The sequence below is a fragment of the Pseudophryne corroboree genome, chromosome 8, assembly GCF_028390025.1.
Source record: "Pseudophryne corroboree isolate aPseCor3 chromosome 8, aPseCor3.hap2, whole genome shotgun sequence".
Lineage (NCBI taxonomy): Eukaryota > Metazoa > Chordata > Amphibia > Anura > Myobatrachidae > Pseudophryne > Pseudophryne corroboree.
In genome coordinates, this window is record NC_086451.1 from 222058448 (window position 1) to 222130536 (window position 72089).

Sequence of the window (72089 nt, forward strand, 5' to 3'; positions counted from 1 at the left end):
TCAAAATGTACAGTACTCTTATTCAGGACTTATAAAACTGAAAATAACTGTTCATACAGTACACATCAATAACATTACTACTGTATAATATTCTACATTAGTTTATGCAATAATCAGACAAAGGCAATTTTATCATTTTTTTTAATAATGCACCAATTTAAAATTTTAAACAGAAAATACAGAACTACATATTTGTGGCTTGACCATTTCTTTCAACTACAACAGGTAATACTTTATACAGGTGATTTATATAATTATTACAATGTTCAGGTGTGAGTACTTCTAGCCAAAATTTCTTTATCCCATCCACCAGTTGCTGTTTTGTTGTTGGCTTTGCAACACTCCTAACGTACCTCTTCAATTGAGCCCACACTAATTCGATTGGGTTCATGTCTGGTGATCTATATAAAAATAAAAAAAAAGCGTATAGAAAAAATTAATTACATTACAGTAAATAGAGAAAATTAAACATACAATATTGTACTGTTTATTAAACAAAAATTTTTTTTACAGTACTAGAGTGCTATCCAAAATTTTACTTGTACACTGTTGAAAGAATACTCACTCTGGTGGTGTGCGTTCCCAATTCATACCTTTCTCTTCCATAAATTTGGCTGAGGCGGAGTGTTTAGGATCATTGTCTTGGAATATCCTATGGTGAGTTGGGTAATATTTATTCACAAATGGCACCATACATTTCTCTACTATTGTTTCTTGGAAATATTTCTTATCCATGATTCCTACAGAAATCAAAAAATGTTGTTCATTAATAAGCAACTCCTTTTATTGTGCAGTTACACGTACTCTACAGTACAACATGTATTTTTACAGAACACAGGCACAGAATAAAGTATAGTACTGTACCTTCGAAAAATAATAGGGGACCAGCTCCTAATCGTGATATGCCTCCCCATACATGGACTTTCAATGGATGCTTTGGGCGTGGTTTTAAAGAGATATGGTTACGTTTCCTGAATGACATTCTGGAGAACCGCTCAAGGGCAACAGACGATTCATCTGTGAAAATGACATCATCAAATGTTTCACCACTCTCAATCCATCGCCGTGCCTGTTCCACTCTCTTTTCTTTATTCACATCTCTTATCATTGGAGATATCCTGTGAAGAGCCAAAAATAATGAAATCAGATACAGTTATGAAATTACAGATTTACAGATTACTGTATATACAGTAGACTGTATGTGCAGTATACTGTATTATATACCTACTGTATACATTAAACTGTACATACAGTACATTAAGTTACATACAGAGTAATATATATATACATACTGTACATACACACAAACACACACACACAGTATACAGTATGTAATCATCACAATAAGCCGGCAATGCTTCATTGCTGTCTCTGAGTGCCTATACAGTAGGTATCTCTTTTGGGATAGAATATATACAGTATATACACACACACATACTGTATATAGTATAAAGTACACACTCTGTATAATGATTTATGGCATTATTATATCACGTATCAAGGGATTATTAACAGTGCATTTACTGTATGGTTTATACTGCTTTCAGTATTTTACCTTGTTGCGCCAAAGGTCCATCCCATTTTCCGTCGCATCCTTCTGATGCTGGTGGCCGATATGTCCAGGTCATACTTGGAATGGAGAATTCGTTTTATTTGCAGAGCAGTACGCTCATCATCCTCACGAGTTAGTTCCTCCACAATTTGTTGCACTCTCCTACAGTACAATACAGTATGAAAAATATGAATTCATGAACAGCACAATCACAGTTACAATTGATGAAGTTTTTATTTTATTTCAAAAAAATTGTTTATGGTATAAAGCAAGTCATTTAAACATTACAGTAGTGTACAGTACGTACCATGTGCATTTTGTAGGAAATACAAATCTGGGTGTTGTTCTCTCGAATGCATGATAGCGCACCGTTTCTAAAGTGACTATAATGCCACTTTCCTTGAGCCATGCATGGATCTCTTTGATGGTTTTATTTTCTTTTTTCATGTTGGCGATTATCTTGCTCATCGTTTTGTTGATAGTTACTGGCATGTTGTCCAACTATAATTCCTGTATGGAGAGAAAACATTTGTGAATACTGTAGTCTAAAATTTACACATCTGAAAATGCATAAGAGTTTTATGATAGAAGTTAATACTGTACATGTTTACTATCCAGTACCTGATGTTCAAATTTAAGTATTGTATACTGTACAGTACTGAAAATACAACTTCAGTGTTATGGACTGCAATTAGTTTCCTGTATGAAACAGATACAGTACAGTAAATAACCCTCCTTGGAAGTGCATGGGCCCTGTGAGACTTACAGTAGTGTACAGCATAAGGGTCGACTGACATGATGTACAAGCATTACATACAGTACATGTCAGTACTGTATGTAAATTCTTCAATTATTGCCTAACAACAATGCTGCTTACTGTATATTAAATACTGTAGGCCTAGAAATGTGCATCTCAATATAGTAGTTAAAAACACAGGGGCCTATGTGGATAAGCGAGTTCTATGCACACTAAAAATGGCCACCGACCGTGAACCCCCAGCACGTGGCAGCGCTCGTATATGTAGTGAGATACAGTATGGCATACATTTCACAGTTCAGGGGGCAATGCTGAAGGAGCGTCACAATCCCCTAGCTCAATTACATTGGGATAAGCGAGGTCTATGCACATTACGGTATACCGAGCTGGATCGCTTAGCAACCTGACAAAATGGCCGCCGACCGTGAACTCCCAGCACGTGGCAGCGCTCGGATATGTAGTGAGATACAATATGGCATACATTTCACAGTTCAGGGGGCAATGCTGAAGGAGCGTCACAATCCCCTACAGTAGCTCAATTACATTGGGATAAGCGAGGTCTATGCACATTACGGTATACCGAGCTGGATCGCTTAGCAACCTGACAACATGGCCGCCGACCGTGAACTCCCAGCACGTGGCAGCGCTCGGATATGTAGTGAGATACAATATGGCATACATTTCACAGTTCAGGGGGCAATGCTGAAGGAGCGTCACAATCCCCTAACTCAATTACATTGGGATAAGCGAGGTCTATGCACATTACGGTATACCGAGCTGGATCGCTTAGCAACCTGACAACATGGCCGCCGACCGTGAACTCCCAGCACGTGGCAGCGCTCGGATATGTAGTGAGATACAATATGGCATACATTTCACAGTTCAGGGGGCAATGCTGAAGGAGCGTCACAATCCCCTAGCTCAATTACATTGGGATAAGCGAGGTCTATGCACATTACGGTATACCGAGCTGGATCGCTTAGCAACCTGACAACATGGCCGCCGACCGTGAACTCCCAGCACGTGGCAGCGCTCGGATATGTAGTGAGATACAATATGGCATACTGTACATTTCACAGTTCAGGGGGCAATGCTGAAGGAGCGTCACAATCCCCTAGCTCAATTACATTGGGATAAGCGAGGTCTATGCACATTACGGTATACCGAGCTGGATCGCTTAGCAACCTGACAAAATGGCCGCCGACCGTGAACTCCCAGCACGTGGCAGCGCTCGGATATGGAGTGAGAGATGGTATACATTTTAAAATACACCGGGATAAGTTGTATAGGCCATGGAGCAATGCACAGGGACATTCATCATTTACGTACAGTATATAAATAATTGTAAACCGTAAATGAAAGAATTACCGGTCAAATACTGTATGACGAAACTGTGTCAATGAGCTGGAACAGTATGGCCTGTGAAGAAGTTTTCGAAGGCAGAAACGGAGAGCAAATTATCAGGAGATTTCTGAAAGGTCGGAGAAGATCCACACAGCAAGTCTGCTTACGAGGAAACAGCTTTGCAAAGTGGGTAGCGGGGCGGTGACTGAGACGCTCTTTTATTCACATTCACACAAAAGGAATTCTTACCGCTGTGATTGGTGCCAATATAGGCGCATTCATCCTTACACCAATCACAGAGCATACTGTACTTTTGAATGTGAATAAAAGAGCGTCTCAGTCACCGCCCGCTACCCACTTTGCAAATCTGTTTCCTCGTAGGCAGACTTGCTGTGTGGATCTTCTCCGGTTGGTTTGGGCCCCCACCAAAAAAAGAAGCAATCAATCTCTCCTTGCTCAAACTGGCTCTACAGAGGCAAGATGTACCGGACTGGACTTACTTAATGGGTGCAGTGAGGTGATGGACATAGAGTCCTGGTCCTCCTCCTCCGCCACCGCCTGTGACAGTGTAGGGCCTGTGAAAGCAAAAATTCCATGAAATATACTTTTGTATTCTGTGTTGAATACAGTAAAGCAAAAATTCAGTCAGGAATTGGAGGAGGAGAGTAGATTTCGCACACAGAGACGAGAATGTCGAGGCCAGAATCAGGGGGTAGTGGAGGAGGGTTAGGATACCGTACCTCACCCTGTTGGGATTGCTGCAATCAGGATGCATCAGGATCACCCTGCTGGTCATGCAAACCCAACCCATTGGTTTAACACAATGTACAGTACAGTACAATACTTTAGTTTACTTACCAAGTTGGGGAGAGGGCTTTTTCTCCCCTTCCTCATCACTGCCAATAATTACTGAGTGGAAAATAAAAAAATATTATAAACAAAATACAGTAGAGTACAGTTACTACAAAATTGCACAGTAGTACAGTGCTACAGGAGGCAGAGATATATTCATAATACAGTAGGAGCAGAATGACTGTCCAGTGGTAGGGGACATACAGTACTGTACTGTGCCTGTATTTAACTCGTGTTGGAGGAGAGGCGATTTCGCACACAGAGGCGAAAAGGGGTCTTCACAGTGAGGGAAATACTGTACAGTACATGTTTGGAATTCCCTGCCTGAAAAGTAATAAAAGTGGACTTGGTCAATACTTTTAAGAATGGGCTTGAGAAAATCCTACTGTACTTACTATACTCCTCCGGCTCAGAGTCCACGTACAGGTAAGTGACATCTGTGTTGAATATAAAAAAAACAAAAAGAAAAGTCAATGGGATTTCTGCAATCAGGATACCGCTGTCGGTCACTTGACTGCTGGAATCCTGACCACTGGTCACGCAAACCCAAGCCATTGGTACTGTTAATAAATCAATGAATGCAGAATGTAGAGTACTGTACAGTAGATTACAATTCTTACCAGGCTGGCCTGAAGGCTCCCCCATTTCCTCCTCCTCCTCCTCGGTATCAATAACGAGGCGGTCTGTGTGTACAAGATAACAAGTATTGTAAAATAAAAAAATTACAGTAATACTGTAGGAAACTAGTGTGTCTGTAACAAAAATAATGATTACCACTTCCAGAGCTCTGCTGGTCAGACGGTGTTGGTGGTGGTGGTGGTGGTGGTACTGTGAGAAAAAACAACAGTGCTGTAAGTGAAGCTGTCAATTGGAAACATGTACTGTACAGTATCCAGGACACATGTACAGTAGTGTAACAACGATGACAGTAGCACCAGAATTCTCGTTACACAATACCTGGCAGCGCAGCAGGTGGTGGTGGTGGTGGTGGTGGTGTTGTTGGTACTGTGGGAAAAAAAATAACAGTACTGTAAGTGAAGCTGTCAATTGGAAACATGTACTGTACAGTATCCAGGACACATGTACAGTAGTGTAACAACGATGACAGTCACACCAGAATTCTCGTTACACAATACCTGGCAGCGCAGCAGGTGGTGGTGGTGGTGGTGGTGGTGGTGGTGGTGGTGTTGTTGGTACTGTGGGAAAAAAAATAACAGTACTGTAAGTGAAGCTGTCAATTGGAAACATGTACTGTACAGTATCCAGGACACATGTACAGTAGTGTAACGATGACAGTCACACCAGAATTCTCGTTACACAATACCTGGCAGCGCAGCAGGTGGTGGTGGTGGTGGTGGTGGTGGTGGTGTTGTTGGTACTGTGGGAAAAAAAATAACAGTACTGTAAGTGAAGCTGTCAATTGGAAACATGTACTGTACAGTATCCAGGACACATGTACAGTAGTGTAACGATGACAGTCACACCAGAATTCTCGTTACACAATACCTGGCAGCGCAGCAGGTGGTGGTGGTGGTGGTGTTGTTGGTACTGTGGGAAAAAAAATAACAGTACTGTAAGTGAAGCTGTCAATTGGAAACCTGTACTGTACAGTATCCAGGACACATGTACAGTAGTGTAACAACGATGACAGTAGCACCAGAATTCTCGTTACACAATACCTGGCAGCGCAGCAGGTGGTGGTGGTGGTGGTGGTGGTGTTGTTGGTACTGTGGGAAAAAAAATAACAGTACTGTAAGTGAAGCTGTCAATTGGAAACATGTACTGTACAGTATCCAGGACACATGTACAGTAGTGTAACAACGATGACAGTCACACCAGAATTCTCGTTACACAATACCTGGCAGCGCAGCAGGTGGTGGTGGTGGTGGTGGTGGTGGTGTTGTTGGTACTGTGGGAAAAAAAATAACAGTACTGTAAGTGAAGCTGTCAATTGGAAACCTGTACTGTACAGTATCCAGGACACATGTACAGTAGTGTAACAACGATGACAGTAGCACCAGAATTCTCGTTACACAATACCTGGCAGCGCAGCAGGTGGTGGTGGTGGTGGTGTTGTTGGTACTGTGGGAAAAAAAATAACAGTACTGTAAGTGAAGCTGTCAATTGGAAACATGTACTGTACAGTATCCAGGACACATGTACAGTAGTGTAACAACGATGACAGTAGCACCAGAATTCTCGTTACACAATACCTGGCAGCGCAGCAGGTGGTGGTGGTGGTGGTGGTGGTGGTGGTGGTGGTGGTACTGTGGGAAAAAAAATAACAGTACTGTAAGTGAAGCTGTCAATTTGAAACATGTACTGTACAGTATCCAGGACCAAAAAGGGGTCCGGCCAATAAACAATCTGCATCAGAGAAGCAAGATACAGTATGCTTAAAGTATACAGTACTATATACTAGATCGCCAACAAACGTAAATTAACAAACAACTAACACTGGAATTGACCATCCTCATCCCGTAGCGAAGCACGGGTATTCAGCTATCTACAATGTTATTTATACTTTGTGTTTAATATTTACATTTAGTTTTGTAAACAGACATTCTTAACATTAACGGATTGCAGTGAGTTATCTGTGATGGTCAGGACAGGGGGTTGGGACTATAGAAATCACTATGTACTGTACACTACTGTATTTGACAATACTTACCAGCTTGGCGGCGCCTGTCCCGCCTCCTGTGACGTCGTGCTACCAGCCCTGTAAAAATATATATATACACAGTATAATGGCAGCATACTGTACAGCCAATGAAATTCAACATTGACAGCATCTTTATGACATCACAATAAATGGAATTGTTCATTCTAGTACCCTGCACCTAATCACTCAGGAGGGCATAGTGTACTGTACTGTCTTCAAAACTTAAGGGGCACATTTCTAAATGTGACATACAGTACAGTACACTTACAGTATCGCTACAGTACAGTAGGTCCAGGGTATTAGACAGAACACTACCTTTATAGACATTGTAACACACATAAGCATTGCCCTTATAAACATTATGACACACATCAGCATGCAGCCCTCCCACCCTTAACCATCTCAGTACTGTTCATTACATTACAAATTGATTTCATGACAGATGATGCAGTACTCACCTGAATTCATCTTATTCACGTCATGTCACAGTAGTGCAGTTTATTCACGTCACAGTACTGTCCTTGATTCACGTTGTGTCACACAGTAGAGCACCGTATTCACGTCACAGTACTGTCCTTGATTCACGTTGTGTCACACAGTAGAGCACCTTATTCACGTTACTGTACTGTACGTCACAGTAGTGCAGTAGTATATCCACATTACGTCACAAAGTAGAGATCTGCCACAGTCATGAACCTTATAACACATTATGCAAGAGTAATGCACGTCAGAACACATTAGGCCACTGTAACATCCCTTAGAATAATTTCTGCCAAAGTAACATCCCTTAGAACACTGTACTATCTGAAACACAAATTTCTGCACACTGCACGACACACTGCAATTAAACCACACAATGCACTGCACGACTGCATAGTGTATGCACTGCGTGATATGACAAACTGCACATTTCCCTGCAAAATATGATACAATGTACACTACACAAAAAACTGCAATTACCACATGTGTATACAGTACACTGCACGACAGTGCTGGCCCTAGCCAGATACAGATACAGCCGCAGTCACGCAAAATATAGGCATGCCGCATATCATTTTAATCAGCAGAAGCTGCTGGTGCCCCTAAGCATAGCAAATGCCCTAGGCATTTGCCTACTGTAGTTTGCCTATGCCTAAGGCCGGCTCTGCTGCACGATGTGATTCACTATGCATTACACTCACTGCACAATACCATATACTGAATGTACACTGCATGACACGCTGCAATTACGCAGCACGATACACTGTGATACATTGCATATACTGTACACTGCATGATACTGTACACTGCACAATCGTAGACCACGTGGATTGTAAAGAACTACTGTATATATACACAAGTTTAAAAAAATAACAATTGTTTTTGTAAAACGCATGTCGATCTTTTTCCATGTCAACTTAACGACCATGTCAACCTACAGTAACTGGTGTCAACCAATTTCAAAAGCCGCACCATCTAGGTCCACGCCAAAAAACAAATTGACCTTTTGACCCGGGTTAATGTTTGGTCCTTGTTTAACCATTTGTTTACCACAAATACTGTACAGTGCTATATAGACCGGATACCTGCTGCTACAGCAGCCCCTGCTATAATGTACTGTACCTGTAACTACAGTAACTTAAAGTACAGTAATCTACAGTAATGTACTGTACTTACAATCCCTTATGGCCTGCAGGCGTCGTGGGGTCCTCCTCACGAGGTCGCTCCATCTCCTCTGGAGAGACCTCACCGTTCTCCTCCGGTTGTAGGTCCGGAGGATATCCCTGCTGGCCCTCCTATACGCTATCACTTTCTCCTCGTTGCTGGCGAGAGTTCTGTCCCGCCAGCGAACGAGGAGACGCAGCTCACCCAGAGCATAGGGACGGTCCCGTGCAGCAGCCATAACCGTCCTTATGCTCAATGAGCGTCTCAGACGTCGTGCGCCTCAGACGTCGTGCGTCTCAGACGTCGTGCGGTCCAGGCATTCAACGTACAGTACTGTAGTTACTGTACTTTGTGACAGTTTCCCTTAGTTTTAAATATGCCCTTTCTTTGACCACAGTATTTTCCACTGTCTTGCCCTACGCCCTTCCCTCCTGGGAGCCTTCACAGGTCTTATGCAATACACAAATACCGAAGATGCACAGTCCGTCAGAATACACTCATTTCATTCCCGCTGTTTAGGTGCATTTAGCGTAAAGAATCGCTCCTGCAGATGTACTTTGATTTATGTGAAATCTGTGTGCATCCTTCCATTGACTGTCTTACAGTGTAAATAAAAGAATACAGTGCATTATTACAGAAAAAAAAAAAAAAAAAAAGAAAGAAAGCACATCAGGTCTCGAACCCTGGACCCCCAGCGAGGGAGGTGGGAGCCTTCACCCCTAGCCCACGACGCCTCATGAGAGATTTCCAATTTCATGTGTGAAAGTACTGCAAACAGCGGCCGGCCCCCGCCCCATTGCTGTTGGTTTATGCCTTAGAGGACTCGGACGCTCGCATTTGTAAAGCACGGTGTTTTCCTCCGCCTCCGGCTAGCCTGCTGCCCTTCCCCCATGGGAGCCTGCACAGATCATGCAGTAGACAGGGAGGGAATGCAAATGCTGGTTATGTGCAATACACAAACGCCCACTGTAGTACTGTTTTGCTCACTTACAGTACTGTACTGTAGGTTGCATTTAGCGTAAAGAATCGCTCCTGCAGATGTACTTTGATTTACTGTACAGTATGTGAAACCTGTGTGCATCCTTCCATTGGATGTACTGTATTGGAGAGAAATTTTTTTTTTTTAAAGTGAATGTCACGGGAACACATTAAAAATAAGGTTGGCACTTCCTTCCCATTGGTGTTGGTTTACAGTATGCCGTAGTGTACTCGGACGCTCATGTAATTGCATTTCAAAGGCACAGTATTTTCCATCGTCTCCCCCCTACCCCCATCACCCTTCCCCCCTGGGGGCCTGCACAGGGAGGAAATTCAGGTCCTGTGCAATACACAAACGCTGAAGATCTACAGTACTGTTTTGCTCAGTTGGTAGCTTCAGAATACACTCATTTCATTCCCGCTGTTTAGGTGCATTTAGCGTAAAGAATCGCTCCTGCAGATGTACTTTGATTTATGTGAAATCTGTGTGCATCCTTCCATTGACTGTCTTACAGTGTAAATAAAAGAATACAGTGCATTATTACAGAAAAAAAAAAAAAAAAAGAAAGAAAGCACATCAGGTCTCGAACCCTGGACCCCCAGCGAGGGAGGTGGGAGCCTTCACCCCTAGCCCACGACGCCTCATGAGAGATTTCCAATTTCATGTGTGAAAGTACTGCAAACAGCGGCCGGCCCCCGCCCCATTGCTGTTGGTTTATGCCTTAGAGGACTCGGACGCTCGCATTTGTAAAGCACGGTGTTTTCCTCCGCCTCCGGCTAGCCTGCTGCCCTTCCCCCATGGGAGCCTGCACAGATCATGCAGTAGACAGGGAGGGAATGCAAATGCTGGTTATGTGCAATACACAAACGCCCACTGTAGTACTGTTTTGCTCACTTACAGTACTGTACTGTAGGTTGCATTTAGCGTAAAGAATCGCTCCTGCAGATGTACTTTGATTTACTGTACAGTATGTGAAACCTGTGTGCATCCTTCCATTGGATGTACTGTATTGGAGAGAAATTTTTTTTTTTTAAAGTGAATGTCACGGGAACACATTAAAAATAAGGTTGGCACTTCCTTCCCATTGGTGTTGGTTTACAGTATGCCGTAGTGTACTCGGACGCTCATGTAATTGCATTTCAAAGGCACAGTATTTTCCATCGTCTCCCCCCTACCCCCATCACCCTTCCCCCCTGGGGGCCTGCACAGGGAGGAAATTCAGGTCCTGTGCAATACACAAACGCTGAAGATCTACAGTACTGTTTTGCTCAGTTGGTAGCGTCAGAATACACTCATTTCATTCCCGCTGTTTAGGTGCATTTAGCGTAAAGAATCGCTCCTGCAGATGTACTTTGATTTATGTGAAATCTGTGTGCATCCTTCCATTGACTGTCTTACAGTGTAAATAAAAGAATACAGTGCATTATTACAGAAAAAAAAAAAAAAAAAAGAAAGAAAGCACATCAGGTCTCGAACCCTGGACCCCCAGCGAGGGAGGTGGGAGCCTTCACCCCTAGCCCACGACGCCTCATGAGAGATTTCCAATTTCATGTGTGAAAGTACTGCAAACAGCGGCCGGCCCCCGCCCCATTGCTGTTGGTTTATGCCTTAGAGGACTCGGACGCTCGCATTTGTAAAGCACGGTGTTTTCCTCCGCCTCCGGCTAGCCTGCTGCCCTTCCCCCATGGGAGCCTGCACAGATCATGCAGTAGACAGGGAGGGAATGCAAATGCTGGTTATGTGCAATACACAAACGCCCACTGTAGTACTGTTTTGCTCACTTACAGTACTGTACTGTAGGTTGCATTTAGCGTAAAGAATCGCTCCTGCAGATGTACTTTGATTTACTGTACAGTATGTGAAACCTGTGTGCATCCTTCCATTGGATGTACTGTATTGGAGAGAATTTTTTTTTTTTTTAAAGTGAATGTCACGGGAACACATTAAAAATAAGGTTGGCACTTCCTTCCCATTGGTGTTGGTTTACAGTATGCCGTAGTGTACTCGGACGCTCATGTAATTGCATTTCAAAGGCACAGTATTTTCCATCGTCTCCCCCCTACCCCCATCACCCTTCCCCCCTGGGGGCCTGCACAGGGAGGAAATTCAGGTCCTGTGCAATACACAAACGCTGAAGATCTACAGTACTGTTTTGCTCAGTTGGTAGCGTCAGAATACACTCATTTCATTCCCGCTGTTTAGGTGCATTTAGCGTAAAGAATCGCTCCTGCAGATGTACTTTGATTTATGTGAAATCTGTGTGCATCCTTCCATTGACTGTCTTACAGTGTAAATAAAAGAATACAGTGCATTATTACAGAAAAAAAAAAAAAAAAAGAAAGAAAGCACATCAGGTCTCGAACCCTGGACCCCCAGCGAGGGAGGTGGGAGCCTTCACCCCTAGCCCACGACGCCTCATGAGAGATTTCCAATTTCATGTGTGAAAGTACTGCAAACAGCGGCCGCCCCCCGCCCCATTGCTGTTTGTTTATGCCTTAGAGGACTCGGACGCTCGCATTTGTAAAGCACGGTGTTTTCCTCCGCCTCCGGCTAGCCCTCCATTCCCATTATGCATTAGCCAACTCAGACGCTCATATATTTTAAAAGCACGGTGTTTATACATTGTACTGTACATTCTTCCTTTTACACAATTACTGTAGTTGCGTCTCCATACACATACTGTACAGTACTCCATACTTTTTCCACCGCCTCCCGTTACGCCTACAGTATTGCCAGAGCTGTAGATCAATCCGCCGCTATACTGTACGATCGAAAGTACTGGATTAGTGGAGCATTAGCGACACAGTGGTGGAGATGTGTAATGCATGATGAGTATCTAGATCGCCTCAACGCGCCTGCCTGTGATGAAACTCAGCTATCGCATTAGCGTGACTAAACGCCCGTCTCGGCGGAGAAACAGTCAAGATAAAGGTGGCTACATCTACATCTGTAGTAAATCTGGCTTTTGCAGCTGCCTGCAACTATAGCCACTTTGCATGCAACTTAGAATCAGTCCTAGTATGCGGTAATACAGCTTTAATGCTTGCTTTGCGACAGTGTGACTTACATGTTACCAGACCTTTTTTCTACCTCACTGGCATGAAGTAACTTGAAAAGATAGTAGTAAGCCTCAATCCCAGAGGCAGGCTAGCAGGTGAGCGAGCAGGCAAGCCTTGATGCAACCAACAGCTGGAGGTGCTAAGACCACGTAGGTTCCATCCCTGTCCAAGTTCCCTTCTGCATTCTGCAAGTGCCACAATTTAACCCCTTGCCTTAAGAAATGAGGTTACATTCTGTCATATTCCAGTGCAGCTCGCACTCTGATCCTGCTGAGTACTGGATGTTTCAGGTCTGGCTGATTTTGTGAACATTTAGCTGTGGGAAATGTGTAATTATATCCACAGGCATTTCCTTGTTGTTTTAACAGGATTAATATTACATACAAGTTCCATCGTACCATAAATCTGCTGTGACTATTATCTGCGTCTGCTGTTACATGCTGCTTGCATTGTGCATTCCATTAAACATTTTGCACTGAACCTGAGAACATGATGTGACTATTATAAGAGCATAAATGTTATGTACTGTTTGTGCAAGGGAAGACTTAGTGCTTGCAAGCCACAGTTGTCAGCATTTACAATGCATTACATAATGTAATTCTCCAATAGTGAGACTTTAATCCTTCTACTTCCCGGATACTGTGTGTCAATGGTAAATTGCTTTGCAATGCTTTGAAAGTAAGTGCTGAATTTAGAGGGTGAATTAGCCCTGTAAATCAAATTGTATTTATTACCGTTAAATGATATTTAGACAACAGTAGTTTGTCATATTACTAGTCTTTCTACTGTACTGTACTATGCTCAGCTTTAGTCTTGATTGAAGGAGCTCTTTAACCTGTTCACAACGGAAGTATTTTCACAGGCTATTGGCCTGCACCAAATGGCAGTCTGTATTTTTGGCAGTGAGTATATCCAGAGTTAACCGGCAAAGACTCCTGCACCAATTTGTCATCTAATCTGCCCCTACTACAATGGACATGGGAACACATTTTCATGTCCAGGCAAATGTGTTATTTAACAGAAACCAAACCACCAACAGAGGTTTAATGGAAGGTTAAAATCGATCACACGATAACAGTTGCAAAATAACACAGAGGACATCTAATACGATACAATATGATACTATACGATACAATATGATACTAGTCTCCTTATAGCTAACCCTTGAGTATATGCTTCTCCTCTCCTATGGCTGCCGGCACAGCATTGGACCTGCTTCTATGTCAAACCAACTTTGGCTATAGACAGCAGATATCTGGCCCTAGCAGTCTTTTGCTGTGTCTCTGTTTCTTTATTATTCCACCAATGAGTCATATCCCCAAGCCATTCCTGACATCCAGCTTCCACAATATCACCACTGAATCACTCTTCTAGCAGTCGGGAATGGGATTCGGTGATACCCGTCGGGAATGGTCTATTATATTAGTTTGAGGAGAAAGATAGCTCTGGCAGCTATCCGATTAGCAGTCCTTATCTGCTGGGAGCATGACAATGACTGGCATCTGCCCATTTTACTCCTGGATGCCTTTTCGCCAATGGCTCCACAAAGTCTGGAGATAACAAACTACATCACGGTTCCAAACAAAAGGAGTATAATCACTGTTGATTATCTTAGCTCTGGATACTTCCCTGTAAATACCCTTCCAGATTTTTAGTGAAATCAACAGCACCCAACCTAATAGCACTTTTTGTGGATGTAAGATCGACTGCGGCAAGTATAGTCCTGCTCCCTAGCCATACAGCTAGCACTGGAGCTGGTGAGTTGTAGACGTGACTGAGATAGCTGGAGGAAGGGTAAGGGAGGTAAGAGGGTAAGGGAGGTAGGAGTAGGATGCAAAGGTGCAAGACAGAAGGAGGTGGAGGGAGGATGCAGCTGCAAGAAAGAAGAGGATCCCTGTGGGTTAAGATGAACAATAAATTGTGGAACAAAGGTTGGGAGAGTCTTTGTTTAAATATAGGGGTTTCTTTTAACAGTATTTATTTATATGGGGCTATAGGTTCCACAAACCCAGGATGCTTTTTTAGTTACAGTGCCTGTATACATGTGCCATCATACCCTGGCAGCCATTGGTGTGCTTATACCTACAGTTCTACAAGCTTCAGTATGCCCAAGCTGTCATCCATCTGTGGCTGTAACCATTGAGGACCGTCACATGAACTTCCACATCCTATTTAGAGATGATATATTGCAACGGTTTCTAACATATAGAAGATTGGATTGGGTAACAGGAGTAAATACTATCAAGCAATGGGTACATTCTAAAATGCTAAGCCAAGTGGTATGTGGTATATGGCGGCATACTGTACTGCTGCTAGTACTATGGACTTGATAGCAAAACTTTTGTATTCCAGTCATTTGTGTTTTTCCTTGTTTTAAACTTTGTAAGGGAACACGGTGCACTAATTGGGGTTCCTGGTCATGTTACGCAAAAAACGACACCAAAAACACTTAAAAATATATTGTCGACCTTTTCATGTGTCGTCATGTCTGGTGACGACCTTTTTCACATGTTGACCAATGATGGTCAACCTATTGACTGTCGACCTTTACCCATTGATGTCTGACCCTATAAGAATAGGAGCTGCAGCCACTGAGTGGCAGAGGTAGGGATTATTTATGTTGCATGTTTGGTGTTTGTAGCTGTATATAATATTCTGCTTTGAATGATAATTTGCATCTGCAGTGTGCCTGTGGATTAAGGCAAATATGCATTTGTTTCTTATTGACCATTTATATAGTTGGAGGTAGTTATTAGCATACGTGAAACAAAACATAATTTGCACACCAATGTAATAGATTTTTAACAGGTTTACTATTTCTAGATAGATAGGCTTCACTTAGTAAATTCTAGTCAGCACACTGTTGTTCCCCTCCTAACTTCTCACATTCTGCACTCCCAATCTAGTATGCTAATACTGCTAGAACATGTAATGTAAACCATAAACTATTTTAGTCTTTCTACTCTAGGTCTGCATCATTTATTCTTGTCCTCCCAGCATAGTGACTTCCAGCTCCATACTGACCTATTAATGAGGTTCTCCCAGTGATCTGTTAAGTGGTATCATGTCCTCCTTCCAAGTGCTGATAATAATTCTCTCCAGTGCAGCTTGCAGTTCTCTCCATATCTACAAATGGTGTAATGGTGTAAACTGAGGACCTTTGAAGTACAGTGTGCAGCCTCATTTCTACCACTTAGAGTAATTACCTGAGCTGTCCAGCAGTAGATACAGAATGTGAAGTAGGAACTTTAGGATGATAAAAATACATGTTATCCTGCATCATGGATTCAACAACTTCACATGCCTGCCACATTTCCCTGGTGCGTCTTGATCCTTTGACATCTGCACATTAAAACATTTTCATTTTGTCACGTTTGCAATTCAGAGAACCCAAGAATCAAGTCTCTTCATTAGAAACTGACTTGCATCAGATCAAAGAGTCCAATCTATCTCAACTGAGATTTGTCATATCTGTCATTGATCCCTGGAAAGCACAAGGTGGTAAGTGTCATTTTAAAGGGTAGGAAACACATTAGTTGTGCAGTCAGGCTACAATGTTACGTGTGAGAGAATAATATAATAGATTATTGTTATTTATGACTTTTCCGTCAGTTAAAAAACCTAAATGTATGGTTTTAGTAATTTTTTAAAAGAATTTTGCCTTGGACTTATCTAAATAAATTAACTTTTGTTTTCTATTACTCCAATGTATCACACAAAATAAACAATTGCCTTTAAAACTGTTTAGTGTATTCATTCCCTAGGCAGACAATATCCATCTCTGCACATTACCATTTAATACTGTAGACAATCTTCACGTGTTCCTGCACACCTCTATGTAGAGCCCATTAACAATAGGCTACAGGTCGGTGAAGCAGGACAGCATTGTAACAAATGCCTAATTCTAGGAAACCACAGCAGGCACTTTGATATACAGTAAGCTTCATTATATTTTTATATTTTTCGCATATAATACGATTTGCATTTTGTGGTTTAGCAACAGATGAGAGAGAATATTGTATATCTTGGAAATGATCTATTTAAGGCACACTGTAGACAGAAGCATAATGAATAATATTACAGAAAAGTGCTACATTAATGAAATAGTTTCCCATGAGGACTGGAGAGTAAGAAGGAAGAATTATCAAATATGCTTACTGTAGAATAAACATGTGCTGAGACTAAAGAAAGTGTTTATGTAGAGTGTAGGTCTGTGTAGTTCTCAATAAACATTCTAGGCATTGTGTTCTTGAAGTTTATTATACAGGGCCTAATTCATGTTTGTACTAGAGATGAGCTGGTGAACCGGACCCACCCACACCTCATGATCCGTGCCGGGGATCAGAGTCTGGCTCAGGTTTTCCTGCCTGATTTGGAACCCAAAATGAGGCAAAATGTCATCCTCCAGCTGTCTGATTCTCGTGTGTTATGGATTCTATAAAGGTCCCCAGTGACCATGCTGTGTCCGTCCAGAGGTGCTGTGTTGTCAATCCAGGCATGTTTCAGATTTGACCATCAAGGGCAGGGCTGTAACTAGCATTGTGCTAGTGGTGCCTTGCCCACAGTGATATGTACTGTGGGTGCAGTTCCGTTGCAGCACTCGCATGGCCGCGCTGTCGGTCAGTCACTTGTTAGAAGCAGCGCTGCCGCCAGTGCAGCTTCCTTTACCACTCTGCCACTCCTGAGTCTTGGCTCCTGACGTCCACTTTTGTGTCCGGAGTCTCTATAAAGAGAGACGTGGAAAAGGTCTGGCCACCGTAAGCTCCAGGGCCAAATGTAACTATCACTCGCACATACACCACACACAGGGTGCAATTTGTAAAATGGGACTGTACCTGGCGCAATGTGTGAAAGGGGGCTCTCCCTGGTACAGTGTGTAAAAATAAGAATTTACTTACCGATAATTCTATTTCTCGTAGTCCGCAGTGGATGCTGGGAACTCCGTAAGGACCATGGGGAATAGCGGCTCCGCAGGAGACTGGGCACAAAAAGTAAAAGCTTTAGACTAGCTGGTGTGCACTGGCTCCTCCCCCTATGACCCCTATGACCCTCCTCCAAGCCTCAGTTAGGATACTGTGCCCGGACGAGCGTACATAATAAGGAAGGATATTGAATCCCGGGTAAGACTCATACCAGCCACACCAATCACACCGTACAACTCGTGATCTGAACCCAGTTAACAGTATGATAACCGTAGGAGCCTCTGAAAAGATGGCTCACAACAATAAACAACCCGATTTTTTTGTAACAATAACTATATACAAGTATTGCAGACAATCCGCACTTGGGATGGGCGCCCAGCATCCACTACGGACTACGAGAAATAGAATTATCGGTAAGTAAATTCTTATTTTCTCTGACGTCCTAGTGGATGCTGGGAACTCCGTAAGGACCATGGGGATTATACCAAAGCTCCCAAACGGGCGGGAGAGTGCGGATGACTCTGCAGCACCGAATGAGAGAACTCCAGGTCCTCCTCAGCCAGGGTATCAAATTTGTAGAATTTAGCAAACGTGTTTGCCCCTGACCAAGTAGCTGCTCGGCAAAGTTATAAAGCAGAGACCCCTCGGGCAGCCGCCCAAGATGAGCCCACCTTCCTTGTGGAATGGACTTTTACAGATTTTGGCTGTGGCAGGCCTGCCACAGAATGTGCAAGTTGAATTGTACTACAAATCCAACGAGCAATCGTCTGCTTAGAAGCAGGAGCACCCAGCTTGTTGGGTGCATACAGTATAAACAGCGAGTCAGATTTTCTGACTCCAGCCGTCCTGGAAACATATATTTTCAGGGCCCTGACTACGTCCAGCAACTTGGAGTCCTCCAAGTCCCTAGTAGCCACAGGTACCACAATAGGTTGATTCATGTGAAACGCTGAAACCACCTTAGGGAGAAATTGAGGACGAGTCCTCAATTCCGCCCTATCCGAATGAAATATCAGGTAAGGGCTTTTATAGGATAAAGCCGCCAATTCTGATACGCGCCTGGCTGAAGCCAGGGCCAACAGCATTACCACTTTCCATGTGAGATATTTCAAATCCACTGTGGCAAGTGGTTCAAACCAATGTGATTTTAGGAACCCTAAAACTACATTGAGATCCCAAGGTGCCACTGGAGGCACAAAAGGAGGCTGTATATGCAGTACCCCTTTGACAAACGTCTGAACTTCAGGCACTGAAGCCAGTTCTTTCTGGAAGAAGATCGACAGGGCCGAAATTTGAACCTTAATGGATCCTAATTTTAGGCCCATAGACAATCCTGCTTGCAGGAAATGTAGGAAACGACCCAGTTGAAATTCCTCCGTAGGGGCCTTCTTGGCCTCACACCACGCAACATATTTTCGCCAAATGCGATGATAATGTTTTGCAGTTACATCCTTCCTGGCCTTGATCAGGGTAGGGATGACTTCATCTGGAATGCCTTTTTCCTTCAGGATCCGGCGTACAACCGCCATGCCGTCAAACGCAGCCGCGGTAAGTCTTGGAACAGACAAGGTCCCTGCTGGAGCAGGTCCTTCCTTAGAGGTAGAGGCCACGGGTCCTCCGTGAGCATCTCTTGCTGCTCCGGGTACCAAGTTCTTCTTGGCCAATCCGGAGCCACGAGTATCGTTCTTACTCCTCTCCTTCTTATGATTCTCAGTACTTTTGGTATGAGAGGAAGAGGAGGGAACACATATACCGACTGGAACACCCACGGAGTTACCAGAGCGTCCACCGCTATTGCCTGAGGGTCCCTTGACCTGGTGCAATATCTGTCCAGTTTCTTGCATGGAATCTTCCGAATGGAATCGCTTCGTAAGAAGCCACCATTTTTCCCAGGACTCTCGTGCACTGATGCACTGACACTTGTCCTGGTTTTAGGAGGTTCCTGACTAGCTCGGATAACTCCCATGCCTTCTCCTCCGGGAGAAACACCTTTTTCTGGACTGTGTCCAGAATCATCCCTAGGAACAGTAGACGTGTTGTCGGAATCAGCTGTGATTTTGGGATATTTAGAATCCACTCGTGCTGACATAGCACTACCTTAGATAGTGCTACTCCGACCTCTAACTGTTCCCTGGACCTTGCCCTTATCAGGAGATCGTCCAAGTAAGGGATAATTAATACGCCTTTTCTTCGAAGAAGAAGAAGAAGAAGAATCATCATTTCGGCCATTACCTTGGTAAAGACCCGTGGTGCCGTGGACAATCCAAACGGCAGCGTCTGAAACTGATAATGACAGTTTTGTATCACAAACCTGAGGTACCCTTGGTGAGAAGGGTAGATTGGGACATGGAGATAAGCATCCTTGATGTCTAGAGATACCATATAGTCCCCTTCTTCCAGGTTCGCTATAACTGCTCTGAGTGACTCCATCTTGAATTTAAAATTGGTCTCACCGAGCCGTCCGGCTTCGGTACCACAAACAGCGTGGAATAATACCCCTTTCCCTGTTGTAGGAGGGGTACCTTGATTATCACCTGCTGGGAATACAGCTTGTGAATAGCTTCCAATACTGCCTCCCTGTCGGAGGGAGACGTTGGTAGAGCAGACTTCAGGAACCGGCGAGGGGGAGACGTCTTGAATTCCAATTTGTACCCCTGTGATACTACCTGCAGGATCCAGGGGTCCACTTGCGAGTGAGCCCACTGCGCGCTGAAATTCTTGAGACGGCCCCCCACCGTGCCCGAGTCTGCTTGCAGAGCCCCAGCGTCATGCTGAGGACTTGGCAGAAGCGGGGGAGGGCTTCTGCTCCTGGGAAGAGGCTGCATGGTGCAGTCTTTTTCCCCTTCCTCTGCCCCGGGGCAGGAACGAGCGGCCTTTTTCCCTCTTGCCCTTATAGGGACGAAAGGACTGGGTTTGAAAAGACGGTGTCTTTTTCTGATGAGAGGTGACCTGGGGTAAAAAGGTGGATTTTCCAGTCGTTGCTGTGGCCACCAGGTCCGATAGACCGACCCCAAATAACTCCTCCCCTTTATACTGCAATACTTCCATATGTCGTTTGGAATCCGCATCACCTGACCACTGTCGCGTCCATAACGTTCTTCTGGCAGAAATGGACATCGCACTTACTCTAGATGCCAGGGTGCAAATATCCCTCTGTGCATCTCGCATATATAGTAATGCATCCTTTAAATGCTCTATAGTTAATAATATACTGTCCCTATCCAGGGTATCAATATTTTCAGTCAGGGAATCCGACCAAGCCACTCCAGCGCTGCACATCCAGGCTGAGGCGATCGCTGGTCGCAGTATAACACCGGTATGTGTGTATATACCTTTTAAGATATTTTCCAGCCTTCTAACTGCTGGTTCCTTGAGAGCGGCCGTATCAGGAGACGGTAACGCCACTTGTTTTGATAAGCGTGTGAGCGCCTTATCTACCCTAGGGGGTGTTTCCCAACGTGCCCTAACCTCTGGCGGGAAAGGGTATAGTGCCAATAATTTATTAGAAATCAGCAGTTTTTTATCGGGGGAAACCCACGCTTTATCACACACCTCATTTAATTCATCTGACTCAGGAAAAACCACTGGTAGTTTTTTCACACCCCAAATAATACCCTTTTTTGTGGTACTTGTAGTGTCAGAAATGTTCAATGCCTCCTTCATTGCCGTGATCATGTAACGTGTGGCCCTACTGGACATTACGTTTGTCTCGTCACCGTCGACACTGGATTCAGTATCCGTGTCAGGGTCTGTGTCGACCATCTGATGTAACGGGCGTTTTAGCGCCCCTGACGGTGTCTGAGACGCCTGAACAGGCACTAATTGATTTGTCGGCTGTCTCATGTCGTCAACAGTTTTTTGCAAAGTGCTGACATTGTCACGTAATTCTTTAATTACTACCATCCAGTCAGGTGTCGACTCCCTAGGGGGTGACATCACTAACACAGGCAATTGCTCTGCTTCCACATCATTTTCCTCCTCATACATGTCGACACAATCGTACCGACACCCAGCACACACACAGGGAATGCTCTGATAGAGGACAGGACCCCACTAGCCCTTTGGGGAGACAGAGGGAGAGTTTGCCAGCACACACCAGAGCGCTATATATATACAGGGATAACCTTATATAAGTGTTACTCCCTGTTATAACTGCTGTATTTATATATTAGCTGCCAATAGTGCCCCCCTCTCTGTTTTACCCTGTTTCTGTAGTGCAGGACTGCAGTGGAGAGTCAGGGAGCCGTCCTTCCAGCGGAGCGGTGAAAGAAAATGGCGCTTGTGTGCTGAGGAGAAAGGCTCCGCCCCCTTCACGGCGGCCTTTTCTCCCGCTTTTTTCAGGAAACTGGCAGGGGATAAATGCATCCATATAGCCCAGGAGCTATATGTGATGCATTTTTTTTAGCCATATAAGGTTTTTATATCGTTTTTATTGCGTCTCAGGGTGCTCCCCCCCAGCGCCCTGCACCCTCAGTGACCGGAGTGTGAAGTGTGCTGAGAGCAATGGCGCACAGCTGCAGTGCTGTGCGCTACCTTATTTGAAGACAGGAACGTCTTCTGCCGTCGCTTTCTCCGGACCTCTTCGCTCTTTTGGCTCTGTAAGGGGGCCGGCGGCGCGGCTCCGGGACCCATCCAGGCTGAACCTGTGATCGTCCCTCTGGAACTAATGTCCAGTAGCCAAGAAGCCCAATCCACTCTGCAGTCAGGTGAGTTCGCTTCTTCTTTAAACTTTTACTTCTAAGCAGCTCAGGAGAGCCACCTAGCTTGCACCCTTCTCGTTCGGGCACAAAAATCTAACTGAGGCTTGGAGGAGGGTCATAGGGGGAGGAGCCAGTGCACACCAGCTAGTCTAAAGCTTTTACTTTTTGTGCCCAGTCTCCTGCGGAGCCGCTATTCCCCATGGTCCTTACGGAGTTCCCAGCATCCACTAGGACGTCAGAGAAAGGGGGCTCTACCTGGCACACTGTGTAAAAGGGTACTCTTCCTGGTGCAATGTGTAAAAGTGGGCTTTACGTGGTGGCACAATGTGTAAAAGGGAACTCTAACTGGTTTAATGTGTAAAAGGGGCTCTACCTGGAATAATGTGTGACTGGCTCTATCTGGTACAATGTGTAAAAGGGGGCTCAACCTGGCGTAATGTGTATAAGTGGTGCTATTGTGTGGCATAACTTGAATAATGAAGACTACTGTGCAGCGTAATATGAATTGATATTATTTTGTGACCACGCCCCTTCCCCACGAAGTCACGCCCCTATATTTTTGCATCGCGCACTGTTGCTGTTTTATATATGGGAGAGGGGGGCACCAATTCTCTTTCTGGCAGGCACCAAGATGTCTAGTTATGACTCTGATCAAGAGGCTGGGGCTGCTTTGTCTTCCAGGGGTGCTTTCTCCATGCTGTGTACATTCAGGGGTGCTATGTTGTCAATACAGGGGTGCTGCAGTATTGTCTATCATGTAGCTGGGGCTGCTTTGTCCTCTAGGGGTGCTCTGTCAGTGCTGTGTACATTCAGGGGTGCTGTGTTGTCAATCCAGGGGTTCTGCGGTATTGTCCATCAAGTGGCTGGGACTGCTTTGTCCTCTAGTGGTGCTCTGTCTGTGCTGTGTACGAAAAGGAACTGTTGTATCCATCCAGGGGTGCTCTGTCAACCTAGGGATGCTCTATTCTGTAAGAATAATATATATATACATGTGCTATACCCCAGTGTACTATACTATTATTTTTCAGTGAAACTGCCGGTCAGACCGCAGTGTATAATCCTGTATGTATTGTGAAACTGTAGGTGGTACCCCAACTGTAGGTACGTCCCCAGGTGTGCTTTACGGTACATAAAGGGGTGCTGTGTCTGTCCCCAGGTGTTCTTTATTGCACATACAGGGGTGCTGTGCCCGCCCCCACGGGTGCTTTGTTGTACACAAGTGAGTGATGTGTTGTCCATCAAGGGCTGCTCAGTCTGACAAGTGGCTGCTGTACCCATCCAAGGGTGCTCTGTCAATCTAGAGGTGCTCTGTCAGTCCATCATGGGTCTGCTTTGTCCTTCAGGGGTGCTCTGTACAGCTAGGGATGATCTGTCCATCCATCCAGGGAATCTGCCCTAGTATAAATAAAATAAAAGTTAACAATATCATAAAAAAAAAAAAATATATATATATATATATATATATTTGTATGCTACACCCCAGTGTACTATTCTATTATTTTTCCGCAATGTTATGATCATACACGTATTGTGACACTGTAGGTGGTACCTCAATTTCTGTGACACTGCAGGTCGCACCGCACCTTAATATTTATACAATTATTGTGACGCTGTGGGCCAGAACACAGTGTAATATTCATACAAGCATTGCGATGCTGCAGGCCGTACCCCAATTTCACACAAGTATTGTGATGCTGCAGGTCGCACTGCAGCTTAATATTAATACATGTATTGTGATGCTATAGGCCAGACCTTAATGTAAAATTCATGGTTGATGATTATTTTAGTGATTATTTAGTGATAGTGGCAATTTGGAGGCTCTTGTACAAACTGGCTCTGCTTTACTTAAGTTGCCCATCCTCCAGTGTGTACTCAGAGAGAGTTTTCAGCACAGCTGGGAACCTTGTCAATGATTGGTGTAGGAGGTTACTTCCGCAGAATGTGGAAAAGATGATGCTCACCAAAATGAATTACAAATTCCACAAGCAAGATCTTTACTAGCAATTATGTCCCAAAAAATGTAATGGTGAATTCTAGTGGGGATGAATTAAAAGTGTGTGAAGAAGAGGATGTACACACTGATGTGGGTGAGGATGATGATAATGATAACGATGACAACATCTTGCCTATGTAGAGCCATTTGTGCACGTAGAGATCACTGCTAGCAATGTCCAGTGCCCATTGGCAGCTTGTTTTGTGGAGGCCCAAACAAACCAATCATTGCAGCCACAAGTGGCAGTCGCTGAAGTGATTGGTTTGTGAAACTGTGCATTTCCTGTTTAATTTATACAACATAATGGTAGGTGTGAGGGCCCAAGGACAATTCCATCTTGCACCTCTTTTCTTTACATTATGAGCTGTTTGCAGCATTGCTGATTGTCTTCTTGTGTAGATGTCAAACATTTTCATACTTTATTAAACTGCCACCCTGTCTGCCACTGCAGTGCCATTCTGTTTCTTAGATGTGCCATGTTGGAAGTTTAAGTGCCACATGTTTGTGCCACCTGCTGCTGTTGCTTAGCTTAGTCATTCAGCTACCTCAGTGTAAACTTTTGGCCTAAAGTGGATGAAAACAATATTGTGAGCTGTGAGGTGGTCAAAATTGACCGTAAATGACTGGAAATGAATGTTTTTGAGGCTAATAATACTGTAGGAGCAAAGGGTCTAATTCAGATCTGATCGTAGCAGCAACTTTGTTAGCAGTTGGGCAAAACCATTTGGAGTGTAGGTGGGGCAGATGTAACATGTGCAGAGAGAGTTAGATTTGGGTAGGGTGTATTCAAACTGAAATCTAAATTGCAGTGCAAAAATAGGATTTTAATTACCTACCGGTAAATCCTTTTCTCCCAGTCCGTAGGGGATACTGGGGTCCACATTAGTACCATGGGGTATAGGCGGGTCCACTATGAGCCTTGGGCACTTTAAGAAATCAATAGTGTGCACTGGCTCCTCCCTCTATGCCCCTCCTACCAGAATCAGTCTAGAAACTGTGCCCGAGGAGACAGACATATCCTGAGGAAGGATGTAACAACAGTGGTGAGATTCGAACCAGCACACACAAACAAGAGGAAAGCCATGCTAACCAAAATTGAACAGGAACAGCAACAGCTGAGCCAACAACAATACTTAACGAAGTAACAGTGCAGGAAACACGGAGCACTGGGCGGGTGCCCAGTATCCTCTATGGACTACGAGAAAAGGATTTACCGCTAGGTATTTAAAATCCTATTTTCTCTTATGTCCTAGAGGATACTGGGGTCCACATTATTACCATGGGGATGTACCAAAGCTCCCAAACCGGGTGGGAGAGGGCTGAGGTTCCTGCAGAACGGATTGATCAAACTGAAGGTCCTCAGAGGCCAAAGTATCGAACTTGTAGAACTTAGCAAACGTGTTCGAACCCGACCAAGTAGCTGCTCGGCAGAGCTGTAAAGCCGAGACACCTTGGGCAGCTGCCCAGGAAGAACCCACCGACCTAGTTGAGTGGGCCTGTACTTTAGGAACCGGCAATCTTGCTGATGAATAGGCCTGCTGAAGAATAAGCCTGATCCAGCGACCAATAGACCGCTTTGAAGTAGGACACCCAATTTTCTTGGGATCATAGGGAACAAACAGCGACTCATATTTTCTCTGACGAGCTGTCCGCTTCACATAGATCTTCAAAGCCCTCACCACATCCAAAGACTTTGAGGTAGCAGAGGTGTCCTTAAGCACCGGAACCACAATAGGTTGGTTGATATGAAACGCAGACACCACCTTAGGAAGAAACTGTTGAAGAGTTCTGAGTTCAACTCTATCTTCATGAAAAATCAAATAGGGGCTTTTGTGAGACAATGCTCCCAGTTCCGACACATGCCTTGCAGAAGCTAAGGCCAACAGTTTAACGGTCTTCAACGTAAGAAACTTTACGTCGACCTCCTGTAAAGGCTCAAACCATTCCGATTGTAGAAACTGCAACACCACGTTGAGATCCCAAGGTGCCGTGGGAGGCACAAAGGCGGTTGGATGTGCAGAACACCCTTCAAGAACGTCTGAACCTCAGGGAGGGAAGCCAATTGTTTCTGGAAGAAAATGGATAAGGCTGAAATCTGGACTTTCAAGGAGCCCAAACGTAGGCCCACCTTCACACCTGACTGCAGAAAAAAGAGGAAACGGCCCAGTTGAAATTCCACTGTAGGAAATTTCCCGTTTTCACACCAAAAGACGTATTTTTTCCAAATACGGTAGTGGTGTTTAGACGTTACCCCTTTCCTGGCTTGGATCAGGGTTGGAATAACCCCGTCCGGGATCCCCTTCTGGGCTAGAATTTGACACTCAACCTCCATGACGTCATACGTAGCTGTGGTAAGTCTTGATAGATGAAAGGCCCCTGTTGTAGAAGATCCTCGCGAAGATGCAGGGGACACGGTTCCTCGAGGAACATTTCCAGTAGATCCGTGTACCAGGCCCTTCTTGGCCAGTCTGGAGCAATGAGAATTGCTTGAACTTTTTCCCTTTTTATTCTTTTGAGAATTCTTGAGATCAATGGAAGAGGTGGAAACATGTAAACCATCTAGTAGACTCATGGAGTTACCAGAGCATCCACCGCCACTGCTTGTGGGTCCCTCGACCTGGAACAATACCGCTTGAGCTTCTTGTTGAGACGAGGGGCCATCATGTTGATTTATGGAGTCCCCCACCAACGTGTCAAGGACTCGAACACCTGCGGGTGAAGTCCCCACTCTCCTGGGTGAAGGTTGTCTGCTGAGTAAGTCTACTTCCCAGTTGTCTTCTCCCGGAATGAAGATTGCCGACAGTAACAGATTGCCCAGAGGAGAATCCTTGTTACCTCTGACATTGTTGCTCTGCTCTTCGTTCCGCCCTGTCGGTTTATGTACGTTACTGCCGTCACATTGTCCGACTGAACTTGAATGGCGTGATCTTGAGAAGGTGCAATGCCTGTAGAAGGGTGTTGTATATGGCCCTTAGCTCCAGAACGTTGATTGGAAGGATGGTTTCCTGAATTGACAATTTTCTTTGGAACTGTTCCCCCTGGATGACTGCTCCCCAACCTCTGAGGCTTGCGTCTGTGGTGAGCAGAATCCAATTTTGAATCCCGAACCTTTGACCCTCGGTCAGGTGAGAAGTCTGAAGCCACCACAGAAGAGAAATCCTAGCTTTTGGTGACAGACGTATCCTCTGGTGCATGTGAAGATGCGATCCGGACCATTTGTCCAACAGATCCAGCTGGAAGGGCCTTGCATGAAGCCTTCCGTACTGCAGAGCCTCGTAAGAGGCTACCATCTTCCCCAGAAGGCGAATGCATAGATGCACCGATATCCAGGTTGGTTTTAGAACATCCTGCACCATCGATTGGATTACCAATGCCTTTTCCAATGGAAGGAATACCTCCTGTACCTCCGTATCAAGTATCATCCCCAGGATTTGAAGTCCCCGTGTTGGTTCCAGGTGGGATTTTGGTAGGTTCAGAATCCTCCCGTGATCCTGGAGTAGTCAGGTTGAAAGGGCAATGCTGTCCAACAACCTTTTCCTGGATGGTGCTTTTATCAGCAGGTCGTCCAGGTACGGTATTATGTTCACTCCCTGCTTGCAGAGGAGAAACATCATCTCTGCCATTACCATAGTGAACACTCTCGGTGCCGCGGAGAGGCCAATTGGCAGGGCCTGGAACTGGTAGTGACAGTCCTGCAGTGGAAACCACAGATAAACCTGATGAGGCGGCCAGATCGGAATATGAAGGTACGCATCCTTGATGTCCAGAGACACCAGAAATTCCCCCTCCTCCAGACCTGAGATCACCGCTCTCAGAGACTCCATCTTGAACTTGAACACCCTTAAGTACGGGTTCAGTGACTTGAGGTTTAAAATGGCCCTTACCGAACCATCCGGTTTTGGTACCACAAACAGGTTGGAGTATAAACCCTTGTTTTGTAGTTGAAGTGGAACTGGGACAATGACCTGAGTTTGTACCAATTTCTGAATTACTGTCTGCAAAGTCATACCTGCTTCCAGCGAAGAATCTGTGAGGTGGGAGTTCCTGAAACTCCAGTCTGTATCCCTGGGCGATAAGATCTTTGACCCAGGGATCGTGGCATGATGTTGCCCAAACGTGACTGAAATAATGTAACTGGGCTCCCACCTGCCTGTCTTCCAGTCAGTGTGGTCCACCGTCATGCTGAAGGCTTTGAGGAAGCAGGTCCGGAGGTCTGTTCCTGAGAAACTGCAGCTGCTGGTTTTCTGGGTTTACCTTTATTGCCTTTAAAGGCTGTAGAAGAACCTTTTGGTTTGCCTTTAAACTTCGCTGTCCGAAAGGACTGCAGAGTTGGAGCCAAATAGGTTTTCCTAGCTGGGGGCGCTGCGGAAGGAAGGTATGTAGACTTACCCGCCGTAGCCTTGGATATTTACGTATCCAGTTCATCTCCAAAAAGGGCCTGACTTGTGAATGGTAGGCTTTCCATGCCTTTCCTGGAATCCGCATCCGCAGTCCACTCGCGTAGCCACAAACCTCTGCGTGCTGACACTGCCATGGCAGTGGTGCATGCGTTGAGCAAACCAATTTCCTTTATGGCCTCCACAATACAATTAGCAGAGTCCTGAATATGCTGTAGGAATAAAATGATCTCCCCCCTAGGCAAGGAATCTAATTAATCAATTAGGTTACATGACCATTTAGCAATGGCCCTAGTGATCCATGCACAAGCAATAGTGGGTCTCTGGGCCACACCAGCAGCAGTATATAAAGATTTGAGACTGATCTCATACTTGCGGTCAGCCGTGTCCTTTAAGGATGCTGCCCCAGGTACAGGTAAGACTATCTTCCGTGACAACCTAGATACCAATGCGTCCACAATCGGCTGGTTTTCCTATTTCTTTCTATCCTCCAGAGGATCTGAAATTTTTTGTCAGGATTAGCCCAAGTTTCTTCAAACAGGGCATTCAATTCCTTTGATGCAGGAAAAGTAGCTGAGGATTTCTTTTGTACATTAAAATAAGATTCCTCCTCCACCTCCGCCACCTTGTCAGGAATGTGCAGGACATTTCTGATAGCTTCTATCAGGGCCTGTATTCCGTGTGACAGGACAGCATCCCCCCAACTCGCATCCACTTCACCCTCCTCTGGGTCTGATGTATCGTCATCAGTATCAGCCTGCATGAGCTGGGCCAGAGTATGCTTTAGTGGGCAAATGGCAGGGGTCTGAGACATTGGTATGGGAACTGAATCTCTATTCATCAGGTCATCCATAGACTGTCTTAAATATTGCATTTCTTTTTCAGTATGGGCTAATTTAGTAGAAATATTAGAAATTCATCCTCTTTATGGAATCTAACCATGGGGGTTCTGACCCACTAGCCTGAGAATGTGTACTGTTCTGGGTACACGGCAGCGAGTCCCTGAAGGGTACGCTCTTGCCATGGTGGGGCTTGCAAATGACTCCCTCAGGAGCTCAGTGTCCTGTCAGCAGAGAAATGGGACCATTAACTCTTTAGGACGTTAGGCCATTCTCCCCCGTAAGTCCCACGAAGCAGTCATGCTGGTGCCACCCAGCAATGGCTGTAAAACAACAAACCGAAAATAAATGTAGAAAACTCTTCAGGAGATTCCCTAAGCATGACCGGCTCTTCCGGGCACATTTTCTAAACTGAGTTTAGTAGGAGGGGCATAGAGGGAGGAACCAGTGCACACTATTGATTTCTTAAAGTGCCCAAGGCTCCTAGTGGACCCGTCTATACCCCATGGTACTAATGTGGACCCCATTATTCTCTAGGAAGTAAGAGAAAATAAAGCAGACAGTATTTACCCTGCACAGAAATAAATCACCCCACCCAAATCTAACTCTGCAAATGTTTTATCTGCCCCCCCCTTGCAGTGCAGACGGTTTTGCCCAACTGCTAACAAAGTTCCTACTGCGATCAGGTCTGAATTAGGCCCAAAAATAGGCCAAAAATCTCTGATTTTAGATGATTTATGATTTTTTTAAAATACAGATCTGAACCAGAGCCCACAGGAGCCGTCTTGGCTAAACCAAATTCAGATCCAAAACACGAAGAAGATACAGATCCAAAACCAAAACCTATGACGGCGGCTGGTGCACACCTTTAGTTTATACGCATATGCTTTAGCAAGTGCGAATTTCTAGGCTATGGAATTGCTAATGTTAGTATGCAAAGCTGCCAATGTGAAAGGAAACGAGACACCCACCGGAGCAATTGCAAACTCATTAGCAACTGTGTACACATTTGCAGCCTATATGTAAGAACAAGGACCATCGACTATAAGGGTAAACCTATGGATACATAGACCAGCTGCAGCAGTAGTGTCGCTGGCGCCAAGTCTTGAGATGTATAAATGGAAAATGCCGTAACCCCCCGTTTACAGCATTTTCCAAATGTAGTAACAGCTGGCATCCGGGACACCGGCACGGTGGGGAACACCAGCTTTTTACCCTATAGTGCTCCCTCCCAGCATGCCCTGCGGCAGCCCATCACTCTGCGCATGGACAGAACGACTCCTGGGTCATTAAACCGGAAGTCCAGGGTCCACCAGAGATTGCGAAGGACAGCTGTTATCAGAAGAGCTGTATTTTTGCAATATTAATCGGATTATTATTATTATTATTATTATTATTATCCTTTATTTATATAGCTCCACAAGGGTTCCGCAGTGCCCAATTACAGAGTACATAAATAGTCAAAACAGGGAAAACAGCAACTTACAGTTGATGACAGTATAGGACAAGTATAGGGTAAATAAACATAACTACATCAGCAGATGACACTGGAATAAGTATCAGGTGGCAGAACACTGCTGGATTTGGTGCAGTTGAACAATATTAAGTAATAAAAAGGATAAGCACGTGAGGGAAGAGGGCCCTACTCGTCAGAGCTTACATTCTAAAGGGGATGGGTAGACAGACAGGGGTGACACAGATGGAGTACATAGAAAGCGTGGAATAGTGGGATAGGATATGTTAGTGCATATGCGATTGGTATAGGTGCAATGTCAATTAGTACATCCTCTCAGCCCCTGAAGGCTAGTCAATAGTGTTAGTGTAACACCCATGTAAATGGAGTGAGTGCAGTGTTTTACGCAGTGGTTAAAGTGGGCCGGAACGGGGCGGAACTGCGTTCCGTCACCTTTAATTGCAGGCGGAACCAGTTCCGCCTCCGCCCGCCCACGGCATCAGGTCCCTTCTGCATTGTAAAGGTGACAGCGGCCGCCAGCCAATCCCGGCTGGCGGACCGGCTCAGCACCAATTAAAAGAAGGGGTGGCTTTTTTAAAATCTGGCGTGAGCCAATCACGGCTCGCGGACCGCCAGCCAAAGAGAAGCTGCCAAGTGGCAGCTTCTCATTAGCTGCCAGTCCGGGAGCCGTGAATGGCGCACAATCGGTGGGATCCCTGGTAGGCTAGTCCGTTGTCCCTTAAGTGGCTTACACTCATCCTCCGCCGGGATGGCTGCCGCGAATGGAGCTCGGCTCCGATCGCGGCAGCGTTAGGAGGAAGCTTTTATGTGCACAAGCTCTAGTGTGTCGTTACACCCCTTCCCTCTCCCCTGACAAGCAGGGGGTGCGCAGTGCCGCTGTTGCTGTTGTGCTCTGGGGCTCGGCTGAGGCGTCCACGGAATGACAACCAGTGCGGTCAGGCTCACTTTCTGGCTGCACTGGCAGAAAGAAAGGAGGGGAGGGCCACAAGCAGGGCCGGCTCCAGGCCTACTAGCACCCTGAGCGAGAAAATGTAAAAGCGCCCCCCCCTACCCCCCCCATGCGCGCGCCGAAGGCGCGCGCGCTCCCGGAAAAGTGGGTGTGGCCTCTGGAAAAGTGGGCGTGGCCTCGTAACTTCATATCATCAAACTATAAACATATTTTCACACAATTAGCAGCCTTACACATAGCCACAGTAGTGTTCCTTACACACAATGTCTCCAGTATAGTGCCAGATACACATAATGTGCAGTGCCAGATAGACATGACATGCCCCCAGCAGTACCAGCTACACATGACATGCCCCCCAGCAGTGCCAGCTACACATGATAGTGTTCACTTTTTAGGGCATGGTGCTGATCACAGGGAGGGCACATTTTTAAGTTAGGAGGGCAAAATGATGTACATACTGCTTGTTGTTCCCATACCCATACGTCAAAGCATGGACAGTGCGCGCCGAAGGCGCGCAGCAAAAATTAAGGGGAGTTACTTCGTGGGGAAGGTACGTGGCCACATAATAGTGGCAATTTGCATTACACCACACAGTAGTGCAGCTAATACACACTGCACCAGGTAGAACCTCCTATACACTTTGCGCCAGGCACAGCACTGAGACACATTGCACCAGGGAGAGCACTGAGACACATTGCCTAGCCACAGACGCCTAGCGGGAACACTACATGACATGCTCCCCAGCAGTGCCAGCTACACGTGACATGCCCCCCAGCAGTGCCAGCTACACGCGACATGCCCCCCCCAGCAGTGCCAGCTACACGCGACATGCCCCCCCCCAGCAGTGCCAGCTACATAAATGGCCACACAGTGCCAGATATGCCCCCACAGTGCCAGATACATTAATGCCCCCACAGTGCAGATATACCCCCACAGCGCCAGATACATAAATGCCCCCACAGTGCAGATATGCCCCCACAGTGCCAGATACATCAATGCCCCCACAGTGCAGATATACCCCCACAGTGCCAGATACATAAATGCCCCCACAGTGCCAGATACATAAAATGCCCCCACAGTGCCAGATACATTAATGCCCCCACAGTGCAGATATGCCCCCACAGTGCCAGATACATTAATGCCCCCACAGTGCAGATATGCCCCCTCAGTGCCAGATACATAAATGCCCCCACAGTGCAGATATGCCCCCACAGTGCCAGATACATTAATGCCCCCACAGTGCAGATATACCCCCACAGCGCCAGATACATAAATGCCCCACAGTGCAGATATGCCCCCACAGTGCAGATATGCCCCCACAGTGCCAGATATATAAATGCCCCCACAGTGACAGATATGCCCCCACACTGTGGGTGGCTGTGACTAAGCAGAACTGGTCTGGACTGGTCTCTGTGTGACTCACTTGTTAAGCAGCTGCAGCAGGAGGAAGGGAAGGCGGCGGCCAGGCAGTCTGCAGCAGCGTCCCGCCTCCAGGCTATCAGTGGCTGCCTGTGCCGATGACTCATCTCTGAGGGGGAGTACTGTGGTCTGTGGGCGGTCCGCAGACGGCAGAGGCAGAGACTAAGCTGTAAGGTCTGATGATCGATTCGGCTATGTGCGCTGTGCGGCGGCGCCCGGCGTCTGACGTCAGACGCCGGAGCCGCTGCCGCCGTATAGCGTCAGCGCGGACAGCCTGTGTTACTGTGTAGTTTACATTCAGTCCGCGACCCGCCCACAGGCAGCACTCCCACCTCATGATGACGAGTCATCGGTACGGGGCAGCAGGGCGGCACGCACACACCACACACAGTCAGCCGCGGCCGTCCACTGCTACTCGAGGCTACTACTATACTACCACTATTAGGAGGCGGGCGGGCCGGGAATGGATAAAGGGACGGATCGCTGTGTGCTGCAGTCACAGGTGCTCCAGCCAGGTTCCAATATGGCGGCGCAAGCATGCGGCGCCCATTAAGGGTGGCGCCCTGCGCGGCCGCTCTATTGGAACATGCCTGGAGCCGGCCCTGGCCACAAGGTGGGAAAGGAGGCTGGTGCCTGCCTCAGTCCACCCACCTTATCCGTGCACGGATAGTATGTGCGGGGCCTCGCTGTGTTCACCAGAGGAAGGTGCAAGCAGTGACAGACAGCGCACCAGGCAGACTCTGATTGACATTTCCTCACAGGTCAGCTGGAGGAGAGCAAGGCAAGTGTGCTGTTGTTGGTAGCTGCACAGGGTCAGGCTGGACGCAGTGTGTATAATATGCGACTCGAGGCCAGCAGTCACTGAGTTAGTAATATCAGCAGCATGAACAGATCCATGGCTCACCTTATGGAGGAGACCACACTGCCTATTATTGCTGTATCTGATAGTTCCCACCTCAGCCTGTGATAGCAGGGACTTTGGTGCGCAGAAAAAGTTACATATGTCTCTTCACTTGCAGTCCGTGTACACAGCCTAGTACAGTCAGTTACAGTACGGGCCCCCTGCTTCCCATGTTGCTTGTACAGATAATTATCTTTTTCTACCCAGATGCTAGGGGCATACAGTGGGCATGAGGGGAAGCAGCAGGGTGATGGGGAATGTCCTGTGGACTCTGGGGGCACACAGGGGACATGTGGGGAAGTAGGGCAATGGGGAGCACATAGGATGCCTGTGGTAAAGCATGTGTGTTCGTGTGTGTATGTATGTGTGTATTTGTATAGATGTGTATGTGGCTATGTGTGTGTATATATGTGGCTATGTGTGTATATTAAGTTGTATAATGTGTGTGTGTATATGCTGTGTGTATATCTGGTTGGGTGTGTATTTGTATATATGTGAGTGCGTGTATATGTGGCTGTGAGTGTATACCTGGACTGGGCCGAGGGGGGGGCAATATAAACTTTTTCGCCTTTGGGCGTCTGGTAATAACTTATGCACCTGCTGGAGACGAACATGTTGCAGTTATAAAATTTTGTGTGGCCACGCCCCTTCCTTGTGAGGCCACACCCAATTTTACGGCACGCTTGCTATCTGGGAGCTATCGTTGGGGAGGTGAGTTCCCCCACCTCTCCAGGACCACTTTAAGCCCTGGTTTTTACGGATTTACCTTATCAGGTCTACTCGATTTGTTTAACATTGCTGAGGTTCTTCTGTGCCTCTTGCTACTGGTAGAATCTTGAAACTAATGGTGCTCCAGCCAGTCAGCTCTCAAATGTCATTTTTCAATCTGAGGCATCGTCATCAGTGTCAGCCTGCAATATCTGGGCCAGTGTACACTTTTGTGGATACGTGGGTGGGGTGAGAGACGCAGTTGTGAGGGCTGAGTCTTTATTCATAAGAACCTCCACAGATTTTCTCAAAAACTGCATCTCCTTCTCAGTATGGGATAACTTTGTAGAAATATTGGAAATCATCCCCCTTATGGAGTCCACCAACGGGGGTTCGGACCCAGAAGCCTGAGAATGTGTACTGTTTTGTGTACATTGTATAGACTCTCCAGGAGAAGAGAAACACTCTGCTGTACATAGTTATATTTATATGCACCTAAGGAATGCATGATCCCAGATAAGGAGTGTGGTTCTCCTTTTGAAAAAAAAAAAGAAGTGTCAGTGATCGCGCTGAGCCCAAAAAAAAGTGGGTCCCACGGACCCCTCACTTTTAAAAATTGGGTTCCTATCTGTCCTTTTCTGGGTCCCATCGGAATGAAGGTTCATATTAATCTTATTAATTATTCAAATATAAAAACAGACTTGATTTCGACACTACAAAAGTACTGCGAGGGGGAGGAGGGGGTGACAATGCTGCTGGGCTGTGTAGCATACAGGACACTCTGCCCCAGAGCTGTAACTAGACATTTCAGTGCCCTTTGCTAGAAAGTAAATTGGTGCTCCCCCTGCCGTACTTCAAACCAAGGACAGTGCGCGCCGAAGGCGTGCACCAAAAATGTAGGGGTGTGGGGGTGTGGGGAAAGAGCATGGCCACATAACAGTACCAATTCACATTAAACCACACAGGTAGAGCACGTTATATACACATTGCACCAGTTAGAGCACGTTACATACATTGCACCAGTTAGAACACCCTATACACATTGCGCCAGGTAGAACACGTTATCCACAATGCACCAGGTAGAGCACGTTATACACACTGCGTCAGGTAGAGCACGTTATACACACTGCGCCAGGCAGAGCACGTTACACACACTGGGCCAGGTAGAGCACGTTACACACACTGCGCCAGGTACAGCACGTTTCACACACTGCACCAGGTAGAGCACGTTACACAAACTGCGCCAGGTAGAGCACGTTACACACATTGCACCAGGTAGAACACGTTATACATACTGCGCCAGGTAGAGCACGTTATACACACTGCGGCCGGTAGAGCACGTTATACACACTGCGCCAGTTACAACACGTTATACACACTGCACCAGGTAGAGCACGCTATACTGACTGCGCCAGGTAGAACACGTTATACAGATAGAGCCAGGTAGAACACGTTATACAGATTGCGCCAGTAACAATACGTTATACACACTGCACCAGGTAGAGCACGCTATACAGATTGCACCAGGTAGAGCACGTTATACACACTGCGCCAGGTAGAGCACGTTACACACACTGCGCCAGGTAGAGCACGTTATACAGATTGCGCCAGGTAGAGCACGTTATATAGATTGCGCCAGGTAAAACACGTTATACACACTGCACCAGGTAGAGCACGTTACACACATTGCACCAGTTAGTATTCTATACACATTGCGCCAGGTAGAGCATGTTATACACATTTTATATGGTACTAGGGAGTAGCGACAGAGGTAGCAGGGAGTAGGGACAGAGAGAGGCACCAGGGAATAGGGACAGAGAGAGGCACCAGGGAATAGGGACAGAGAGAGCAAGGAGTAGGGACAGAGGCACCAGGGAAAATGGTACAAAGAGAGGCACCAGGGGGTAGGGACAGAGAGAGGCACCAGGGGGTAGGTACAAAGGTAGCAAGGAGTAGGGACAGAGGCACCAGGGGGTAGGGACAGAGCCGGCACCAGGGGGTAGGGACGGAGGCAGCAGGGGGTATGGACGGAGGCGGAAGGGGGTAGGGACGGAGTCGGCAGGGGGTAGGGACGGAGGCACCAGGGGTAGGGACGGAGGCACCATGGGGTAGGGAAAGAGGCAACAGGGGGTAGGGACAGAGGCACCAGGGAGTAGGAACAGAGGCGCCAGGGGGTAGGGACAGAGGCGCCAGGGGGTAGGGACAGAGGTACCAGGGGGTGGAGACAGAGGCACCAGGGAGTAGGGACAGAGGCACCAGGGGGCAAGGACAGAGGCACCAGGGGGTAAGGACAGAGGCACCAGGGGGTAGGGACAGAGGCACCAGGGGGTAGGGACAGAGGCACCAGGGAGTAGGAACAGAGGCACCAGTAGGTAAGGACTGAGGCACCAGGGGGTAAGGACAGAGACACCAGGGGGTAGGGACAGAGGCACTAAGGGGGTAGGGACAGAGACTCAGGAGAGAGTGCAGCCAGAAACCCCACCAAATAACTCCCTCCAGGGACCAGGCCCCCACCGCTTACCATGGAAACTGTGAGCAGCAGCGCTGTCAGGCCGGGAGGTATAGTCCGATCCGCATGAGGCCACAACGCCGCCAGCATGGAGTCACAGGATGCGGCCAGGGGGAGCGGAAAACACGGAGGGGGCGGCCGCATGCTTGAGGAGGGAGAAGAGTGGAATCAGCGGGGAGAGCGGCGGCATCCAGCCGGGGGACCAGGGATCGAACTGCCCCCACCTCAGGTACAGCAGCGGAGTTAATCGTGGGGGGGAGAGCATGCGGAGCAGAGGAGGAGGGGAGGGCGGGAGATGACAATGTTCATGGTCTCCGCCTCTTCCAAGTTCCTCCCTCCGTCCCGTCCCTCCCACCGGACTGATTGACAGCGCAGGACAGGATAGCGCTGCGGCTCACAGCGCGTCCTGAGGGAGTCGGGACCCGGCGTTTTTTTATGTTTTGTGCCCAACATGAATTCCTGGGTAACGACAAGGGGGGCACGGGCCCGAGTGCCCCCCCCCCCTGGATCTTCAGAGAGCCACAGAGAGCCACAGAGTATGAGGAAACCAGCCACACAGCGCCCCTTCTTAGCTAATAATAAAACTAGCCTGGTGCAGACTAACTACCCTTAATAGGGTATTAAGTACTAGCAAACTTGCTCCCCCCCTCTATAACCACCTTGTACCGCAGAGATAGTCTGGAGTTGATGTGGAGGGGCAGCGCTTCCCTGTCAGCGTCCTCTGTATAGATCTGCAGGGAGAAAATGGCGCTGGTGAGCTGCTGGGTCCGCTCATAGCAAAGCCCCGCCCCCCGTAATGGCGCTCGGCTTGCCCAATTTTTTTTATACTGGACTGAGGTATATTAGTGTCTGACAGCGGCTTAGAGCCCCTGTCAAACAATTAGCAAGTGTAGGGTGTCAGCGGTGGCTCAGCGTGCCCCTCAGCAGCGTCTAACACACACGTGATTTCTGAGCCTCCTGGAGCGCAGCCTGCACCCAGCGCTGCTCTCCCACCCTTGTGCCGCCATACCCGCCGGCGACCCGCTAACCGAGACGCCGGCGCTGTACTCACCACTCTTCACTGGGTTTGTGCGAGTGGAGCACGATGATTGACTGACAGTAGAGAGTGAAGGAAAAACACAATGTGGGGCTGCCCCGCCTCTGTGATTGGCTGAGGGATAGGGTGCACTTGCTGCTGTTCGGCTGCAGTGGCCTGGACCCTGGGAGCCCCATGTTGCTGCTGAAGCAGTAGAAGGTGCCACCCCCAAGCTGTAGCTGCAGCTCTACATGGTGCAGCAGGGTAGTGTTACTCAGCACCAGTGTGACCCGCTGCTGGGGCTGACTAGGTAGACATGGCATACCTCTGTGCGTGCAATACAGTGTGAACTCTCCCCACAGGGGATAGGGAGGGGGTGTCTGGGCTTCCTGCAGATAATGAACATTGCTCTGTGTAGGAAATAATCCCCAGCACCCCTGGCAGTGAGAGTGTGACAATAGCATGTACATGTGCCTGGCGCTGTTCTGTTCTGGCCACACTAATAACAGCCCCCTTAGTCTTCTAAGTTCAGTTGGCAAACCAGTGCACAACAGCATCCAGCTGCCAGCGGAGCTACACTGCGCATGCGCATATGAAGAATTTGCCCACTGACTGTTTCTCCAGCATAGCCTTTTCTTCGCATGCACAGCTATTCCATAGTGGGAACCATCAATGGTTGATAGTAGCATAGTTTCAAACCATTAATGGTTCCAGCTAAACCATCCATCGATGGCAACTATCGATGGAGGAGATACCGATGGTCAGGGCCGGTGCAAGGGTGTTCGGCGCCCCCTCTCATATATAACAAAGGGACAGTGCGCAATGGCAGCGGCACTCATGGTCATACAAGAAACGTGCTATAAATTGCTTCTACGTTTCGGTTTTATTTTAAAAAGTCACAATTCCTGAGTTTGATTTGTTAATAAAACCGAAACATAGAAGCAATTTATAGCACGTTTCTTGTATGACCGTGAGTGCCGCCACCATTGCAACCTACTCTATATTTACATTGGAGGGCACCGGGCAACTATTTTTATACAAAGTTTGGAGTGACGGCCATACAATATAGATAGATGATAGATAGATAGATAGATAGATAGATAGATAGATAGATAGATAGATAGATACATACAGGGCCGGCTCCAGGCACGTTCGAATTGAGCGGCCGCGCGGGGCACCACCCTTAATGGGCGGCGCGTGCTGGCGCCGCCATTTTCGTTCCTGGAGCCGGCCCTGTGCTGCGCTGCCCGGCCTTAAACTATTGTGTGCTTGCGCGCTGTGCGGCGCCGGCATCTGACGTCAGACGCCAGCGCAGCGCACATAGCGCACACCACCCGCGGCCCTGCGCCCTGCTCCCTCAGACAGCAGCACTCCTCCCCCTCCCAGCGCAACAGGTATTGGGGGCATTTATGGATGGCATTATGTGCACTGTGGGGTCATATCTGCACTGTGGGGGCATTCATTTATCTAGCACTGTGCGGGCATTTATTTATCAGGTACTGTGGGGGCATTTATTTATCAGGCGCTGTGGGGGCATTTATTTATCTGGCACTGTAGGAGCATATCTGGCACTGGGGGCATTTATTTATCTGGCACTGGGGGCATTTATGTATCTTGCACTGTGGGGGCATTTATGTATCTGGCACTGTGGGGGCATATCTGCACTGTGGGGGCATTAATGTATCTGGCACTGTGAGGGCATATCTGGCACTGGGGGCATTAATATATCTGTCACTGTGGGGGCATATCTGGCACTGGGGGCATTAATGTATCTGGCACTGTGGGGGAATATCTGGCACTGGGGGCATTAATGTATCTGGCACTGTGGGGGCATATCTGGCACTGGGGGCATTAATGTATCTATCACTGTGGGGGCATATCTGGCACTGGGGGCATTAATGTATCTGGCACTGTGGGGGAATATCTGGCACTGGGGGCATTAATGTATCTGGCACTGTGGGGGCATATCTGGCACTGGGGGCATTAATGTATCTGGCACTGGGGGCATATCTGGCACGGGGGCAATAATGTATCTGGCACTGTGGGGGCATTAATGTATCTGGCACTGTGGGGGCATTAATGTATCTGGCACTGTGGGGGGCATTAATGTATCTGGCACTGTGGGGGCATAAATGTATCAGGCACTGCGGGGGGCATTTATGTATCTGGCCCTGTGGGGGCATATCTGGCACTGTGGGGGCATTTTTATATCTGGCACTGTGGGGACATATCTGGCACTGTGTGGGCAATTTTATATCTGGCACTGTGGGGACATATCTGGCACTGTGGGCACTTATGTATCTGGCACTGTGGGGGCACTTATGTATCTGGCACTGTGTGGGCACTTATGTATCTGGCACTGTGGGGGCATTTATGTATCTGGCACTGTGGGGGGCATATCTGCACTGTGGGGGCATTTATGTATCTGGCACTTTGGGGGCATTTATGTATCTGAACTGTGGGTGCATATCTGGCACTGTGTGGCCATTTATGTAGCTGGCACTGCTGGGGGGGCATGTCACGTGTAGCTGGCACTGCTGGGGGGGCATGTCACGTGTAGCTGGCACTGCTGGGGAGCATGTCACGTGTAGCTGGCACGGCTGAGGGGCATGTCACGTGTAGCTGGCACTGCTGGGGGGCATGTCATGTAGTGTTCCCGCTAGGCGTCTGTGGCTAGGCAATGTGTCTCAGTGCTCTCCCTGGTGCAATGTGTCTCAGTGCTGTGCCTGACGCAAAGTGTGTAGGAGGTTCTACCTGGTGCAGTGTGTATTAGCTGCACTACTGTGTGGTGTAATGCAAATTGCCACTATTATGTGGCCACGTACCTTCCCCACGAAGTAACTCCCCTTAATTCGGCGTGCACTGTCCATGCTTTGGCATATAGGTGTGGGAACAACAAGCAGTATGTACATCATTTTGCCCTCCTAACTTAAAAATGTGCCCTCCCTGTGATCAGCACCATGCCCTAAAAAGTGAACACTATCATGTGTAGCTGGCACTGCTGGGGGGCATGTCATGTGTAGCTGGCACTGCTGCGGGGCATGTCATGTGTAGCTGGCACTGATGCGGGGCATGTCATGTCTAGCTGGCACTGCTGCGGGGCATGTCATGTGTAGCTGGCACTGCTGCGGGGCATGTCATGTCTAGCTGGCACTGCTGCGGGGCATGTCATGTGCAGCTGGCACTGCTGGGGGGCATGTCATGTCTATCTGGCACTGCACATTATGTGTATCTGGCACTATACTGGAGACATTGTGTGTAAGGAACACTACTGTGGCTATGTGTAAGGCTGCTAATTGTGTGAAAATATATTTATAGTTTGATGATATGAAGTTACGAGGCCACGCCCACTTTTCCAGAGGCTACACCCACTTTTCCGGGAGCGTGCGCGCCGAAGGCGCGCGCATGGGGGGGGGGGGGGGGGGCGCTTTTACATTTTCTTGCTCAGGGTGCTAGTAGGCCTGGAGCCGGCCCTGGATAGATAGATAGATAGATAGATAGATAGATAGATAGATAGATAGATAGATAGATAGATAGATAGCAGTGGCGTGCGGTGAGGTCAGTGGCTGGTGAGGCACTACAGCCATAATGTCCTCCGAATCCTGCCGATGACCCCTACCGCCGCAGAGCCAATGCCCACTACTGCCCCTGTGCCGATGCCTGCTGCCACCGCCAATGACTTACAAACTCTCCCACCATCAACTGACCCAGCCCTCCGTCACTAATTTGCATCTCAGTCCGATGCCACCAATGCCCGGTACCTGCCTGCTCATCATACTTGTGATATATTGTACATTTTTATAGAAAATAAATAAATAAATTAGTGTTTGGGACTGGGAGGAGGACATGAATGCAATTTTGTTGTCCAGGGCTTCCATTAGTCAAATTACGTCGCATAGTAGCGCCACTTACACAAATTACGCCAGGCAGAGCTCCCTTTTACACATTACAGCAGGTAGAGCCCGTGGCGGAACTAGCGAGCGGTGGGTCCATGTGCGACAAAATGCTTTGGACCCCCTTCCCCATTCCATCCAAGTTTATGTAAAACAGGAGCAGTGCGCGCTGCAGGCATGCGCAAAATATATAGGGGCGTGGCTTCGTGGGGAAGGGGTGTGGCCACAAAATTATAACAATTCCTATAACGGTGCATAGTAGTCTCTATTATTCAAATTACGCCGCACAGTAGCACCACTACACCAGGTAGAGCCCCTTTTACACATTACGGCAGACAACGTCCACCTTTTTACACATTACGGCAGACAGCGTCCCCTTTTTACACATTACGGCAGACAGCGTCCCCTTTTTACACATTACGGCAGACAACGTCCCCTTATTACACATTACAGCAGACAGTGTCCCCTTTTTACACATTACAGCAGACAGTGTCCCCTTTTTACACATTACGGCAGACAACATCCCCCTTTTTACACATTACGGCAGACAACGTCCCCCTTTTTACACATTACGGCAGACAGCGTCTGCCTTTTTAGACATTACGGCAGACAGCGTCCCCTTTTTAGACATTACGGTAGACTGCGTCCCCTTTTTTGACATTACGACAGACTGCGTCCCCTTTTTAGACATTACGGCAGACTGCGTCCCCTTTGTACACATTACGACAGACAGTGTCCCCTTTTTTACACATTACAGCACACAGCCCCCCTTTTTTGTACACATTACGACAGGTAGAGCACTTTACACACACCCCTCCCCCCACTCTACCCTTAAGCTGTGGTGTAGTGTAGGTGTAGTGCAGTACAGTGTAGTGTACTGCAGTGTAGGTCTAGTGCAGTGCAGTGCAGTACAGTGTAGTGTAGTGCAGTGTAGTACAGCACGGTGCAGTACAGTGTGGTGTAGTGTAGTGTAGTGTAGGTGCAGTGCAGTGTAGGTGCAGTGTAGGTGTAGTGTAGTGTAGGTGTAGTGTAGTACAGTGTAGTGTAGTGTAGTGCAGTGTAGGTGTAGTGTAGGTGCAGTGTAGTACAGTGTAGTGTAGTACAGTGTAGTGTGGTGTAGTGTAGTGTAGTGTAGGTGCAGTGTAGTATAGTGTAGTGTAGTGTAGTGCAGTGTAGTGCAGTGTAGGTGTAGTGTAGTGTCAGCCACTTACATGATTTCTTCTTCTGGCTGCAGGCTCCTGACGCGGCGCTCCCTTGGTCTGTACATTGCACTGCAGGCCAAGGGGAGGGGAGGGGGAGGGGGGGGGATGATAAGCAGCACCAGGTGAGAGGGGGGTAGATTAGAGGCACCAGCGGTGGTTGGGGGGAGAGATGAGCGGCAGCTGCACTGATGGTGAGTGGGTGGGGGGGGGCGGAAGATGAGCAGCACCAGTGGGGAGGGAGGGGGGAGAGATGATCAGCGCTGGCGGGGGGGGGGGGGGGGGGGGGCGGTAGATGACAGGCACCAGCGTTGGTTGGGGGACCCGGGGGAGAGATGAGCGGCAGCTGCACTGATGGTGTGTGGGGGGGGGGGGAGATGAGCAGCACCAGCGGGGAGGGAGGGAGGAGAGATGATCAGCACTGGCGGGGGGGGGGGGGGGCGGTAGATGACAGGCACCAGCGTTGGTTGGGGGACCCGGGGGAGAGATGAGCGGCAGCTGCACTGATGGTGAGTGGGGGGGGGGGGGGAGATGAGTAGCACCAGCGGGGAGGGAGGGGGGAGAGATGATCAGCACTGGTGCGGGGGGGAGGGAGGGGGGGGTAGATGAGAAGCACCAGCGGGGAGGGAGGGGGGGAGAGATGATCAGCACTGGCGCGGGGGGGGGGAGTAGATGAGAAGCACCAGCGGGGAGGGAGGGGGGAGAAATGATCAGCACTGGTGCGGGGGGGGGGGGGAGGGGGTAGATGAGAAGCACCAGCGGGGAGGGGGGGAGAGATGATCAGCACTGGTGCGGGGAGGGGGAGAGGGGGGTAGATGAGAAGCACCAGCGGGGAGGGAGGGAGGAGAGATGATCAGCACTGGTGCGGGGGGGGGGGAGGGGGGTAGACGAGAAGCACCAGCGGGGAGGGGGGGGGGAGAGATGATCAGCACTGGTGCGGGGGGGGGGAGAGGGGGGTAGATGAGAAGCACCAGCGGGGAGGGAGGGAGGAGAGATGATCAGCACTGGCGGGGGGTGGGGGGAGGGGGGGCGGTAGATGACAGGCACCAGCGTTGGTTGGGGGACCCGGGGGAGAGATGAGCGGCAGCTGCACTGATGGTGAGTGGGGGAGGAGGGGGGGGAAAGATGAGCAGCACTAGCGGGGAGGGAGGGGGGAGAGATGATCAGCACTGGCGCGGGGGGGGGGGGAGGGGGGTAGATGAGAAGCACCAGCGATGGTTGGGGGGGCAGCACTGACGGTGAGCGGCCCGGGGGAGATGATCATCACCAGGGGTAGGGGCGGTGTTGAGCGGCACCGGCGGTGTGTGGGGGATTAGCGGCGCAGAGCTCTATGCCGCCTAGTCAAGAGGAGAGGTCGTCAGCACCAGGTGACGGGGGTCGGGGGTGATGAGCGGCGGCGCCGGCGGTGTGCGGGTGATGCGGGTCTGGCCAGACGAACGGTAGCTGCAGGAACTCAGGTCAGGAGTAGCCCTGCCCATGATCTCATAGTGCCCAATCATATCTGCAGCAGTGACAGGGGCGTGCTTTCATATGGGCAGAAAGCACGCCCCTGTCACTGAGGCACTCACACTGGTGCCGCTTATCCTGGTTTTTGTAATGGGCTTTTACAGCCCTGTCCTTGGCCCCGCCCCCTGCCCGCCCCCCGCGTCCGACCCTTTATTATTATACACAGGAGGCACCGCTCTCGGTGCCTCTAAAAAAAATGTAACCAGTTTTAAAGTGTAGAAATGATTAAAATAATATAAAGCATATACTTAGGACACAGAATATGTGTCATAAGTATATTCTTTATATTATTGTAATCATTAATGATAGGGGAGAATGACAGGGGAGGCACTGCCTCCCCTGCCTCCCCTGACTGCACGTCCCTGATAGATAGATAGATAGATACACACATATGGGGATCCAATGCACTCGCCATACGCCATATGGCTTTCAAAGTGAGACAGTCACCAACACACCTAAACAGCAGCTGACCCAGGTTAAAAGTAAATGAGCTTAGGGGTGCATGAGAGAGAGATATGATCACAAATGTGCCAATTGAAAATGAACCCTATTGTACACATACAGGGATCCACTGCACTTGTCATTCGCAGGAGAGGGGTGCACTCACCTACTCCCCACCCCTAGGTTTACATGCATTGTACAATTCATAAACTAAGACCCCATTGTTTATTCAGATGTATACTAAAGCATTAAGGTGAATGAAGCTGCTAAGGAGAGTGCAGGATTCTCTGTATATGTATATTTGAGTTCGGTGGTCACAACCCACCGCACCCCAACCTAGGGGTGGGGAGTACGTGAGTGCACCCCTCTCCTGGGAATGGCGGGTGCAGTGGATCCCCATATGTGTATAATAGGGTTCATTTTCAATTGGCACATTTGTGATCATATCTCTCTCTCATGCACCCCTAAGCTCATTTACTTTAACCTGGGTCAGCTGCTGTTTAGGTGTGTTGGTGACTGTCTCACTTTGAAAGCCAGAAGTCAGTTGGCAGGTGAGCTTTAAACCAGGTAAGCACCAGTGATCGCAAAAATGTGCTATAGCGTGTATTCTACCCCAAAATGAGGACTGGGGACTCACTTTTTAAGAATGGGAGGGTTCCCGTGGACGCGCTCCGTTGGGATTGACTCTATGGCGCTTGATTGGCTCACTGGCTGACTTTCTGCTCTGACGACGTGCGGGCGCGTTGGACACGTGCGTCAGGTGGCTGCTGCTGGGCGGGAAGACGATGGTGCCGGTCAGAGAGAGTACATGCTCCTGCTGAGAGGAGTGAGGGAGCCAGCATAGTCATGCTGCCGATCACGGGAAGCCACAGCGCGGCGCTCCAGGGCCGGGTGCAAGAGCTGGTGGATAAGGTGGGGCGAACCATGACGCGAGAGTTGAGGTCGGTTTCAGAGTCGGAGCTGCCACCGGGTGACATCACCCGGCAGAGTGATGAAGTTTGCTGGACCCGCCACTGGGGGACCGATCCCTGCACAGAGCTGGCAGTGCAGAGGTAATTGAGCTGGGGACTGAGGACGCTTTAGGATGCAGGTAGGGTGCAGGGACACTGGGGAAGGGGTGTGAGTGTGCGGTGCTGAGCCAGTGTGCGGGGCCAGGCAGAAACTGAACAGCAGTAGGCCAATTCTCCCTTCACAGTGTCTGCCCCTTCTCCAGCCAAGTGTCCCCCACTATTACTGACCCTGCCTGCAGAGTGTTTCCCCATTCCCTCCCCAACCAGTCCACTGTGCCATCTCACTGCCTCTAAAACCCCCGATCAGTCCAGACACACGATCCCCCCCAGCCCAGTGTCACACCCCTATCTCACTGCCCCCTTCCCATCCTGCTCAGTGCCTCCCCATTCATAGTGTCCCCCCATACAGCCCAGTGTCCCCCACCATCTCATGAACTCCCTCTTCCCTCCGCCAACCAGCCCGCTGCCCCATCTCACTGCCCCTCAGCAAGAACCTCACCTGCCAGTCCCATTACAGTCCCCCCTCATTCAGTACCCCCTTCTACTGCCTAGTGATTCCGCATTCCACCACCATTTCTCTGCCCCATCCAGACCAGTGCTTTACCTGGCACAAAGTGTTTAATGTGCTCTTCCTGGCGCAAAGTGTATAATGTACTCTGCCTGGCGCAAAGTGTATAATGTGCTCTGCCTGGCGCAATGTGTATAACGTGCTTTACCTGGTGCAATGTGTATAATGTGCTTTACCTGTTGCAATGTGTATAATGTGCTCTACATGGCGCAATGTGTATAATGTGCTCTGCCTGGTGCAATGTGAATAACGTGCTCTACCTGGTGCAATGTGTATAACGTGCTCTACATGGTGCAATGTGTATAATGTGCTTTGCCTGGTGCAATGTGTATAATGTGCTCTACCTGGCACAATGTGTATAATGTGCTCTGCCTGGCGCAATGTGTATAATGTGCTCTGCCTGGCGCAATGTGTATAATGTGCTCTGCCTGGCGCAAAGTGTATAATGTGCTCTGCCTGGCGCAATGTGTATAACGTGCTCTACATGGTGCAATGTGTATAATGTGCTCTGCCTGGTGCAATGTGTATAATGTGCTCTGCCTGGCGCAATATGTATAACGTGCTCTACCGGGCCAAATGTGTATAATGTGCTCTGCCAGGTGCAATGTGTATAATGTGCTCTGCCTGGCACAATGTGTATAAGTACTCTACCTGGCGCAAAGTGTAGAACGTGCTCTATCTTGCAGAATACTGTATGTATAATGTATCTATATGTATGGCACAATATGTATAACATATAATGCTCTACCTGGCGCAATGTGTATAGGAGGTTCTACATGGTACAATGTGTGTAAACGTCACTACTGTGTGGTGTAATGTGAATTGGCACTATTATGTGGCCAATTCCATTCCCCATGAAGCCACGCCCCCCCAAAAATTCTGCGCACCGCCATGCTTTACGGTATGCGAGGGGGAGCACCAATTCACTTTCTGCTGAATGGTGCCAAACTGTCTAGTTACAGCTCTGGTCCAGTGTCCTGTATGCTACATGGCACAGCAGAATTGCCCCCCCCCCCCCCCCCACCTCCTCCCCTTTGCAACACTGTTGTTGTGTCCAAATCATGTCTGTGTTTCTATATTTGAATAATAAGATTAATAAGAACCTTCATTCCAATGGGACCCAGAAAAGGATAGGTAGGACCCCAATTTTTAAAGTGAGGGGTCCTTGGGCCCCACTTTTTATTCTGCTCAGCGCGATCATTGAGCACACTTGTGTAGTTGTGTTGGTGACTGTCTTACCTTTTAAAAGCCATAAGTGTGGCAGGTAAGCTTTAAACCAGGTAAGCACATTTCTCTAATGTCCTTGAGGATGCTGGGGTCCATTTAGTACCATGGGGTGTAGACGGGTCCGCAGGAGCCTTCGGCACTTTAAGACTTTTTTACAGTGTGAACTGGCTCCTCCCTCTATGCCCTTCCTCCAGACCTCAGTTTAGAAAATGTGCCCGGTGAGACTGGACGCACGCTAGTGGAGCTCTACAGAGTTCTACTGGAAAGGACTTTATTAGGTTTTTTATTTTACAGGGAAGCTGCTGGCAACAGCTTCCCTGCTTCGTGAGACTTAGGGGAGTAAGTAGGAACCAACTTCTCATTAAGTTTCATGGCTCTGCTTCCGCTGACAGGACACCATTAGCTCCTGAGGGGTACTGAACATATCCCAAGCCTGGCTAGCGCTCACTCCCACAGCACTGCCGCCACCCCCTAACACAACCAGAAGTCAGAAAAGTGGTGAGTATATTACCGGAGACCAACAAGAGAGGGACCCTCCGGTCATCGTTGGCGGCAAAAAGGTACAGCGCAATGGTGGGACGCTGTGCGACCATGCATCTCAAAACACACAGCCCTTCACAACACAGGGTGCAGGGCACGGAGGGGGTCGCCCTGAGCTGCATGGAAAATCCTTACTCTCACTGGCAAAACGGTAAATACATGTATAGCCTCTGATTTACAAACCCCAGCCCGTATAAAAATCATTGTTGTTGAGGCAGGAAGGCGGAGCTTCTCCTCAGAGTTGCCAGACACTCACTCAGTGCCATTTTCTCCTGCAGATCACAGAGAGACACTGTTTCCTCCTCATAAAAACGCTGACACAAGTACCAGGGTGTTATAGAGAGAGGGGGAGTGTTTATTACATTAGGTGAGCGTGCCTAATATTGAAATAAAGCGATGAAGGTTTTGTATAATAAATATACATATACAATTATCTTCATATAGGGTGCAGTGTGTGAGCTGGCAAATCTCTCTGCGTTTCTCTGACAGATGTTAGTGTGGGTCTGTCACCGATAGCTCCCCTGTATGATTGTGGTGTGAAAGTGCACGTTTGTGACATGTCAGACAATGGAGAGAGCTCTTCCCCTGAGGAAGCCATTTTAGATACGCAGGAGTGTAATGTGGTGGCCCTTCCCTCACAGAAGGAGCCAGAGTGGGTGAGAAAATTACAAAGTAATATGTAAAAGCTTTCTAGAAAATTCTCTGAGTCAGAACAACAGACAAAATACTGGAGAAAGTCAGTGGAGGATGTACTATTTGCTGATCCCTCCACATCATCCACACGGAACCCCTCAAGTTCCCAAAAAAGGTCACTTGCGCAGATTATGCAAGGTGTGACAGACACAGATTCAGACACAGGTGTCGACACTGGGAATTTGAGAGGGGTGGACCCCAAGTTAGCAAAAAGCATTCAATGTATGATAATTGCTATTAGGGAGGTGTTAGAGATTACAGAAACAACACCTGAACCTGAGGAAAAGGTTTATTTTAATTTAAATAAGAAACCGGTAATAACTTTTCCTCCTTCAAAGGCATTGAATACATTCTTTGAAAAATCCTGGTCTAACCCAGAAAAGAAATTTCATATTCCTAGAAGAATACGTTTAGCGTACCCTTTTCCTAAAGAAGACAGGAAAAGATGGGAGCCACCCCCCATGGTTGACACCTCAGTTTCTAGGTTGTCTAAGAAAATCATTTTACCTGCCCCAGGGTCGGCTTCATTAAAGGAGCCTGCTGACCGTAAGTTAGAGACGACCTTAAAATCCCTTTATATGGCTACCGGAACGTTACTCAGGCCCACCATTGCTTGTGCATGGGTAGGTAACGCTATTGAAAAGACTACCTCAGGTAAATCAGCATTTCTTCCTTATGCAGCGGCACCAGAAAATAAAGCATATCATTCACATCCGATGCAGTCCTTTCGGCCCAACAAACACAAAAAAGCCAAAGGTACACCCTTCTTCACAGGAAGAGGGCGGGGAAGAGGTAGGAAAACCTACAACAGCATCAGGATCGCAGGAGCAGAAGGCAGCCGCTGCTTCTGCTAAAACCACAGCATGACGCTGGGGCTCCCCTATGGGAGTCTGCTCAGGTGGGGGCGCGTCTAAAACTCTTCAACGAGATCTGGGTACAATCACATCTGGATCCTTGGATACTACAAATAGTATCCCAAGGTTACAAGTTGAAGTTTCAAGATCTACCCCATGCCGATTTTTCAAATCAGCCTTACCAGTTTCTGTTCAAGACAGAAGAAATATAACGGAAGCAATACAGAAATTATGTCAGGACGAGGTAATTACCTTAGTCCCTTGGCTACAACAGGAAAAAGGATTTTATTCAAGCCTGTTTGTGGTACCGAAGCCGGACAGCTCGGTCAGACCGATTTTAAACCTAAAATCGTTGAATCTTTACCTAAAAAGGTTCAAATTCAAGATGGAGTCCCTGAGAGCAGTAATCTCCAGCTTGGAAGATAAGGAATTTATGGTGTCGGTGGACATCAAGGATGCTTACTTGCATGTTCCCATTTACCCTCCACATCAAGCATACCTGAGGTTTGCGTTTCAGGACTGCCACTACCAGTTCCAGACATTGCCATTCGGGCTCTCCACAGCACCGAGAGTATTCACCAAGGTGATGGCAGAGATGATGGTACTCCTTCGCAAGAAACGAGTCAACATAATTCCTTACCTGGACGATCTGCTGATAAAAGCGAGATCCAGGGAGAAGTTAGTGCAGAACATTGCACTATCCCTGACGGTGCTTCAACAGCACGGTTGGATCATAAACTTTCCAAAATCACAGTTGGAACCGACGATGAGATTATCATTTCTGGGAATGATACTGGACACTGAGGTATCGAAAGTATTTCTACCGGTGGAAAAGGCTCTGGAAATCCAGAAGATGTTCAAACAAATTTTGAAACCAGCACGTGTGCCGATTCATCAGTGCATCCACTTGCTGGGGAAGATGGTAGCAGCCTACGAGGCTCTACAGTATGGCCGATTCCATGCCAGGGGGTTCCAGTGGGATCTACTGGACAAGTGGTCCGGATCGCATCTACACATGCACCAGAAGATATTCCTGTCGACAAAAGCCAGAATCTTGCTCCTGTGGTGGCTACGCAGTTCTCACCTCCTAGAGGGACTCAGGTTCGGGATTCAAGCCTGGATCCTAGTGACCACGGATGCAGGTCTCCGAGGTTGGGGAGCAGTCACACAAGGGGAAACCTTCCAAGGAAGATGGTCAAGTCAAGAAACACTTCTTCACATAAACATTCTGGAGTTGAGAGCCGATTACAACAGCCTTCTACAAGCGGCGCATCTTCTTCAAGATCGTCCCATACAGATCCAATCAGACAATGTAACAGCAGTGGCTTACATAAACCGTCAGGGCGGAACGAAAAGCAGAGCGGTAATGGCAGAGGTGACAAAAATACTCCTCTGGGCAGAAAGACATGCAAGAGCTCTGTCAGCAGTCTTCATTCCGGGAGTGGACAACTGGGAAGCGGACTTCCTCAGCAGACACGATCTCCATCCAGGAGAATCGGTCCTCCCCCAAAAAGTCTTTGCAGAGGTAGCAAGTCGTTGGGGCGTTCCTCAAGTAGACATGATGGCAACTCGACTCAACAAGAAGCTTCAAAAATATTGTTCCAGGTCGAGAGACCCACAAGCAATAGCAGTGGATGCACTGGTGACCCAGTGGGAGTTCCAGTCTGTGTATGTGTTCCCTCCACTTCCACTAATACCAAAAATTCTCATGATCATAAGAAGAGCAAAAGTTCGGGCGATCCTCATTGTCCCAGACTGGCCAAGGAGAGCTTGGTATCCAGATCTTCAGGAGTTACTGAGAGAAGATCCTCGGCCTCTTCCTCTTCGCGAGGACCTGCTTCAGCAGGGGCCGTTTGTTTATCAAGACTTACAACGGCTACGTTTGACGGCATGGCTGTTGAGCGCCAGATCCTAGCCCAAAAGGGTATTCCCAACTAAGTCATTCCCACACTTATTCAGGCCAGGGAAGGAGTAATGTCTAGACATTACCATCGTATTTGGAGAAAATATGTATCTTGGTGTGAATCCAAGAATTCTCCAACGGTGGAGTTTCAATTAGGACGTCTTCTCCTATTTCTACAGGCTGGTGTGGATGCAGGCTTAAGATTGGGATCTATCAACGTCCAAATTTCGGCTTTGTCCATTTTCTTTCAGAAACAGTTGGCTTCCCTTCCTGAGGTTCAAACTTTCGTGAAGGGGGTTCTGCGCATCCAACCACCATTTGTGCCTCCTACGATACCATGGGATCTTAACGTGATGTTGCAGTTCCTTCAATCAGATTGGTTTGAACCTCTGCAAGAGGTTGAGTTAAAGTTTCTCACTTGGAAAGTGGTCATGCTGTTGGCCTTGGCATCCGCAAGGCGGGTGTCTGAGTTAGGGGCCTTGTCTCACAAGAGCCCTTATTTGATCTTTCATGAAGATAGCGCTGATCTAAGAATGCGTCAGCAATTTCTTCCAAAGGTTGTGTCTCCTTTCCATATGAACCAACCTACTGTGGTGCCAGTGTCTACTGACACCTCAGCTGTTTCAAAGTCCTTGGATGTGGTCAAAACTTTGAAGACTTATGTCATGAGAACAGCTTGTATAAGGAAAACAGAAGCATTGTTTATCCTGTATGATCCCAACAAGATTGGGTGTCCTGCTTCTAAGCAGACGATTGCACGCTGGATCAGATGTATGATTCAGCGGGTCTGGGACTCAGGATCGACAGCAAAAATGTCGACAAACCTTAGGTTGACGCCAATCTGTCGACACACCTTAGGTCGACATGGAAAAAAGGTCGACATGGACAAAAGGTCGACAGGAACAAGGTCGACATGGAAAAGGGTCGACATGGACAAAAGGTCGACAGGAACAAGGTCGACATGGAAAAGGGTCGACATGGTTTTTTGTTTTTTTTGGGGTGTTGTTTTCTTCATAGAGTGACCGGGAACCCCAATTAGTGCACCGCGTCCCCTCGCATGGTGCCTTCACTCCGCTACTGCTTCGCTCGGCACAGATTACCGTTCCAATGGTAGTCAACGTGGATCGTTAAGTATGAAAAGGTTCCAAAAAAAGAAAAAAATCATGAAAAACTCATGTCGACTTTTTTCCATGTCGACCTTGTTCCTGTCGACCTTTTGTCCATGTCGACCTAAGGTTTGTCGACCAATTGGCGTCGACCTAAGGTTTGTCGACCTTTTTGCTGTCGATCTGGAGTCCGGATACCGATTCAGCATACTCATTCCATGGCAGGATACCGAGTTCGGTAAAGGCCCACTCTATGAGGAAAGTGGGTTTTTCCTGGGTGGCTGCCCGGGGTGTCTCGGCTTTACAGCTTTGCCGAGCAGCTACTTGGTCAGGGGGAGGTACTCCTACCTGTATCCCCCCGCACCCTCCACCACACCCACAGCATCCACCACATCCGCCCCCCACCTCTCCCCCACCCGCGACTCCCACAGCACCCACCACATTTGTCCCCCACCCGCGGCACACACCCCTCCCCCACCCGTGGCACTCCCACCCCCTCCCCACCTGTAACACCCACAACCCGCAAAACCCCCCAGACCACCCCCAAAACCCATGCACCACCCCCAACCACCCCCATACCCACCTCTCCCCCCAGCTACACCCCCGCACCCTCCACCCCACCCCCAGCACCTCCCCCACCCCACCCCCATACCCACCTCTCCCTCCCGCACCCACCACCCTGCCCGCGGCATCCACCACATATGCCCCAGACCCGTGGTACACGCCCCTCCCCCACCCAAACACCCACAGCATCCACCACATCCGCCCCCCACCCGCAGCACAAGTCCCTCCCCCAACCCGTAGCACTCCTGCCCCGTCCCCCACCCATAGCAGGTGGGGGAGAGGTGGGGGGCGGATGTGGTGGATGCTGTGGGTGGGGTGGCGGGTGCGGGGGTAGAGGTAGGTGTGGGGTGGGAGAGGTGCGGGGGTGCCGCGGGTGGGGGAGGGGTGGGTGGGGTGGAGGGTGTGGGGGTGTAGTGAGGGAGAGGTTGGTATAGGGGTGGGGGAGGTAGGGGGGTGGTGCCGGTGGGGGAGGGGCGTGGGGTTTTGCCGGTTGTGGGTGTTACGGGTGGGGGAGAGGGCGGGAGTGCCGTGGGTGGGGGAGGGGCGGGAGTGCCGCAGGTGGGGTGGATGTGGTGGATGCCGCCGGTGTTAGGGTCCGGTGTGTCGAGGGCCGTGTGCCGCGGGTGGGGGGGGGTAGGAGGTTAGGAGGGGGCGGGAGTGCCACGGGTGGGGGAGGGGGCGGGAGTGCCGCAGGTGGGCTGATGTGGGTGCCACAGGTGGGTGGATGTGGTGGAAGGCACGGGTGGAAGGGTACGGGGTGCCGCGGGTGGTGGGGGGGATTCTGTGGGTGGCGCGGGTGGGAAGGTGCAGGGTGGGGCGGCCCGTATGCGGCGGGTGGATGTGTTGGATGATGTGTGTGCCGCGGGTGGGAAGGGGGGCGGCTGTCAGCGGTCGTCCACAATTCTCCTCCGCACTGTGCGCCTGTGGTTACTGAGAGCCCCGCTTACGGGCCCTGGCTGCACTGTCACCAGGGTGCAGGGACTGGAGGAGAGATAGAGGGCCTATTATATAGGAGATACAGTATATCCACCCCCACATATATAGAGATTGATAGATAGACAGATAGAAACTGTACATAGACAGTAGATAGATAGATAGATAGATAGATAGATAGATAGATAGATAGATAGATAGATAGATAATATGACATACAGTATATGAGATAGATAGACAGACAGACAGACAGACAGACAGACAGACAGACAGACAGACAGACAGACAGATAGATAGATAGATAGATAGATAGATAGATAGATAGATAGATAATCACACAGAAAAACAAACTCACTCAGTTGAAGTTCCTCTACACACTCACAGGGTCCCGGGCTGTCTATCTATTATTCCTTCAGGCAGGAGAGATGGCTCTATGGAGATAGGGGCATCTAGTGGCTCCTGGCAGTACTGCAGTCTGCAGTAACAGAAGCTCTCTGCTCCCATATCCATTAATAGCTTGTTACGTCCGGCCCTTCCAGCTTCCCCTCTCCTTCTGCTAGAACCACTGTACTGACACAATGATCAGCGGCATGGGTCGATTCGAAGAGCCGTGCCTCATGCTGCCGGCTCCGCTGTCTGCCACAGTGTGACAGGCGCAGCAGCAGCCGATAGAACAGCGCACAGCATAGGGATGCAGAGCAAGGAGAGCGCCTCTCCTGCCTGGCGCCTCCCTGCCTTGCATCCCTTTGCTGAGCGGGTTCCGCCAGCACTGCCTATGGTCATCCCTATTGTTACAAGCCATTGTGTGGGAGTATCCCGCAGGCGAGTAGCTCACTCAGGCATCAGAGAGGAGGAGGGAGAGGAGAAAAGGGGAGGAAAGGGGAGTTGCAGGGCTACCACCACCTTCCTTCTGTGTTACAGTCGGCTGTAGCATACTGTAATGCCCTGCCCCATCTGCACTACTGGTAGTTCCACCACTGCTGTAATTGTAAAGACAGTTGCCTCATAATTCTGTCAGAAATGCAGCATCTTGTTTGTAATGTCTAGATAGGCTTACTATACTATCCCTTTAAACCGGGGCAGTAATGAATCACACAGGTTCTCTAGCCGCTTAAAACCAGGTGAAATGCAGGTTTGAAGACATCCAGCCACAGATCCTGTGTAATTCATGAGTGTTCCAGTTTAAAGGAATAGTATAATAAGCCTATGTCTAGATGACAAAATATTGTTGTAAACAGAGTCGGACTGGCTGACCAGGGCTTTGCTTCCAGTCCATTTATGCCTGGACAATGTTTAGAAGCACCCGGCTCTTTACATTCCGCTACCTGGATCGCAGGTGAATGCAGGTGTGAGTGCAGAGAACCAGGTGCCTCTAAACATTGTCCTGGCAGAAACAAATCGTCAGAAATTCCTCAGCGATCCAGCCTGACGCAGGTTGTAAGTATACAGTAAAACACTCAAATTGTAACCCAAAAGCACCAGTTTGTATGTCATATTGATATTGCCATTTACCCATTTTACAAATACAATCTATTGTGAAATTGTATTTTTATTAAGGCCATTTCTCCTAGTCCATTATTGACAATATTAAGACTTTGGTCACAGTTCTGCAATCTGGAATAATAACTAGTTACCAGTCCGTCAAAATGACAGAACAACAAAACAGTAATGTCTGCAGCGGCTGCTGTGCACACCCAAACAGTGCAACACTTGAATTGCCTGGTCAGTGACCATCTAGTGGCCGCCAGTGGACAAAACACTTGAATACCCCCCATAGAGGTGAGCAGCAGCAGCGTTAGCTGTTTATTATATAGGAAAAGCAGTTTTTATTGTGTTACGTTTAAACAGATACATGAACTCAATTTATAGGAGGTTTTCTGGCCTTAACAAAAGTTATTTATTATTTACAAAAAGTACAGTTTGAGGGTTGCACTGTGCATATTATCTACAGTAATAAATTAGTGAGGAAGAACAGAAAAGGATAAGCAGGCAAGGAAGGGAACACTGAGAGAAGAGCAAAGAGAGGGAAATAAGGAGAGGTGTTGGAGAAGTCAGTGTCAGCAGGTGCACAGCACATAGCTCTGCAGATTTATGGGCTGTTTCTGTGAGTCTTGGCTCACCCCTCGCACTTTACAGGCCTCTAGAATAGCAAATAAAAATGGTAGCAAAGCTAAGGGCATTTCAATAACTATTGTGCTCCCCACTCCAGAGCTTCCACATGGCATGTGTCTTTCCTGTGTGCTGAGGGAAACTGAGAGTTATGTTGTTTGTTTTGGCAGACAGGCTTACAGCAGCAATTATACAAGAAGGGCGTATGTGCTTCTTTTTTGCATTTCAAGTAGGGCAGCAGCTTGTAATGCTGAATAGCGAATGACAGCATAGTAAGTTGGTAGGAGACATCTAGTTAAAGATCTACAACTTATAATGTACACCAGTCAGTGATTATGTTAACCATCTTAGTAGAAATGATCCTCTGTAGCATTGGAAAATCATGTATGGGTGTATTATACATTTTGCCTTTCACCAATAGGATAAACTAGTCTTGCACTGTTCCCAGTATACATTCTAGAAACCACCTGTTAGCATCATTGCACCATCCCCATTACCAGCCTCATTGCACCATCCCCATTACCAGCCTCATTGCACCATCCCCATTACCAGCCTCATTGCACCATCCCCATTACCAGCTTCATTGCACAAATACCATTGCAATTTACAGATTTAGAGACTCAGTTGTACACTGATAGACAAGTGTCGCATATCAAATTAATCATCGCAGTCTCCTGGTGCATTCTAGATACATTTCCGACTGATTCATTTTTGGCAAGAAAGATGCTCAACACTAGCAGAACCACACTGGACCAAGCATACCAAGAGGGGCTGCTTGGCGCGACACGTCTGTATGGAGATTTGGAGACCAATACTAAAATATTGAAATATAAAATATTAGAAGCGAGAGGATGTGAGGCTAAAGAGCAATGATAATTAAGATAGAGCTTTCAAAAAAAAAACCAGAAAGCCAGCACAAATAGTTGCAAGTGAAATGGTAAGTCCTTGCAGTGTCCGAGCAGAGTGTTCAGTGTTGAGAGTCCAGGTTATAGAGAAAGCAGATGTTTGTATTGGAGAGTTAGCTACTGTAACTCACGTGTTGCTTCACAGCAGTCCTTCTGAAGAAGAGATTGCTGATAGAATGTTCTCTTTTTGTTTAATGCCAGTGTAACATTAAAATTATGCTTAAAACGTAATTACACTCTGAAAATATGCACTTAGATAATGTGCACCATATAGCCTAATCAGCCTAAAGCTTATGGAGAGAAATTTGAATAGAGATGCAAGGTATGTGTGTTCAGTAACTGATAACAACAACCCACTGTCCGTCCAATACAAAGGCTAGCAATAAAATGGCTTAAACAAACAAGCAGGGCATACCAGCATAACATTATGCCTTCGCTCAGTCTAGAGTCTGGAGATAGTAGTTATGCCAATTTATGTACATTAAAATATCATAATATACTTTAGTTCCATAGCAGATCCTGACATCGGACACAGTAAGTATTCTACCCCTCCCCTGTTCCCTACCCTAACCCTAATCCTCCTGGGATGGCTGCTATGGCTAACCCTTTGGAGGTGGTGGCTACAGCTAACCCTCGGGGGTAATCCTACACCTTCCCCCCCAGTGCGTAAGCTTGACCCTTACCCTAATACTCACCTTCAGGATGTTGGCTTTCGGTGTTCCAGCGCCGGTTTCCTGAGTGGTGTTGGGATTCCGGCATCAGTCACATGACCGCCGACATCCCGACCAACATAATGCCAAATGCATCCCCTGAGTATATGTGCTTAATCCAATACTCAGTATAGAAAAATGTAATTTGACAGTAGATAAGAACCACTTGCCCCATCCAGTCTGCCCTGCACACATGCACACGCACACATTTTGTCAGGAGCCAATTAACCTACCAGTATATTTTTCTATTGTGGGAGGAAACCGGAGCACCCGGAGGAAACCCACGCAAGCACAGTAAGAATATGCAAACTCCAGTAATGCTAACCATTACAGTATCCATACTGCCAGAGTATCTGTTCCATTTGCTGTATTCATTTATATTGATATAAAAAAAACCTAAAAACAAAATAATTGGGTATGGTTTTGTTGAATTGCCTGGATATGATGAGAGGTGCATGTCCTGCACATAGAGGACGCCATTCACCTGCAAATCGCAGAGCTTCCCACAAAACAGACATCAGTCTTTCAAATGTTGTCAGGGAAAAGCTGTCATTCTTGAATACTTGTCAATCATTGGTTTCCTCTGTTACTAATTACGCTGATTATCCACAGACCTAAATATGGGAACTTCACTCTTTTTACAGTTCTGATTATGATGTTTAGATTGGAAGCACAGAGGTATAATTAACCTTTTTTTTAATGCTGATTACTTTGCTCAAATTGGATATATTATGTACATGCATTAGGATCTTTCTAAGTGATGTCACCAGACACTTTCTAATTTAAAAGTTGATTGGAGGAGTATGAAGAGGATCATTAATCCATAAGCGCACCTTCATCATATACATAAAGAAGCAGAAGGGACATTTTTGTACTGTAGGTCAGTATTTATGGCAATTATCACCATTGAGGCAAAAGTACTGCTTGTTTACTAGAGTTGTCACTTGTTCCTTGTGAAGTGACAGGCTATTTCTGCGCTCCTATCCATATGACACTCGCATTTGGATGCTCAGGTGGCTAATTTTTTTTACTCTCCCTTCAGGCCACCTCCTAGACCAGGGGTGGCCAACCAGTCAGAGGCAAAGAGCCAGAAAAGATCTGTGGTCAAAGGCAAGAGCCACTATTATGCATGCGCCAAAGGCACGTGTGCAAAAATGGGGGCGTGGCCTAGTTTTTACAAAGCCACACACCATTTTTGTGTGCACACCTTGTGTCATAACCCCGTTTTTAGTCATGTTGTACAGTGCCACATACATATAATGCCGCAGTACAGTGCCACATACATATAAAAATGCCAAAAAATGAGTTCCTCACAGTGCCAGATACATATATGCCCCCATAGTGCCAGATATACATATGTCCCCACAGTGCCAGACACATATATGCCCCCAGTGCCAGATACACATGCCCCCACAGTGCCAAATACATATATGCCCCCAGTGCCAGATACACATATGCCCCACAGTGCCAGATACACATGCCCCCACAGTGCCAGATACATATATGCCCCCAGTGCCAGATACATATATGCACCACAGTGCCAGATACATATATGCACCACAGTGCCAGGTACACATATGTCCCACAGTGCCACGTACATATGCCCCACAGTGCCAAATACATATGTGCTGCACAGTGCCAGATACCCATATGCCCACAGTACCAGATACATATATGCTCCACAGTGCCAGGTACACATATGCCCCACAGTGCCAAATACATATATTATCCACAGTGCCAGATGCATATATGCCCCACAGTGCCAGATACACATATACCCCAAAGTGCCAGTTACACATATGCCCCACAGTGGCAGGTACACATATGCCCCCAGTGCCAGATACACATGCCCCCACAGTGCCAGATATGCCCCCAGTGCCAGATACACATGTCCCCACAGTGCCAGATACAAATATGCCCCAGTGCCAGATACACATGTCCCCGCAGTGCTAGCTATGCCCCCAGGGCCAGATACACATGCTCCCACAGTGCCAGATATTCCCCAGTGCCAGATACACATGACCCCACAGTGCTAGATATGCCCCCAGTGCCAGATACACATGTCCCCACAGTGCCAGATACAGATATGCCCCCAGTGCCAGATACACATATCTCCACAGTGCCAGCTATGCCCCCAGTGCCAGATACACATGTCCCCACAGTGCCAGCTATGCCCCCAGTGCCAGATACACATGTCCCCACAGTGCTCGCCCCCCCCCCCCCCCCAAGTGCTTCTCGCCGCGCTGCAGCTGTGTATGAGGGGAGGAGAGCGCTGCGTGCGCCTCTCCTGCCTCTCACTCTCCAGTGGCGGTGTCTCTCTTCAATTAGGCGCCGGTCCATGAGCCAATCAAAGCTAGAGTTTATGCACAAAGGTGCTATTGCATACGGAGCGCTGGCATCAGGGTGGAAGGCAAAAAGATGGCCATTTCTGGCAGTGTCTAGGACAGCGGTGGCCAACCCGCGGCTCTCCACCCTGATGCCAGCACTCCGTATGCAATAGCACCTTTGTGCATACACTCTGGGTAACACATGCACTGTAGGGGTTTTCAGAATGTACTGAGGGCCTAACTCAGAGCTGATCGCAGGCTGAAGCCCTATGCCGTGTGTGCACACAGTGAGATGTGGAGGCGGTCGTGGGGCAGTAGTAGGAGGGTTGGCTGCATTGGGACGTCATTGCGGCGGCATTAGGGGGCACGGTCCAGACAATGCAGGCGTGTCCGGACTGTTTGCGGTCAAAAACATGGCGGGTAGCCACCTGCCTTCATAGCTAGTCTGCGTAAACAGGGAGCTACTCAGCAGGTGCGAAAGTATCGCTGCTGTGCGATGCTTTTGCATATCTGCGGTGGGGGGGGGGGGTTGGTGGGCCCTGGCATGCGGGGCATCCCCCGCATGCTCAAGATTTTGATCGTAGTTGTATTTTTTCGCACAGCTATGACCAGGTCTGAATTAGATCCTGAGTAAGCACAGTAGCAAATAATTGCTCAACTGTGCAAAAATTGGCATTATATGCAGTTAGCATCCACCCCTGCATCAGACCCACAGTGGGAGAATGCACCAAAAAAGATTCATCCTTTCTTGAGTTGCAAGCATCTTTAGGTGTGACTTTTAGGAGATGTACTGTATTATTTGCATGCCCCAAGCATGGTGCAAATTTACATGCTAATGATCATAACTTTGCATATATTTCAGTGTTAAAAAGAAATAAGTATAGAAAAACAAATGAATTGTCCCCCTTAACCCAATAAATGCTTATAACCCTCAACAGGGGACAATACTCATTATATCAGTGGCGGTGCAGCCAGCGCAGTACACGGGGTCAACAGCAATGAAGTGGCCTGATGTCAACAGCATTAGCGGCAGGCCAGTCAGATACTAATAATGAGTCATTATAGTTATAGTGCACTGGTGGCCACCACGCGACACAGTATTAATAGTGGGAGGAAGAAAAGTCCGACCTGCTGGAGGAGAGAGAGGTCCATCCCTTATCGCATTATCGGCTTCTCCTCCTGCCATTGCCGCTGGGGATCTTCTGATGTCCCCAGTGTGAAAACCAGGAGAGAGGAGTTGTCCTATCTGCTGATGCATGCATGCTGGCTAAGACTCAGGCTCAGGAGGGGCCATCCCAAGCTTTGTTCTATTGTGGAAGAGGAAAAGACGTGGGACACCAGGGTATAAGGAGGAGAGAGGCATGGTTAGTGGCATTGTGATTTTTTTTTATCTTTGTCTCCCATAACATCCAGGCCTGTTTACATCAGCACCAGTTGCTGACCTCCCTCATCCTGTAACCATCTAACTTCCTGGATCCCTGTTTTCTGTCTACTATCCAATAAATGCTTATAACCCCCAGCCAGTTCCCTATAAATACCTATTCCACTGCTGCATATCATGTACCCTATTGGGAGGGTGGAAGGGCCCCAAACATGTTGCTGTACTGGGGTATCAAGATTTCTGTTGCCAGGCCTGCCTGAGTCTGTCAGCCATCCCTCACCTTCACTTCTGCTCCCACCTGCAGCTCTCCTTCCAAGATTGATGTGTGCCATAGAAGGGCTCGGAGCTGGCAGACATGTGGTTGCTGGATATTAGTGTGGAACGGTATCCGTTCACATGGTCGACCATGTTATGGTCGACAGTCATTAGGTCGACCACTATTGGTCGACATTGACATGGTCGACATGGACACATGGTCGACACATGAAAGGTCGATACATGAAAAGGTCGACATGAGTTTTTTAACTTTTTTTTCTTTTGGGGAACTTTTCCATACTTTACGATCCACATGGACTACGATTGGAACGGTAAAGTGTGCCAAGCGAAGCGGCAGCGGAGCGAAGGCACCATGACCAAAGCATGGCGAGCGAAGCGAGCCATGCGAGGGGACGCGGTGCACTAATTGGGGTTCCCAGTCACTTTACGCAAAAAACGACACCCAAAAAAAGTAAAAAAACTCATGTCGACCTTTTCATATGTCGACCTTCCATGTGTCAACCATTTTCACGTGTCGACAATGTGTCCATGTCGACCAATAGTGGTCGACCTAATGACTGTCGACCATAACATGGTCGACCATTCATACCGGAACCGTGTGGAACCCAGCACTCAATTCACATTATATGTTAAAACCTTGTATTTGTTAGATCAGTTGTTGCTGGTTAGATTATATTGTTTGTGTGCTGGGTCAGTACCATGGCATAATGTGAATAAGGGGCATTACTGTGTGGCATAACATGAATAAGGGTCATTACTGTGTGGCAATATGTGGATAAGGGAAATCATTGTGATATTATGTGAATAAGAGGCATTAATGTGTAGGATAATTTGAATAATGAGTACTACTGTGTGGCGTAACATGAATTATGGACACTACTGTGTGGCATAACATGAATTGTGGGCATTACTATGTGGCATAATGTGAATTGTGGGATCTACTGTGTGGCATAATTAGAATTATGAGCATTATTATATGGCGTAAAATGAATAAGCGGTACTACTGTGTGGCATAATGTGAATAAGGGGCACTACTGTGTGGTGTAATGTGTATAAGGTGTACTATTCTGTGGCACAATGTGAATAAAGGGTATTGCTGTGTAGCATAATATAAATAAGGGGCACTATTATGTATTGTAGGCAATAATGTCCAGTATATATGCAAAAGCTTGGGCCCACTGAGGTCAACGTGTGATCAGCTGGGCACCTCCATAGGGCAAAAAGCATTATAATATTTTAAAAATTGAGCAGGGTGTGATGCCCCGCTGAAATAATTTAGCGAGAACGCTATCTATTTATCTATATCTTGTGTGTGTGTGTGTGTGTGTGTGTGTGTGTGTGTGTGTGTGTGTATAGGGGGGGAGGGGGTTAATGCATATTGTTGCACCTGGGCCCACCATTCGCTTGTTCTGCCACTGCATTATATAAAAAAAAATTTTTATTCTGTGCCTTCAATAATTATTATACAGAAATCCATAGGTGATCCTTCATACTTTTTACCAGTATATTTGTTAGAAGAACCAACTGAATGCTACAATGTTGAAGTAATTTGCAGACAATGTTTTCCCCACTCACAAGGGAAAGATTTCACTCTGATGATGCTATGTCCCTCTTCACTGTAATGTGTCAGCATGGGAGTCACAGCTATATTTATTTCAGGGCTTGAATAGCTGGAAAATAACTTGTACAGTAATGCAAGAAATAAATACAAATTGTGCACCACCCTCCCACTCTAGGGGGTATATTTAGTAAGGGGCAGGTTTTTAGAAGTGGAGATGTGGGCCATAGCAATCAATCAGATTCTAGCTATTATCTTCTTGAAGGTGATAGTTAAATGAGAAGTAGAATCTGATTGGCTGCTATGGGCTATTGCCTAAATACTCACACCTTAGCAAATATACCCCTAAGTCAGGCGTATTTATAATGAGTGCAGTGTGTGCAGTGCACGCAGGCCCATACAGCACACCCTGCACCTATTTTATTTAATACTCATTACCCTGAGTCCCGAGTCAGCAGCCCTGTAGAAATCACCAGGAAAATGTGTGTTGCCCCTGAGGGGTGGCCAATAAATGTCCTTCTAGCTCAGGCCTGGCCAACCTGTGGCTCTCCAGCTGTTGTGAAACTACAAGTCCCAGCATGCTTTGCCACAGTCTTTGCTATTAGGGAATGCTAAAACTGTGGAAAGGCATGCTGGGATGTGTAGTTTCACAACAGCTGGAGAGCCACAGGTTGGCCAGGCCTGTTCTAGCTGTTGTAGAACTACACAACACAGCATTCTCTTCAACAGTTTTAGCATGGCCAAATAGCAAAGCTGTGGCAGGGCATGCTAAGATATATAATTCTACAACAGCTGGAGGGTTGCTTATAGCCCACTCCTGCTCTTGTTACTTTGTCTAAACTGTAGACAGATTGTACAATCTGTCTTGTCTAAAGGCCCATACACATGGTGAGATTCGGGCTATGCCCGATTCTCACTATGCGACAGGGGTTAGGTCGGCATCGCAAGCACATAATGACTGTGCTTGCGATACTGACTATGTGCGATATTGGCTAAGTGTCCATTTTGGCTATCTCTTCTATGAGATAGTCAAAATTGACTTGCCTGCACAATTTATCTAGTCTTGCGATGCCGACCGCACGGGACCGTGCATCGGCATCGAATCGGGATCACAAGGTGACTTTCACCTTGCGATCTGCACTGACTTTTCTTACTATTTTTACTATATAGTCAAAATCGTAAGAAAATATCTCACCATGTGTACACACCATAAGATTGTACAATCTGTCTTGTGAACTTTAGTGTTTTTTTCTATATAAGCAAACACTAGTTTGCAGGAATCTATGACCTGCAAACTATGGGCCTAATTCAGATCTGATCGCAGCAGCAAATTTGTTCTCCAATGGGGAAAACAATGTGCACTGCAGGGGGGGGGGGGGGGGGGGGGGCACATATAACATGTGTAGAGAGAGTTAGATTTGGGTGGGGTGTGTTCAAACTGAAATCTAAATTGCAGTGTAAAAATAAAGCAGCCATTATTTATCCTGCACAGAAACAACATAATGCACCCAAATCTAACTCTCTCTGCTCATGTTATATCTACCACACCTGCAGTGCACATGGTTTTACCCATTAGAGAACAAATTTGCTGCTGCGATCAGGTCTGAAAAAGGCCCAATATTTGTTCAAGGGTATAGGATTGCCACCTAGCAATAGCATTGTGGGTTAGGCAGCAAGCCTCCCAAATACACTGGAACAAGGTAAAGCGAAATAAAGACATTTCAGTTACTTAGCTTGTCCCTACATAGGACGGTGGGGCTGAGCATCTGCTCTTTGAGCTAATGGCCATGTGACTGCTCAAGGCCGCCTTGAGGCAGATTTTTTGGAAAAAGAAAACCAATCCTTGAAAGAAAAAGTGAATCACAATAAAAGACATCCCTGAAATCGGGCCTGTCTAGTACCTAGAATAATTATAGAAGGGCTCAAACCAGGAGCAATTTATTGAATTGTTACATATTGTTACTTTGTTTTTGTCTCTTATTTTTTTGTAACTCATTAAACCAGTCAGATAATGACATCAGAACTTTGGATGAAGAGTAAAATATATAACAGTAAGAGTAAAACAATCATGAAGAAAACTTGAGCTCCAGGGAGAAGTCTACTTTTGCTCTTTACAAGCAGGTGCCTAAGGCTTCTTCCTGACATTTGGAATGTCTTTAGGAAAGATAAGGAAGGATATTAAATAACAACAAAGATACACCAGAGGAAAACCACAGACCTAGCAAAGGAGCAAGGGCAGGTAGGGTGAAAGCTGTTGCTACTGTATGCGTCAATTCTGTTTCATAGAACAAATCCCATTTGTAGGTCATAGATTCCAGCAAACTAGTGTTTTGTTTGTCATGAGGCTTGCCAGCTAGCAACAGCATGTGGGCAGACTACCACATACCTGGTGGTTGCTTTGAGAATTCGATCATTTGCAGATTGGTTGCTCTCCAGTAATGCTTAGCAAAGGTACGAGCTGAGGACCATCTTGATGTTAGCATGATCATCTGCAAAGGAACACCTTTTGCCTGTGTTTTTGTGCTGCTGCGCCTAGCAGGGAATGACATTTGGTCCATATCTAACTCAGCTTCTCTCATAGAGGCTATAATCCATTCTATAATAAAAGAGAAGCTTGCTGAGAGAAAAGGATTTCTACTGGTAATGAAGAGCTGAGTAATATTGTCTCTTACAGGAGACCTCATCTTTAAATAAGCAGAAAGGTACAAAGCAATGCACAAGATAAAATCAGAATAGTTGCACACAATATCAAATTCAATTACAGGGTTATTGAATGAGGTATATGGTAACCAGTAGGGACTTGCGATAACCACAAATCCATAACATGCAATAGGGTCAGTTCAGCTCCTCTAGCAAAAGCTTGTGACCCATTTCCCAGGAAGCAAAAAAGGAAAGGAATGGCTCAATGTCCAAGTATGAGAGTATTTTGGACCAATAGGTCTAGAGATAAATATGCCTCATAGTAAACAAAGGTATAGTCTGTTATCCGTCAAGTTAGGGATAGTGATAGCCAAGGCAAATCCATAAGATTTAATGGTAGTTGGTGCTAATCTTGATGGATATTTAGAGGTCACAGAGTCTAAAGCCAGATGGAGCAGTGAAGAATGGTGAGAGGCCTTCACCTGGGACTGCCAAAGGCTAAAGTTGTTAATGATAGAACAGTATCTGGCTTTGGAATGGGGTCACAAGGAAGCATTAATAAAAGCTTTTGTGGGAGATGCTCAGGCAACATTTGTTAGCAACCCAGTAACATTGCCATCCACATACATTGGAGAAGCGTCTCTAGTAAGTCTCGGCTTCCCTGAAAATATACCTTGGAAAGTCCCAGAGGGATCTTTGGGCCTATTCTTAATTGGTTGAATAGAGGAAACCGTACTCTGGATGGCCACACAGTGTATACTACCACAATTTTTTTGAACCCTGTCTTCCCTGATCTTCTGTAAGACCTTCAGAAGAAGATCAGGGGGAGGGAAGACATAAGGACATGGTAGGTCCATCCAAGGGAAGTGTCACGAACGCACCCGCATTTAGAACTCCTATATCGGGTGGTCATGACATTGGCACTTTGCAAAATTATCCTAACAATAAAATATATCAGTAAGCCACCACCAAGGGGATTAATCTAAGAAGAAACCCCTCCCACTGCAGCCTTTTGGTTCCTCTAACAATATGTACACTTTAAAAATCAGTAGCATGTGCCTTATAAGGCTGTAGGTCTACGACACAGAATACCAGAACTAGAAATTAAGTTTTAATTTCAAGAATAACTTCAAAGCTTACAGTTACAAAAAAAGAATTACTAATAGAATATGATTATTTAAAAGTACACACAGATTACAGACAATTTCAAAGAAAATATGAAGGATAACATGCTGTATGTCACCAAAGAACTGAGCAATGTTCCTTGGCGTAAGGTCGCTCGTGATACAATTTTGGCATCCTAGCTGTTTAGCTACGGTAGGCGATCAACCGCTGGAATTTTACCTTTCAATGCCAGAAGGGATTGCTTGTGGCCCATGTGTCTTTTGTGTGCTCTTAACCCAGGGTTTCCCTGACAGATAAGTAGGGGCTAGAGAGAATTCACCACACAGCTTGTCAGAAGTGCCTGTGATGGATGACTAGCCCAGCCATATGGCAGGAAACACATTATCAGCACTTTCCCTTGTCTTCAAAAGACCTTGTACGGACTTATTGTCTCCAGAGAGCACATTTGAAAAAGAAAGTGTTCTCTACACTGGACCTCATGCTGTGAAGAGCAGACATACAATTCCTTACAACCAAATGTCTTAGAGCAGACCTGGCTAGTTAATTACAACCTTATAATTTGTCAAACAAGATGAAAGAACATTTTTCATACAGAATATACATGATACAACCTACTATTTGAACAATAAAATTTGTTTATATACCCATTCCTATGTGAAATGGGCTTCATCGCTACAGAAAGGACATTGTATCCATCTCCCGTACTCTTTTTGTCCATATTCTGTACACAAAGCACAAAGCCTGAGCATTCGTGGGGCTGCATACAAAGATATTGTTGCAGGTGCACAATTCAAATACTGTACTACCAATTGATTAATACTAATAATAGCAATAAAATTTAGCATTTTCAGTGAGATTCTTCACATAGTTATGGCCATAAATAATGACTTGCCCACCAACATCCAGGTAACCTCATTAATTGGGCAGTAACATTCATGGGGTTGGCAAAGAGGTCTATATATAACGTCCTGAAGGTTTGTACTATTGTCTGAAAGATTTGACCTCTCAATGCCACTGATTGCAAAGAAATTCTCCTGCAAGATAGAGAGTCCACTAATTTGTTTAGTTCCCCTGGTACATAAGTAGCGATCAGAATTATGTCCCTCTGGATTGCTCAGTCAAATATTTCTAGCACTTCATCGCATAGGGAAATTGACCTGGTGCCTCCCATTCTGTTTATATATGACACAGAGGTCATATTGTCTAGCCATAGCTGGATACAAGCTCAGGCCCAGTGATTATGAACTAGAGTCTGTAGCGCTAATTTCGCTGCACGTAACTCCAACATATTTGTGAACAGCCAAGTAACTTCTACTGACCAAGTGCCCCTCACCTCTTGTCCTGTGAAAAACCCCCAAACCTTGTTGGGACACATCTGTGGTGATTGTTTTGAAAGGAAGGGGTCTAGGAGAGGACTAGGATGAGGAGCAGGTAGATAGGTCAATATGGATAGTTCTGCTCTGGCACTCTTTGAAAGAAATATGGTATCGGTCCAGGTATATCCATCGTGTATCAAGGTTCTTAATAGACATTGTAAATCCCTGCATAATTGAGGTACATGCAAAAAGCCAGGTGACATCACAATCATCTTCCCGATAACCCATGCTAAGGCACGAAGAGGTATTCTGTGCTTCTTGAACATTTTTAGAATATAGTCTTTCACATCTAGCACTTTCTGACACAGGTCTGTAGGGAGAAAAAATGGGTATCCAGGTTGAAACCCAAGACAGATAGTGATCTTGGTGGGAGTGAGAACCAACTTTGGGGTACTTGCTACAAATCTCAGACATGAGAGTAGGGAAAGAGTTAAAAACCTGTGCTTCAAAAAGGGTAGCTTGACTTGCATGTAATAACAGTATGTCTTCGTGATAAATAATACAGTGGACACCCTGTTGGCGTAAGTGTGACACTACTGCCTTCATGACTTGTGTGAATGTGTATGGAGTGGAAGAAAGGCCAAATTACATGACTGTCCACTAAGAAAAGATCAACTTTCCAATAAAATGTGAGAAGGCATCTGTGATTTGAGTTAACAGATTCAGGAGTCTATTTACTAAACCTTGAATGGAGATCAAGTAGATGGAGATAAAGTACCAGAAAATCAGCTCCTAACTGCCATGTCACAGACTGTGTTAGAAATATGACAGTTAAAAGCTGATTGGCTGGAACTATATCTCCGGCCGCTTTATCTGCATACAAGGCTTAGTAAATAGACCCCATAGAATGGAAAGCTTCTTTCAGATCTATTTCACAAAGCAGCAGTCTCTTGTGAGGAGGTACAAAATATCTGAACCAATTTAAAGCCTTGACATTTAGCACTGGCCTTATAATACCATTTTGTTTTCTCATAGGGAAAAGGTGGCTGACCCAGACCATTACTGATGGGTCTGCCAATTCTGTCGTCCTGTGTTGGAGAGCTATTGAAATAAACTGTGCAACTGAGGGCTGCAAATTCTTGTGTGGGAAACACAAATGATTTTATGATGAAAACAAATTAAAGGGAGGTTCAATCTTGACTGAATTATTTTACACCACCCATTTGTTTGTGGTAATTTGCTGCCACACAGAATCTGAGTGTCTTTGAGAGAATGGTGAATGCAGCTGAACTTACTGTATCTGTTGCCTAACTTAGCAAAGTCCCAGCTATTGGAGGTTGGTCCGTGAGTGGTATTGGGGGACCTGTGTCTAAAACCAGCTTTAAGGGTTCTTCTTGGGCCATGGAAGCCTCGAGGTGGGCCCATGGTGGCACTTGAAATCCATCTACTTTGGAGAAAGGGTGTCCTGTAAGGCTCATTAACTTTCTTCATGTCTGAAAATGACTTCCTAGCTTTGGGCTGAGTCTTGACCTCCTCTATGAACTGCAGGCCAAACAAATCAGCATCTGTAAGGTTATGAAACTCCATAGACTCGGGAGCTAGGCTAGCTAAACCCACACCAGTCAGAAGGTATTAGTAATATAATTGAAGACTGGAGTATAATCAGAGCCACCCTACTAATGGCCTTAAGGAGCACAATCTTAGATGCCACCATAGACTCCAGTGAAACAAATGACTTTCCTTCTCTCTCTGCCTTATCTAATACAAAAAGTAAAGTCCAATCTGTGTCCACTATCTTACAAAATGTGCAATGCGTGGAGTCATTATGCTTCCTCTCCCCTACAATAGAGGCCAATGCTGGATCAATATTAGGGGCAACTAATGCAGGAACATTGGTAACTCCATATATAAGCCCAAGACCAGCTCATCCTCCTTAATAAGAGTTGCCCTAACCCTCAGAGTCATTTTTAACGCTCACTGTGTAGTGTATAACTTTGATGGAGGAGTCTTGCCTGCTAAAGTCACTCTGGCCATCTGGACCTCTCTAAACTCCCCTAGCTGGGATGAGGTGGATGTTCTGGTAAATCTCCTCTGATTCCCTATCAACAGAGGAAGGAGAAAGAGGAGGAGAATGTGGATAATAGGTGAGGCCGCGCTGAGGGAAGAATGGCACCGAGAAGGCCTGTCAGAGACCCCTGAGCTGCCGCCCACCACCCACTACAGTGACCGGAGACAGAGGAGCTGCGCTGTGGAAATCCAAGCTGCGCTGAGGTGACCGCTGAGGGGAGTGTGAGTGCACCGCTGAAGAGAGCCACCAACCGCAGACGAGACACCAGCCTGCCAACGGCTGAGAGAAGCCGCCGGGAGAGGAGATAGCATACAGCGTCCAGCCCAGGGAACCCATCGTGGGCGGGTAAGAGACTTATACCACACTGTACCACCAACGCAGAGGGAGAGACTAGTTCCCAACGTAATAGTAACATCCCCACAGAGTCAGGGACAGAGCAGCGGCTGATAGGCGCAATTGAAGCCCTTATTGCAAACATATGAGAGACATGTCAGTCCAGTCAGCATCCACAGCCAGTAAATTAACGAGAGACACAAGGGCACTCCAAGTGCTCACTGGGTGA

The 72089-nt window shown here is 47.3% G+C and overlaps 2 long non-coding RNA genes across 2 annotated transcripts; both read right to left on the reverse strand.

Annotated features, from left to right (window-relative positions):
- Positions 1-4782: 4782 nt before the first annotated feature.
- On the reverse strand, positions 4783-5336 carry LOC134947633 (uncharacterized). Its single transcript, XR_010182666.1, has 3 exons — positions 5280-5336; positions 5126-5188; positions 4783-4942 (listed from the first exon to the last, which is right to left on the reverse strand). It is a non-coding gene; the product is annotated as an uncharacterized LOC134947633 (long non-coding RNA).
- Positions 5337-23616: 18280 nt separating this feature from the next.
- Positions 23617-38688, reverse strand: LOC134948841 (uncharacterized). The gene is made up of 2 exons (XR_010183044.1): positions 38320-38688; positions 23617-23866 (listed from the first exon to the last, which is right to left on the reverse strand). It is a non-coding gene; the product is annotated as an uncharacterized LOC134948841 (long non-coding RNA).
- Between the last annotated feature and the right edge of the window lie 33401 nt (positions 38689-72089).